Genomic DNA, 54,561 nt, shown 5'->3' on the forward strand with positions numbered 1-54,561 from the left:
TGATGTTTTAAATTAAAACGCTTGAAGACAAAGTGAACTCTGGACAAGCGTGCGGCCTACCTGAAGCCCAGGTGGGCTTGTTGATAATCACATTTTCACACTCATCTCGGGGCACATCCGTGGTGTTCTGGTGCCAGCCTGAAAACGGGTCTCACAGACCCGAACACCATACAAGGGTTAAAACAAAATATTAACCGACAAATAAACCCCAAAATATAAGTAAACTAACAACAAACTTTAACTAATTTAAAAAAAAATAAATAAAGAACAAATAGCTCCAACAATAACAAAAATGTAATGAGTCATAAATCATGTAATACGTAAATCCTTAAGAGCTGACGACAAATCTGTAAAGAAATTCCATTTTGACTTTCATTCTATCGACAATTACTATTGATTGATTTTCATTACAAAAAAGATTTAATAGGTTCCTTTAAATAATAATAATAATAATAATAAAGAAGGAAAGAAGTCAAAAGTTATCTCGATGAATTATCAGATGAGTGCGTCATAAACTTTAACTCACCAAACTAGCAGCATAAATTATGAAACCAGATAAGGTTTTATCAAACTTAATTTAAATCTCTTCTTTCAGCCAATTGGAAACTGTCAATCACATGCTAGCTTTCTAAATTGCCACTCAGCCACCAAAACAAAAATGTTGTAAAAGGGCAGGGAGATGCAGAACTCAAGAGAAAAACTTTATTGCTCTGTTTCTTTTGAAGCTGATATAAAATTGTATCAAAAACTCACACAGATGCAAAAGATTTGGACGTTTTTGGAATTCTAGCAAGTGTGAAATGACTTGCTATTGTTGGGATTTCTGGTTTATATATTGGGGATTTTACCTTGCAATATAAGTCCTTTCATACAACACAATAAAACACAACAGAAATCAGAAGGTTTTTGTGATTTGGATTTTTATTTATTTATTCATTTTTTCTCTTCTTTTTTGGTCAGGTTAGTACGGTGGCCCTCAGAGGCCAAACGGACTGCAACTTTAGAAAACACCAGCGATAAGAAAAATGCTGTTTTGTTTTTCCTATTTCCGTTGTGTTTTGTGTGCTTTTGCAGCATTTTTCTTACTGCTGGTGTCCGTTTGGCCTCTCAGGGCCACCGTAGGGTTAGACATTTTGATTAATTTCATTGAAGTATACTTTAGTTTTATTGTTTTACTTTGATGCTATAATAGATGTTTATAAAATTCAGTTATATTTAAGATTATATAGCATCATGGCAAAACAACAGTCTCCTCAAGCTGCGTTATACTGTAAGGTGAAAACACTACAGAAAAATCCAGAAAACCCCAACAATCCAAAGATCCCCTTTGAGCAAGCACTGGGCGACAGTGGGGAGGAAAAACTCCCTTTAGGAAGAAACCTCCGGCAGAACCAGGCTCAAGAAGGGGCGGCCATCTGCTGCGACCGGTTGGGGGTGATGGAAAAAGAATAGAGGGAGACAAGATGAAGTATACTTCTAATGGCCTATTCCAATTGGTGGTAATACATCATAAGAATTGAGGAAAGGTGGTGTTGATGGAGACTCTGGGGAAGGCCTTCGTCTGCCAGGGTGTTTTGGAGCCACTTGAATAAATTTAGTTTGCACTGGAGGTGGACGAGGTTTAATCTGTGGAAAGATCTGAGACGGAGTCTCCCCATAACATCTCCCCATCACGCCTCTATGGACCAACGGTGCGAGCTTTTGTCCTTTCTGTTTTTCTAATTTAAGCTGGAGTTGAACGTCTTTCACTCTAGATTTTAGATGACCTATCTCTTTTTCTTCATTGCCAGCCTTTCTGATCATCTGGTTCACTGGTCCAATGAGCTCCTGTTTTTGTTTGAATAAAGCGTATTCGGAAGACTTTACCATATCATTGTACTGCTTTTTAAATGATTCCAGCTCCCGTGTTTTATCTAGTAAAGCTGCATCTAGATCCTTGCATCTGGTACGTAGACAGTTCAGCTGTTTTTCAAGAAACTCCTTCGTTGTTCCAACAAAGGGGATGCCTTCCACACCGTCTACGTATTTCTTTTTCAAGTTGAGGAATTTATCCCTAAATTCCACCTTTTCTTTTTCTCTGAAGTGACCTGCATGTGGAAATGCCTTTTCAAAGGACAAAACGCACTGGTACAATTCCTCTTGGAAGTGGCGCTTTTTCTTTTCCAGGCAATTCGTTTTGTGTGTGAATATTTCTGTTTGCTTTTTTGTGGCGCGCAGTTGCTCTTCCAGTGAGATCTTTTCAGCCAGTGCCTGATTGTGTGCCGTTTTTACTTTATGCCTGTCCACTGCTGTCTTTCTGTGTTCTTCCTTCTCTTTACTTAGGGCCTTTTTTATGTCTTCATTTTTCTTTTTCAGAGAATCATTTTCATCTTCGACCCCAGCCTTCATTTTCTTTTCAAAGGCCAGAGCCCTAATATTTCTCTGACATTTTTGTTTCATCTCCATTTGCTGGGCCGTTTTTTCGTTGATGGTCTTCCCCATTTGAGCTTTCTCATCTGTTAAATCTTTCACCGTTTTGCCTATTAATTTGTTTTGGTCCTGCAGCTTTGCATTATGCGTCAAAAGGCCCTCGATCCAAAACTTCGAGGATTTATGTTCCTCCTCACGTTCTTTGACTGCATTGATGCTCACACTTTTACCAATTTCCATTTTCTTCTCAAGCTTTGCAATATATTTATCATAAATGCCTATGACGATTTTTAACTTTGTTTCTGCAGCATATGCTTTGTCTGTGAGTTTTGATGTATTTTCGTCATAAAATTGCTGCATCCGATTTTTCTCCTCTTTGTGGCGTTTCACCAGTAAGTCGACGACTTGGCTGTTGTGAAACTGCTGACGCGCAACTTTTTCTTTTTCCGTTTCCAGCAATGCTTGCAGCACTTCAACATCTTCTTCATGTTTCCTATTAAGTTCAGCCAGTGTTTTCTCCGTCTCTGCGCGGAACTTTATGAGAGCTTCGTTGTCATCTTTTCTCGAGTCCAACCTGTCTGAGATACTGGTCCTGTCGTCCACAACAGAAGACAGCATCTCATTATTCTGCCAAAGTTCTTTGTTTTCTTTAGTTAGATCCTCGATCCGTTTGTTCTTGATTGTGTCCTGTTTTTTGAAGTAGTCAAGCTCAGTTTTAAGCTTTTCAACTTCATCAATCATTGGCTGCAGTCTTTGGTCGAACTGTCTGGCATATGTTTCTTTTTCTTTTTCACTTTTTTTAACCATTGCTTTCAAGAAATTAACATTTCTGTCTTTGTTAGGTTTCGAAGTCATTTCTGCTTTTTTATGTGCTGTATCACTCCAACAAAACGATAGCTCAATGAATTCCCTTTGACAGCTTTCCTCTATTTATAGACTTGAACATCAAAGGATGAAACGACTGTCACTATGACATCACCACGTTCTGTGACGTAATGTCATTAAACGGCACCACGTTCTGTGGTAATAGGGCTTTGGAGCGTGATGTCACGGGGGTGGGCGTGGAAAGGATTTTGGGGGTCTAAACAAAGTGTGTCTTTTTTTTTTTTAAACTTTATTTATCAAACAATGAGTATACAATATACGAACAGATGAAGTATACAAAACAACAGAACATGAACACAAAAAGCCAAGGGTAAAAGAAAAAGGTAACAATTATAAGAATACACGCAAAAATTCACATACATATATTGTTTTGAGAGCCTTTTTGTTGCTGGAGTCTGATATTGATTGTATGTACATTTCCACATCCTTAAAATAATGACAGAAATATGGTGTTTTGTTAGTAAACTTACATTTATGGATCAAAAATTTAGCTAAAAGTATTAAGAAATTTATCATAAAAAAATTTTTCTCATACTTCTTGGGGAACTTAAAGAAACAGAATAAAACATTTTCCCATCGTAAAGAAAACTCCCTTAAAATATGGACAATAACAAACCTGCTAAATTCCTTCCAGAATCTCTGTGTAAAAGAACAGTACCAAAAAAGATGTGTCACAGTTTCTGGATGATCCCCACAGAAAGTACAATTAGTATTTATATCCCTTTTAAATTTGACCATGTAGTGACTGGCTGGATAACATTTATGTAGAATTTTAAAAGAGACTTATTTCACCTTATTTACAATCAAATATTTATGGGGGACCACCCAGACTGTCTTCCACTTGATATCTGGAACATATCGGTTCCAATAAGATGTTATATATGGGAGAGAGACGATATCTTCTTGGAATAAACTACGTATTCTCTTATTGCTGTTACCAAGTTCCTATGAAAAGCAGATTTTTCCTATTGGTGACTCAGCTGGATCGGGGAGAGTGACTGAGGTAGATATTGAGCTGTCAGTGTTTTTATATAACATTAAAGTCCCTGAGGGTATGGCACCAAGCACCATTGAGAATTCCTGAACACTGATTGGAAAATTATATAGTGCAATAAAGTCGTTGTAAGTAAGTAGTTGTCCCTCTTTATTAACCAGCTGAGCCACCAATAGGATCCCATTTTGGAGCCAAGTTTCCAGGAAAAGTGATTTATTTTTCTATAAAATATCTCTGTTGTTCCAGATAAGGTATTTGTGAGGTGAGAAGTTGTGTTTATAAATGAGGGTCCACGCTAAGAGGACCTGCTTATGGAAGGATGAAAGCTTTACAGGGAGTTTCTCACCATTGTAATTACAATTTAAAATAAAATTAAAGCCACCAAAATGAGAGAAAATATAATATGGTATAAAGTTCCAGATAGAGGTAGTTTTTAAGAAAATGTTTAGCCCAATTAATTTTGAAAGTGTTATTTAAAGTAGAAAAGTCTAAGACGTTAAGCCCACCTGATTTGTACTTATTCATCACAACAGTTTTTCTAATATAATGCGTACGGTTTTTCCATATAAAATTAAAGAGCATACGGTCAATATCTTTACTAATTTTCTTATCCAGATGTAAGGAGAGAGCAGCATATGTTAATTGGGATATCCCTTCTGCTTTAGTAATTAACACTCTACCTTTCAAAGACAAGTCCCTTTGCAGCCACTGGTTGAACTTTTTTAGGGTTTTCTGTATAATTGGAGTGAAGTTTGAAGAGCATCTTGATTTTTGGTCTTTGGATATTAACAGTCCCAAGTATGTGACTTCTTGTTTAACAGAGATATTACAGATAGTATTTGCAGGGCAGTCTTTAATTGCTAGTAACTCACACTTTTTTAGATTTAGGCATAAACCAGAGGCCTCAGAGAAATCACTAATCACAGTAAGGGCTGCAGGGATTTGGTTTGCATTCTTCAAGAAGAGTGTGGTGTCATTGGCTAACTGGCTGATGACGAGCTCCTTATCAGCTATGGTGAGTCCTTGTACAACACTGTTTGAACTATTAGTTGCAAGAATTTGTGTACAAAGTAAAAATAAATATGGTGAAATAGGACATCCTTGGCGAATAGCACGTTTCAGGTCAAATCTCGGGGTGGAGCCGTTAATTATTTTAATAGAACTATTGCCATTGGCTTATCATTTTAACTGTAACACTGTTCAATCTCAACTTTGCACCTACCGTTTTCATCATTTATGTCACAAGCATTTGTAAGTGCAATTTGTTTGGAGGCACAATCGTCTAATTTTTGTGTGTGTGACAACATTTCTGCATCTCAAGAACGGTTTAGTTTGGACTACTTGCACAATTTTGCGCTTTAAACTGACCTGCAATTTCGTTTGACTAAAAACTTCACAGCAGACATTTGCCCAAATTTCTGGAAGCTTTCTGGGGTGAACACAGCCTCTCATCAGTTTAATATATGAAGTGCCAGATCTTTATTGCATGTCCACATCTCCACTCATGTGACTGAGGCCTGGTATCAGCTTGGCATCCTTTCATCTCTCTAGCCTTTTAGTTAATTATGCCTTACTAAAAACATGTACAACAGAGAGCACAATCTGTGATTAGGTATTGAAACAGCTGTTTACTCCCCAGATGTTTGTGTCCTCAAAGAAATTCCATTTTGATTTATGTGAATGTATTGTGCAGGTACTTTCTCTGCTTCGCCCTCATTGCTTGCTTTATCTGAGAACATAATCTGCCTTCTTTTAGCTTGGGGTAGGCCTCACTTTATGTTTTAAATTAAAAAGCTTGAAGACAAAGTGAACTCTGGACAAGCGTGCGGCCTACCTGAAGCCCAGGTGGGCTTGTTGATAATCACATTTTCACACTCATCTCGGGGCACATCCATGGTGTTCTGGTGCCAGCCTGTCCCCTCTGTTTTTGTGGGGGTTTTCCCCACATACGAAAATGGCCGCTTCTGCCTGGAGGGAGTTTTTTATTTTTGCTTTGCAGCTGCACAGGATCTGTTTTAAACACTTCTATTTTAGGCAATTTTATAATATTTTAGACGACAGCACATAAAACACTGTTTGCTTGGACTGAAAACTGACTCACAAACAGGTTAGAGGCTCCACCCATAGAAGACCTGCAGGGAAAGATTTAATTAAAGATGCATCAACAACTATAACAAAAAAAGAATCCTATTAGACATGATTTTAAAAAAACAAAACAGTTATAGTCCCTGTTTACAACACCACACAGGTTGGAAACTAATTCTTGCAAAAATAATGCTTTCTACACAATTGCCCCAAGGGATCAATAAACTATTCTGATTCTGAAAGTCCAGATCACAATCCACACAACGGTGTATTCTTGGTATCCTTGGGAAATGTGTTGGATAGGTCTCAAATGTGGCCGGAACTCACATCTACATCAGAAGTCACATGAGATGATAAACCGTACCTTGATTTGATTTATAAATCGGAGTGTTATGGTCAGACGAAGCAAAGATTGACCTGTTTGGCCACAATGACAAGAGGTAAGTTCAGGGCAGTAATGTTGAGTCTTTAAAACTTAGTAACAGTGTTAACCAGGGTGGTAGCATCAATAGCTACAAAAAGCATCTGGTTGAAGTACAACTTACTAAAGGACATTTAACCAAATATTACTGGGGGTGTATGTATATATTTGGGCCTATATATACTTTTGACCCTGTGTGGATTAGAGAAAATCCAAAATAAAGAAGTCTTTTTTTAAAAGTCATTAAAGATGTACGCTGTATAATCATCCCTTGAAAAAAACGTTACATTAAAATCGTTTATAATTATATTTATAAAGCACAAATTTTAACTTGCAACAGCCTTAGAGGTACATACGTTTGACCTCGTGTAACCTTGGATTAGAGAAAGTTCAAAACCAGTTCAAACTTGTTTACCTAATTTTTGTTCATTTTAAAGAAATTAAAAATGTGTGCTGTACAATCATTTCACCCAGGACAATTCAAAGAGATCATGAAATTAAAGTCCATAGTGAGTCCCTGTAAACTTCTGACCTCAGCTGTATTTATTCACACTCAGGATGTCTGCATGACTCTGAGTCAACTTCCTGTGTTTGTGATGCAATTTCCATTCTGAACTTCTGAAGGGCAGCACGGTGGCACGGTGGTTAGCACTGTTGCCGCACAGCAAGAATGTCCTGAGTTCAATTCCAACATCAGGCCGGGGTCTTTCTGTGTGGAGTTTGCATGTTCTCCCCGTGTCTGCGTGGGTTCCCTCCGGGTACTCCGGCTTCCTCCCACCGTCCAAAGACATGAAGCTTGTGGGGATAGGTTAATTGGATAACCCAAATTGTCACTAGGTGTGAATGTGCAAATGTATGTGAGTGCGAATGGTTGTTTGTCCTTGTGTGTTAGCCTTGCGACAGACTGGCGACCTGTCCAGGGTGTACCCCGCCTCTCGCCCTATGACAGCTGGGATAGGCTCCAGCACCCCCCGCGACCCTGAAAAGGATAAGCGGAAGTGAATGGATGGATGGATGGACTTCTGAAGAATATGAACCTGACAAATACCCTACAATTTGTAATAAATAATAAAAAATAAAGTAAACTAAGAATTTTTAAATAATTAAAAAGAAAAACTGAAATGAGATGTAGAGCACACTTCTAATGGATCATGTAGCAATGAAGAAGATAGCAGCTGATTAAATAGGCACTAGTGGTTTAAAAAGACCTCTAAATATAAATGTAAAGCATTAATATAGCAAATTATCAAATTATGAGCTTTACGAGAAATAATAGCTTATTTCCTTATTTGTTAATCATTTGAAAGAGCGCATTTTGTTAAGTGCATACTCCAGATCAGACGGTGGCGCTAAAGCGACCAAAAGCTGTTTTTCTAACCGTCAATAAAGACAAAACAGAAGGAAGAAGATCAGCTAAAAGAAGAGGAGACACATTGACACATTACTGCTGCTCTGCTCAGCAGCTCGGCTCAGGTGAGACCTGTAAAAAACAGAACTACAAACCAACACTTGTTAGTATTTGCTAGAGATGCTAGCTGTTGTTAGCTTTAGCCTCAGTAGCCGTTATTTTGACACTGCCTGCGCAGAACAAGCTAGTGCTAAACCCAGTGTGTGCATGTGCAAGGTGTTCACCTGGCATACTGAACTGTACTTTTTAACCATGCGAATATTAATGTGCTAAGTGATGCATGTATTTAGTTAACATTTGCTTAATAAGATTGTCCGAAGTCTGGTGATATCAAGTTATTGGTTGTTGCTAGCAGGTGGGGCTTAAGTGGTTAAGAAGATAAAGGAAGATCCATAACTCCTACTGTTCTTATTACAATGAATTACCATTTAATTCCCCCGCTTTTTTGGCTGTATGTGTGTTTATTATTGTCATGTTGGTAGTTGCATTCAGATGGACTTTAAAGGTACAGTAAATAATTTCTTATAAGGTATTTACTGATTATTTTTTACCTGCAGGTAGCTGGTGATTGCCAAGTAATGGAGCGTGTGATGGGAGGAGGAATGCTACCGGTGGTTTTAACCGGTTTGGGAGTCGTATTGTTGTACCGGATACTTGTACGTCTCAGAAAAGGGGCTTCAGTCCAAGGTGCTGTAGTGGTCATAACTGGGGCCAGCTCTGGACTCGGGAAAGGTCAGCCTCCATTCATTCATTTCAGCTTACATGTGCAAACTCTCTAAACCATACTGCTTTAGTGCTAGTAGGCTTTTATTTAGATAATGTGCAATCTCATTCTTCAGTGTTGTTGTGCAGATGCCAACATGTAGTTGTAGTTCTTTATCAGATTTGGACATTGTACTGCCCGTTGGTTGTCTCGGACCAGTCTGCGTGCGATCAATGGGAAATTAGGATTTAAACATATATACGTATACATGAATCATTTTGTCCCATTTCAGACACCAAACACTCTTTGATAAATTCCTGGTCAGAGAGTGGATTCCTGATTTTTGTAGGAAACCACATTACAAATTTGTCACTTCTATTTTGAACATGAATGCTATTTTTTTACTTTACAAACACATGTTTGTGAGCGAATGCATCTCCTCTGTAAGTGTGCCTGATCTTTTGTTTCTGAGAGTTTCTAGCCCCGAAAGATGTCAGCTGACCTTTAAAAACAGGAAAGATTGATACGGAGTGTAGAGTTTTTAACAGGACGTAGACTTCTCAATATTTAATTACTGAAGTCAGAGGTAAAGCCATGTGTTTAGTTTGTGGAGAGCAGAGTGCTCTGTTTATGGATTACAGATTGAATCCCCTTTGTGAGACTAAACAGAGAGAGAAAAGAGCTGGACTGTTGCTAGCAAATCTGCGAAAAGCAACAGGACTTTTCACTAAGCCTCACACATCCAGGGATGGAGCAGGCAAGACCAGCTTTGTGATTTCAAACAAGCCATCCTCTGAGGAGTTTATCAAAGAGTGCTTGGTGGCTGTGGATGACAGTTGTGATGACCCAGCCCTGTTAATGAATTTTTTACATGGGACAACGAAAAGAGTTTAGCAGCCACAGGCTCAGTAAAAGGGACTACCAAGGTTTGTTTGTTTGTAAACAACTTACACCTGTCAAAATCTGACAGGGAAAAATGTGGGACTTTTAAAGCAGATGCAAGATAAAGTGACTGAAATGAAGCCAGAAGTAAAATTGCTTTTTTTTCCCGCTGAATCGTACAGCAGAAGGTGTTGTGCAAGTCAGTGAACCATGCTGTTGGTGTTGTAACTAAAACCGTTAACTTCAGTTTGTTGCACTGTTGATTCACTGGATGCACTTGTAGAAACTCAAGACGGACTAGATTCCTGTAGCTGAGCAAGAAAAAATAATTAAAAATAGCAATAGCACTTATTTTAAAATAAAGTTAAGTCTTTTAAATTTTGCAAAAATATGGACATTTTGTGCACAATTGTTTTGGGGAATGTTTATTATATCATGATAAAAATGTTAGCAGTTTTCTTCTATGCTTATTTCAGTTTTATAAAGTGCTCCTGGTAAGAATTAAAGAGATACTGAGCAGATTTGAGTTCAGCTTAGTGGTGTGGCTCTCTGCACCCACCCCTGTTTTATGCTCACTAATCTACAACGAGAATTCTGCATTGTAGAGTCTGCGCGGGTCTTCCACGCTGCAGGTGCACGGCTTGTGTGGACGTGACGCAGCTCGCCTGCAGCAGGTGGTCCAAGAACTAACAGCGAGTTCAGCAAACACACAGAAACTGGTATGTATATACACACAAAGGAGTAACACAATAAAGTCTGGTCTGTCTGAACTATAGCTTAGCCTCTAAGGATCCATTTGTAAAGAGTCGTTTTGTTTCGCTTTGGTTATCCACCAGATTCACACTCCCTGTACTGTTGTCTTCGACCTGGCTAAAACAGACACGGTGGAGAGAGCTGCAGAAGAGATCCTGAAATGTTACGGACAAGTGGACATCCTCATTAATAATGCTGGAATCAGTTACCGTGGCAATATACTAGAGACTCACATTTCAGTTCAGCGGGATGTTATGGAGACAAATTACTTCGGGCCCGTTGCTCTTACACAAGGTTTGTTTAATCTTGTTGGTTTCAGCGTACGGGATGTTTTCATTTATTTTGGCTTGTGGTTGAAAGAGCCGAGCTAAATGTGAAGTTAATAAGTCATTTATGTAGAGATTTGGGTGAAGATTATCATGAATATGAGTCAGCCCTCTCTCTTTCATTTCTTTCCTCTCTCCACAGCTCTCCTGCCTTCCATGGTTCGCCGGCACAGCGGCCATATTGTAGTGATTAGCAGCGTCCAGGGGAAGATAGCCATTCCTTACCGGTCAGCCTGTAAGTCGTCTTTGATTAATGCAAACAAACACAACATGAGTTTGCCAGCAGGAGGAGGGTAACTAAAGCAAGCCTCTGATTTGTCTCATGCTGGTCAGATGCTGCGTCCAAGCACGCCACCCAGGCCTACTTCGACTGCTTGCGGGCAGAGATGGAGCGCTACGGGATCCCAGTGACTGTGATCAGCCCCGGGTACATCTGAACCAACCTGTCGATCAATGCTGTCACAGGAGATGGATCCAAGTATGGAGGTGAGGCAGTGAGAGGATGGAACAAAAGAGTAACAGTAGCAAAAGCAGCATTTTTAAGAGTCAGCTGGTAACAGGTGATAAATCTCAGAGTTATTAAGGTGGTGTTGGAATGTGTGTGGATCTTTGATGCCAGCTGGGATTTTGTGTTTTCTTACTGATTTTTTTTTTTGACTACATAAGGAAAAGACTACAAGCCAAATGGATTTTTATAACTAAATAATAAAAGTAAGAAGCAACATAACCAGAGTAATTTATAAGTTATTGTAGGGTCTTTCTTACCTTACATTAAAAAGCACCTCGAGGCAACTGCTGTTGTGATTTGGTACTATATAAATAAAAGTAATTTGAATTAATTGAAGTAATCTGTACTCTCTTGTATCAATGATGCAACATGTCTCTTGTCTTTGCAACTACCGCTCAGTGTTGGACAGAACTACAGCTACGGGCTGGGACCCCAGGGACGTGGCGTGGGAAGTCCTAAAGGCTGTTCGTCAGCAAAGTAAAGACGTGGTTTTGGCCGGCCCTCTGCCCACTGCTGCAGTATACCTCCGCACACTCTGGCCTGCACTTTTCTTCAAGCTCATGTCCTCGCGCGCTCGAAAGGAGCAAAAACCTAAGGATAAGTGATGTTCGAGCTGGTGAGGTCTAGGACCTGAAATAAGCAAGACTTTGGAGGAAATGAGGAGATCTGTTTTATAACATCTGGGACAGAGCTGGAGTGGGTTTTTGTACTATTCATTGTTTAATGTCTAATTTACATGTTGATATTGTCTGTCATGTCTGAGAAACTTTTACCCTTCCCACCCAAAAACAACAAAAATTGTTGGCAAAAGCCTGCAGTATCACATTTTGCAGGCTGGTGAGAAGAGATGGTTTAATTTGAACTCCATAATTTGGGACTCCTGATGCAAACAGAACAGCTTAAATAAACCAAACTGTGGTAAAGGAATCATGTCTGATGTTTTGGCAGAATGTCTACCCACAACTGTGTCACTTACTCTCCTTTAAAATATCTACTGTGGTTACAAAGTCAACGTTTGCCAACAATTTCTCATTGAAAAATGGTGCAGCACCCGACCTGTTTCTGGGTCATATTTTCCATGCAGTATGCAGAGCACATCACTGAAAATGAGTCACTTCAGCACACGTACGTGCAGTCGAGTTTTTGTTTCCGGCTAATATTCTTTGTCACTTTAAAGTGTCGTCTGGATTGGAGCATGATTGTACTTTTATTGGGAGCAGCGAGGAATTCAGTGTGGAGTCTGTGCGGATAAACCACTCATCCATCTCTGGAGAAGCTGACAAACCTGTCAGAAACAAGCCCAAGGCCAAAGACCGAACTTTGTACAAGCTTGCATATGAACTGCTGTGTATCCCCCAAACACAGTGAATACAAGAAAACAGGCAGGTTTTTATAACTATCTTTATGCACAGAATAAAACACCTTTTACAAACTGAAAACAGTATTTTTTTTTCCTCCTTTCTTGGATGTCACCTTAAATTAAAACAGAAAAAACACTTGTCTCAGAAATATTAACAATAAATAGTCCAAATAATGATTTACATTATGTTACAAAAGCGCAGTGAATACTGGAATTTCCATTTGTACAAATACATCCTTCAATAGGATTCCTTATTAAGAATCATCTAGTGTGACAAGATCAAGCGTTTCCAAATGTTCACAAACTAACACCACAGGAGCGCTTACATTTGTTAGATCGTCTTACAATCTCGTTTGTGGAATGACAAAGAGGTCTAACAGTTTACACCAAACGGGTTCACACAGCTGCATAGAGATGATGCTGGTTGATCAAATTAAATGTGAAGGCAATGAGTCTGTACTGCATGAAAAATTCAGAGAAACGATGTCTGCTTCTGTAACATGCAAGAGCCACTCTTTAGTCATAGTGTTTTGTTAGCATCCACTAGTCAGAGGAAAGTAATTTGGGGGCATATAATAAAAAACAAAAATTAAAATAAATGGAGTCAACTATGGCTTTAGTGTTTCATTAAATTAACCGCTCGCTCTTATGGAGTGTATTTCTACTGGGAACTCAATAGTAGCCAGGACATTCATAATTCTAGTTTGTCAAACAAAATGAATGTGTGGCTGCAGCCAGCTCATTTGTTTGAACTAATTAGGACGGCAAGAAAGCAACAGAACTAAGGAAAGTAAATGAGCAACATTGTTAGATTTCCTTGTAATCGATGGCGTCGGCAAGAGAGCGCCCACCTGTTGTGTCAGCGTTACTGAAAACGACAGCAAAAGTAAACAAAGACACGCCCTCCTTGCTGTTGATCTGGAAGCTTCAGGTCTGGATAGGTCACCTTTTAAAACAGCGCAAGCCTGAATGTATGTTAACAGACAGGCACGCATCAGAGTGCTGCCGCTCACGCGCATCTTTTTGAGTTGTTCATCTCCCTTCATTAAAACCTTCCTGTGCAATTCACGCTCACATCTACAATACAGGAGGGAAATTCTCCCTATTGCAGCTTGCGAATGAGGAGCTGGGAAAGCGCCGAGTCAAAGGAAACGTTTTAATGTGAACGTTCCTCAAGGCTTTCATTCAGACGCAACAACCATGAAGAACAGTACATTACGCACATTATGCTGTTTGTGGCTATAAGCACTGTCAGCACAGACTCTTTAAAACATTCTGATTCAGTCTCCAAATACCACACGTGTGAAGAGGGCTTAAATATCTAAAAAGGTATTCCTGTTTATGCAACAAAATCCAATATTTGAACTTGCATCTCTGCACACAAAACTAATGAGAAATGAATGCAACAATAAAATAATTCCAATAACATTTTCAGCATCTGTGGAGCTACCCAAGTGGAGTCAACCAACAAGCTGCCATTTTTTATTTGTATTTGTTTGTTTTTTTTGTTTTGTTTTGTTTGTTTGTTTTTTTTTAAATGTGGGTTTGAGAAATGAAGAACCCGATTCCAAACACGTGTGACTACAACACAATCTGTAACACCTGAACTCATAAGAGATGAGGAACAAAAAGAAAAGAAAAAAGGAGGCCAACAGGAAAAATGAACTTCTACACATCACTTTGTTTTGTTCCACTTTTGCTACTGAACTATGCCAAGTATCTCTTTCTCACCGACATTACTTTTAATAAAAATCACAGTCCAGTGGCTGTTTGCCACCAGCTGATGATCTGAACTGCACATTTTGAGCGGTCAGCCTTACAGCCTTTAATACACACGCACACACAGATACATTCATGCACTCACACACCGAGAGCAGGAAGAGACATGAAAGATCAGATATTTTGTTCGGATATGGCATAGTATTTTCCTGTACATGAGGTTGTATCTTTGTAAACTCATTTGTTTTATCTAAAGTGTTTGTATTTAAAGGGAATTGTTCCTTAGAGAACAGTTCAGTGAAACCAACGCAACTCGCTTTTGAACAATGGTCACGGTTGACCACCTATTATTGCACTTTTACAAACAGGCCATGGATGGCTTTGAGGGGGGATGGGGTTGGCCTTTCTCCCCAGTCTTCTTTCTCCAAACAGGGAGAAGACAGAGAGGAAACCTCTCCTCTCCTCACTTACAGTACCTCTTGTCACCAACAACATGATGCTCTAGGTGAGCAAAGTTCTGCCTTGGTCTCTTTTTAGGAATGGCCTGCTTATCGACAGGTGTGAGAACCAGACGTGGTAAAAGTTGGGGTAATTTGCAGCTGCTGGCTGCAAATCGGTTTTGAATTTCTAGCAGTAGTCACTGCTTCCAAGTGTGGGCCCAGAAGTTTGTGTCTCTCTCTCCTGGAACTGTGGAAATGCCTGGAACTGGCTGTAGATTAGAGGTACAGATGACCATGGCTTGGTGGAGTCTTCCTCAGGGAGGTGGAATGGAGGGCTCAGTTACGGCGAGCTCCTGAGCCAGATCATTGAAGCGAGCGATGTAGTCTATGCTGCTCTCACTCATCATACAAGCAAGCTGAGAATCCATCTGCAAGCAACACCAAAGAGCTTTCAGACTGACAACAAGGGCAAATCCAAGAAGGAGAAAAAACCCCCAAAAAACAAGATTTTTCCAGACATCCCTCGAACAGTTTCATACTTTAGGTCAAGAGTGCAGGGGGGGAAAAGTTCATCACATCAATATCTGTCAATGAAATTAAATTATTTACTGAAAAAGCAGATGTGTTAGTCCAAACACAGGAGGCAACAGTCACCGGGCTCTATTCACCTCCCAGGCAGGTTTGGGCCCCATCCCAGGAAACAGGTTTAAGCTAACAAGTCTGCGTTTGTTAACCCTGAGATGAATCACTTAACACAATCTGAACTAAACCTGCTCACTGGCAGGTTATCTTTAACAAACTTAGAGCTTCTCTCTGCCTCATCCCCTCCTGCCACACCTGAACCAGCTAACTGACACTCCCGATTCATTTCTTCATAAAGTCGCTATCAAAGCACGCAAGAGAGCGAGAGAGAGCACTAAAAATGGAAACGTGTTCACAGACTGAGATTCAGATATTAAATGCTGTCAGCATTTCAAAAGGTATGGTGTCTGAATCTCAGGGTGTGACTCAACAAGTTTTTCATTAAAAATCACCTAAAATTTGGTGGATCAGCCCAGAAGCTGATCTATCCAAAAGGTACCATGTGGTCCCTAACACAACCGGCTCTGGGTCAGAGTCCACTTGCACAGCAGGACAGATCCAAAAAGGGATAAGAACCACATTTTCAGAGTGGATATAAATGCAGGTTATTTTTAAAATGGGAAGTGATGTTTTTACATTTACATTTTAGAGACTAATTAATAACATATAACATGTTGGTTGCTGAGATTCAGACTGTGTTGTGTTTGTGGCAAGTGTTGCTTCTCAGTCACAACTTTCTTTCATTTAATCAACAAGCATTTACTTACCTCTGCCACATCAGGAAGGCCACGGGATTGAATCATGAGAATCATGAGAATTGCAGTCCAGGAGGCTAGGACCGAGTAGAGCTGTGCCACTGGAGGGGCCAGTGGGGGTTAGGGTGGTCCGTCTGCCCTTATCAGGAGAGACCATGCTGGCTGCAAGGAAAATAAGAGCAAAAGACTGAGTAAATGGCCTTTCATCATACAGCTGTGTTAGTAATATTGGGGATTTTACAAACAAATCTTTGTAAATGTTGACTGCACGTGCTGCTGTATGCAGCATTTTTAGTGGGAAGTAATGATAAAAATACATCCACTTAATATTCTGTTCTTCTTGGCCTAAAATGTAACTTCTGGCACACTCTTGAGAAAGGAAGCAAAAAAACTCTTACAAAGGAGGCATCCCAGTGTGGAGTCAGACGAGTCGCTGGGGTACCACTGAGGGTCGTGGCTGGGTGAAGGGATCCAGCCTCTGGATGGGCTGAGCGAGGGAGACGAGGCCAGCAGTTTGGAGCCGTCGCTGTTGCCCAGCTTGGCTGGAGAGAGAGCAGCCTCCTCACCTGCAGTGCAGCAGGCAAACAGAAATGAGATATCAGCGATTAAACTCAGCAGGCTCAGATGTTTAGCTGCTTGGATGTCAACGTGCACTCTTTTCCACAACCTGCAGAGGAATTAATGCTGTGGAGCCACAAAGCTGACCTCAGTGGTAATTACAAAACCTTTCTAACCTACTCTCACTTTCCATTTCACTAAACAAACATCATCAAGCTTTATTTAGCAGTTTCTTGTCAATATGGCTCGGGTAAGACGTCTGCACGTGCACGCACCGTAATGTGTGGAGTTGATGGCAAGCTCGATGATGGAGTCGCTGATCTGCGTTTGAGGTTCTCCGGGGGTTAGAGCCTCTTCAGGAGGGCCTGGGAGTGAGATATCAAGGAGCGAGGCAACGCTCGGGGGAGAGAGGAGTGAGTCTCCCCCGCCGGTGACTCCAGGAGACGGAGGTGGTACGCCATTCTATGGAAAGAGCGATTTAACTTAGCACATCACATTTTTTTAAACCATTTATTCAAGCATAGCTGACAATTTTCTTTACCAAATGGTGATCAGCTACGACTGGAAAACAAATGAGGTTACGCAGACTCACTGCCTTTAACTAAGCCAAGTGTTCCCTCACAAAGGTCCACTGTGAGCAAGGAAACGCTCTGATGGCGATACAAACAGCTTTATTTATCCCATCAGGGCAAACTGTTTGGAGCAGCTTGTTTTTAAACCGTAACAGACAAATAAACAGGTGATCATGAATATGACAACTGTATGCAAGAATAATGTCTACAAAGAAAATCTATAAAAATTACTAAATCATTTGTGAAGTCTTGTACGACAGATGCACAGTAAAAAGAAAAACATTATGCAAAACCTGGCCTACACCGCACAGATAAACAGAAAATCATTAGAGTGAGCAATAACTTTCATTAAAGTAAGATAAATCAAAAACTGACCGTTTTAAATGTAACACTCCAAGATGGTAATGGGCAATAGCATTTATTCTAATGCCACAGGCAAGGAGGAGACATCAAATGAAGGAGGGTTCTAGTCCGTGTGTGTGTGTGTGTGTGTGTGTGTGTGTGTGTGTGTGTGTGTGTGTGTGTGTGTGTGTGTGTGTGTGTGTGTCTGTCTCTGACCTCTGGAACATTTTGCTGGTGGAGTTGAGAGTCTGGCTCAGCATCAGCAATGGGAGTGGTGGCGAGAAGAGCGCTGTTATCCACAGTGGAAGAATCCACCTCCCGACAGGGACTGCCTGGGATGATGCCTGCAGACTTAGCTGCCAGGTCAATGGCACCTGAAAGTATTAACAGTTCAGGCAAACGAGAGATTTGTCATATCACTCCTGATAAGCATCAACAGCAACAGCATGTGAAGAGCAGAGCAGGAAGAAAAAAAAAAAAAAAGGATGGTCCAAGGTCTTCTGGAAAAATGTTTTTGCTTCTGTCGTCTGCACAGAAATACTGTCTGTCACTGACCTTCTCAGAGTTCTAGATTTTGACACAGGAATCTTACACAAATACAACTTGGACCTTAAATATGTTTTTAAGCAATTTTATAAAATATGTCTGTGAAGGTTCTCAGTCATCCAGGTCATCGTAGTCAAAGGAGCTTACAAAGAAAAGCATCTGGACTTCTTTAAGTTACTTGAAGACGTTTCACCTCTCATCCGAGAAGCTTCTTCAGTTCTAAGGTCAAATGGTGGGGAGTCCCAGATTTAAACCTAGTGGGAGTATCCCCCCACAGAGGGACAAAAGGACCCCTGATGATCCTCTAATCGCCTGAGCCAAGGTGTGAAACTGGGTGCTTATAAAAGCAAAGTTGTTGACCCCATAAAAACAACAATATGTAATTTTTTTGCAGTATATTTGGTGTAGAGTTTATCAATATTTCAATAAAACAGAAAAATGTAGTAGATAACAGAAGAAGTCCATACTAGAGAGCTGGCTGGCCCCCGCAGAGCTGGATGTTGCTGGGGTTGTTTTAGTTTGGACAGAGCGAGAGGAAGGAGCTAGTCGGGGATGGATCGGCCGGAAAGATCCAGTTCCTGAAGGAAGAAACAGGAAGTGAGAGAGCAGACAATTACCAGAGGGTCTTGCTGAGAAAGAGAAATCGTTTTTAGCTGTGATTTCATTAATGCATACTGTAAAACTACGCCCTAAACATTTCCAGCCTCAGCTGACGACATATTCTATCGTTCTGTCCTGCCATCTGAGGAGTACCTGTGGCAGAGGAGTTGGAGAGGATGGAGAAGGAGCAGACGTGTTGAGGAGTGTCTCCTGTAGTTCTGGGCAGCAGTGTTCGCTGTGAACGAGAAAGAAGTGGCCAAACAAAAACACACTTAGGAAAACCCGCCTTCCACCCAACCAAGCCCAGAACTGATGAATGGATAATGATCTTGCTCTCACCTGAACTACAAGTGGTTTGCGAAGTTGTCTGTTCCGAGGTTTTCTCTGTCTAGAAAGGAAAAGATCTGACTGCATCTGTGAGAAAAAGAAAAGAAAAAAGCACATATTAATGCTCGTTAATACATGAATTATGTCTCTGTACAGTTGGCATAAACAAAAAATGATGCATTATTCTGGCTTACACTGATCGAGTCGAGCTGCTGTCTGAAGGCTAGCTCTGCCTCTTTGTTAGGGGAGAACATTCGGTTGTGCCGTGAGCTGTTGGGTGGCAGCGTGGTGGGTACTGCGAACACGCTGCTTTCTGATTCGCCAACTGCAGTAGAACCCAGCAGAGAGCGGGTAAGGTTGCGCCCACCTGAACAGGATTGAAACAGATGTGGTGCCACATCAGGAAAGGCAGCTATTTGAAGACAACTTCTAAAGAGGAAGCATCGGTGCTGCATAATTACTTCTCGCTGTTTAATAACTACAGCACTGTAAGTACAGAAAAGACTTTATCACAAAAGCCAGCAGGAGAGAGACATAAATACCTCCAGCACTTGGCAGCTGTAACTTGGGCATGCGCAAAGACGCCTGCGGCCGCCCACAGCTGGGGCTACGGGCGCCTGCAACAGGACCCTTCGCCGGAGGTGTGAGGACCTGGTTTTGCTCCTCCTGATAGGTCTTGAGGGGTGATGTGGCTGTGGAGCACAGCTCTGGAGCCTGAAGGAAAAGACACATGATATGCTCCTATCTCGAAATAGCACTTTCATTGAAAAAGACAAAAAAAAACCAAACAAAAAAAAAAACCTGTGGTGTTCATAGTACATAACCAGTAACATGTTTTTCATCAGCTGGCTTTGTACGGAATATAAACTCTTCACACTGCTGCATCTTAAAAATGTTTAATTTTAAGCCTTAATGCCACTGATAATTACACATTTTTCATCTTTTCAACTTGTAATTTAAACAACACACCAGGCCACAATCTTGGAAGACAGAAAAGGGAAAACTTACCAGAGGTTTGGGGTTGACTTCAGTGGAAACCAGCTTGAGTAAGCAGCGCAAAACTCGATTTGTCCTGTCGGGCTTTGGCTGCACTGAGGCTTGTCCCTCTTCTGAGTTGCTGGGTGGAGCTGTGACCGGCTGCCACTCGTACTCCAGCTGCAGCTTGCCTGGCTTCCCAAACGTCAGGTACAGCTCGGCCAGGGTGACGTTCTCTGCGTCACGGGCGCTCCAGCCTTCCTCTCTGATCTGCTCAACGACCCGTTCTTTGGTCGCTGGTGGGGAAGCTTGCGACACGGCTTCGTCTGAGCCAGTCACTGGAGGTTTGACTGAAGGAGGCTGATTTGCCTCCGAGGAAGACGCGCTGGTGCTCTGCTCCTCTTTGTACTGCTCAGCGGAGCCATCGGCACCACTACATGACCTGTCCGTGCTTCTGGTCATGGCTAAACCACCACTGACCTCAACGCCAGTGCAGGCCTTTCCTGGATCAGAAGATCCCATCCCATCTCCCTCTTCTCTGACAGTCAGCTGAGAGGAAACTGGGACACAAGGGGACTGAAGTCTCTTCTCCTCTACCTTTGCAGAACTGTCTGCTGATGGATCAGGGTTGGGGGTTTCAGTTCGACGAGCATCACCCGTTATAGTCAGTGAAGCACCAGCAACAGCAGCGCTTCCCCGCCCAGATTTGCTGCCAGTTCGAGGTTGTGGAGCTGCATGGATGCCCAGGATCTGGGCAGCTGGCAACTCCTTGGCATTAGGTCGGCTCTTGCCACTCTCGATCCAATGGACAGTGCAGGACGCTTTGGAGTGAACCACACGTGCCACCCCAGGCAGTGTAGTCAATGTGCAGCTCTCAGCTGGAAAAAGAAAAAGTTCTTCCTTCTGAGTTATGCTGGGAGAGGCTGTGCTGGTCTGGTTGCCTTCTAGAGCCTCTCTCTCCATGAGACTCTTAAGCTGAGTTTTCAAAGTTAAGGACCAGTTTATATTCGACACAAGCTGGTACAGTGGGGCAAAAAAGTATTTAGTCAGCCACCGATTGTGCAAGTTCCCCCACTTAAAATGATGACAGAGGTCAGTAATTTGCACCAGAGGTACACTTCAACTGTGAGAGACAGAATGTGGAAAAAAAAAAAATCCATGAATTCACATGGTAGGATTTGTAAAGAATTTATTTGTAAATCAGGGTGGAAAATAAGTATTTGGTCACCTCAAACAAGGAAAATCTCTGGCTCTCACAGACCTGTAACGTCTTCTGTAAGACGCTTTTCTGTCCCCCCACTCGTTACCTGTATGAATGGCACCTGTTTGAACTCATCTGTATAAAAGACACCTGTCCACAGCCTCAAACAGTCAGACTCCAAACTCCGCTATGGCCAAGACCAAAGAGCTTTCGAAGGACACCAGGAAAAGTATTGTAGACCTGCACCAGACTGGGAAGAGTGAATCTACAATAGGCAAGCAGCTTGGTGTGAAAAAATCAACTGTGGGAGCAATCATCAGAAAATGGAAGACATACAAGACCACTGATAATCTCCCTCGATCTGGGGCTCCACGCAAGATCTCATCCCGTGGGGTCAAAATGATCATGAGAACGGTGAGCAAAGATCCCAGAACCACACGGGGGGACCTGGTGAATGACCTGCAGAGAGCTGGGACCAAAGTAACAAAGGTCACCATCAGTAACACACTACAACGGCAGGGAATCAAATCCCGCAGTGCCAGACGTGGTCCGCTGCTGAAGCCAGTGCATGTCCAGGCCCGTCTGAAGTTTGCCAGAGAGCACATGGATGATACAGCAGAGGATTGGGAGAATGTCATGTGGTCAGATGAAACCAAAGTAGAACTTTTTGGTATAAACTCAACTCGTCGTGTTTGGAGGAAGAAGAATACTGAGTTGCATCCCAAGAACACCATACCTACTGTGAAGCATGGGGGTGGAAACATCATGCTATGGGGCTGTTTTTCTGCCAAGGGGACAGGACGACTGATCCGTGTTAAGGACAGAATGAATGGGGCCATGTATCGTGAGATTTTGAGCCAAAACCTCCTTCCATCAGTGAGAACTTTGAAGATGAAACGAGGCTGGGTCTTCCAACATGACAATGATCCAAAACACACCGCCCGGGCAACAAAGGAGTGGCTCCGTAAGAAGCATTTGAAAGTCCTGGAGTGGCCTAGCCAGTCTCCAGACCTCAACCCCATAGAAAATCTGTGGCGGGAGTTGAAAGTCCGTGTTGCTCGGCGACAGCCCCAAAACATCACTGCTCTCGAGAAGATCTGCATGGAGGAATGGGCCAAAATACCAGCTACTGTGTGTGCAAACCTGGTAAAGACCTATAGTAAACGTTTGACCTCTGTTATTGCCAACAAAGGTTATGTTACAAAGTATTGAGTTGTATTTTTGTTATTGACCAAATACTTATTTTCCACCCTGATTTACGAATAAATTCTTTACAAATCCTACCATGTGGATTCATGGATTTTTTTTTTTTCCACATTCTGTCTCTCACAGTTGAAGTGTACCTCTGGTACAAATTACTGACCTCTGTCATCATTTTAGGTGGGGGAACTTGCACAATCGGTGGCTGACTAAATACTTTTTTGCCCCACTGTATATGCCCCAGAAAGCAGCATGTTAGAGCAGTACATTTCTAATATGTACACTAGGAATGAAAAACACTCTGAAGAGTTTTGCATACATATTGCACTGTAATGTTTTTTTTTAAAAAGGATACAATCCACTGGTCATGATAAGCCCACTTCTGTTTCAGATACTCTATGAGGCTGGAAACTTTCCTGTGGAGCTCCACCACCATCCTGAGAAAACAGAAAAAACATTTGATGTCAACTTTGCAAAATACAACACTACCAGGTCGAATACGTCTGACATAAACTACTTCTACATTTTACACTTAGACTACTGTGGATCAAATTTAATAGAGTTTTCTAAAACCGAAATAATCCTGTGTGGGAAAAATCAAAACGCCAACTACGTGCTCCAAAAATAACTAAAATAAAACAGAAATGTTCATTAATGTATAGTTTTACTATATTTGTTTTGTCACGTTTGCAAACAAATGCATACTGACATTGCTGTAATTCAGCCATTTTCACAAAGTCTTTACCCTTCTTCAACCTACCCATGATAAATAACCCTTATTATCATAATAATTAAACAAAAAAACAAAAAAAAAACCCTAACACTGAAACCAGTAAAAACGAAACTGAACCTCAAAAGAAGCAAACCCAGTCTGAACACTAACTGAAAACTGAACTGAGAACAAAAATTAAAAATGAAAGAAATAGAGTTTAAACTTTGAACAGCATCATGTCTGAGGGTGTTTACACTTTTCAAATTTCACGAGTTAGCTTAAAAAAAAACACATATACACACATATTTAATTTGCACAAAAAAAAAAAAAAAAAAAAAAAAGAGCTGACCCAGAAAACGGTGGAAAACATGCAAACCATCAAACTGAAATAAGCAGTCTGAAGCCAAGAAGAGGTTCTTAAATTAGCTCAGGCTTTGTTGCATCACCATGGCTTGAACTAATAAAATAAATAAATAAAATAATAATAGAAAATGAATTAATGAAGGTATGACATCTCTCCGACTCTTGGATGTTATGCTTTTGAAAATATATTGTGGTTCTTATCCATGTCAGACCTGAGGCGAGGGTTGTGGGCAAGACTCTGAACTCGGGCCCAGGAGTGGTTACTGCGTGGCTGGAGCTCCACTGCCACCTTCAAGGGCAGACGCACCGGCTTCTGGTCCTCTTCATCACTCACTCCTGCAGGACACAAAATTACAGATTCAGCCACTATAAGAAAAGCCCAAAACCTATAAACTCAACTATGCTCTCTCACTTAATCAACCACGACAAAATGAAAAGGCAGCCATCAATCTCGGTGGGATCCATTCACAGATTTACATACAACAATGACAAGAGACAGTCTTTTTCTACCCTTGATGAAAGCAAATATTTTCAGTAAGTGTGATGAGTGGGTGTTATTGAGCAGAGGGGTTGATGACAGCTGGTCAGAACAGTCATCTCCTTCATCCTCCTCACTTTGCACCCAAAGTTACCATGGAAACACCACCAGCCCACTTGATGCCATGGTTTTTGTAAAAAAGCCCCGCCCCCGTGAACCCCCCAGTCTCACCATCAGTGAGGTTTTCAGTGCTTGTTCTGTAACGCGTGTGCTGGGTTTCTGCAGGCTCATACTCACCATCTGGATCACAAAGTTTCTTCAACGCTCGGCACATTGGAGCTTTGATCCGCAGGTTCCTCCCCTTAGAGCGCACGGTGGTGGCCCTGGTGGAACAGAAGAATCTTTATTCATATATGTTGTAAGCTCTAAACCTTGCCGTGCCACAGAGAAAGCATCTGACTACATACTGTCAACTCAGCCCTCAGATTTGTTTTTCATACTAGCAAAGTGCTAATCTGTATCTTTCCAAATGTGATCTAGTGCATCAGTTTAAAGTATCACAATCCCAGATGTGTACGTAAACCCACTAGCCAAAGCTTCTGCCACAGACTTACCCTTGCTGGATGAGTTCGTTCAGCTTTGCCACATTCTTATCATCCATCACTGTCAAAGACAAAACACAAGACAGCTAGTTAAGACATGCTCCTCAGGGGCAACTGCCCCGAGCCACAGGGATCATCTGGAGTTTAATCACATCCCCTGTGTCCACAACCAGCAGAACAAACAGCAAAACACACGCAGTCTACATTGCATCCAAGCGCTTTCACAGCCCTCACTTACATCCTCCAACTTTTTTGCGAAGCTCGGCGTAGCAGATGAGGCCGTACAGTTCTTGAGAAGATTTCTTTAACACCCTGGAGTACACTGAGAAGGAAAGGAAGCACAAGTCACAACACTGGTGGAGGCCTGTGCGTGCTACATAAAGATAACATGAGAGTAACACTGGGTGCTTTTTGTAGGGGAAAAGAGCTCCAGCTTATCTGGTGAACTTCTTTAACATATGTTTTGCTTGCTAAAAAACAAAAATGTCAGTGTGAGTTCTGTTGTAGGAAAAAATAATAATATATGTGGCTGTTTAACAGCATCTCTTCTTTACTTCTCATTCACAGTGTCTGCAGTAAGTAGCATAACTGAAACAACTAAACACAAACCTAAAATAAACCAATTAAGATCAGCCTAAGACATCACCTTGTTGTATGAGTTGTACACATTTTTATGAGGCGTCATTCGATAAAGTCATTACAGTGTACAAACTTCATATTTGGGGATCAAAAATTCCAAGGTGAATTAAGAGAGAGAGAAAAAAAGCAACTCACCGTTAGCGAAGTCGATGTGTTTGGAGATCTTGTGCCAAGTTCGGTAGTAAAAGTGGCGGACCTGTTCCTTGTTCTTCACCATATTTGCTGGCTTGCCTCTCTTCTTGTACTTCATTGCAATGTTGTTCTGGATGGCCTCAAAATCCTTCCCGTGCTGGGAACAAAGGAGGGCAGCCGTGAATCTACGACGTCAAAAGATCTACACATGGTAAACTTTTAACTTGGTAAAAGGTTGTTGCAAGCTTTACCTCATAAAGACCCTCAAAAAAGCTGTTTTTGTCCTCGGCGCTCCAGGATTCCCACTGCCGACGGGCTCTTTTCTGGTTACCAGCTTGTTCTTCCTTCTCTGTAGACCCTTGGCCCTTGGAGGTCTTGGATACTCCCCCCGTGGAGCTGACCACAGGCCCGGTCTGCCCCACCACACCCTGGGAAGAGGAGCCATTCTCTGCCCCTGTTTTAACACAGAAACATTCAGAGGAAAGGCACAACTTAAATATCAGCTCACCACCCTGGCTGTTTTTTATGTCATAACGAAAAAAGGTTGATCTGAGGTGTGTGATTTGCGAGATGTTAAAATACATGCACACAAAGCCACCCACTGCCATTACAGCGCACAGAACCTGCAGAGCTTCCCTCTCTGTGGTTAAGCTCTGGCAAGGAGACAGGAAAAGCAATCAGTCCCTATGGTCAGGTCTACATTACACAGTTCCAAAACCAACTCATGGTGGGCTCCACTGGCCAAGTTTTCTGGCCCAGTACTGTGCACAACACCAGGAGACATTAGCAGGAGCACCCAGAGAGTTGCTGTTGCAGTACTGTGCTACATTATAAAAAAAAATAAATAAAGAAAAAAAAGTGTTGTTTTTTTTGTTTTTTTTTAGCCCAAATGGGTGTTAATTTACAAACACAAGCATGTGACTGGCTCACAGACAATAACCTAGATGTGTCGCCTTCAAAATAGAAGTGCACCGATATAGCATCACATAAAAATAAGTGAGGCTTTCTTAGTCAGACAGTCAAACGTTTGTGCTCAATCTAAATATAGTTTCTGACACAATCAGAGCTTTTCTGTTTCAAACAACAAAAATCCACCAGTCATACCTGTCAAAGGATACACAAGTAAATAATATTGTTTCTGATCTGATCAATGGCTGCTGTTTTGTGGACAAAGCAATTTTAAAAGGAAAAATGTACAAATTAAAATCACAGATGTATAATGTACTGAAATATTTTTCCAAATAAATTCCACTTTTCAATGAGGAACACACAGATTACTGGGTGGCATAGCCTCATTAACAAACTCAAAAACCACCACCACCTTACTAAGTCTCAGCCCCACCCAAAGCTGTCTGTGCCTCCAGAGGGACAGGTAGTGTGGAAACCCAGGAGGTAATGCCTCGTCTGCATAGATAAACTGACACCAACCAGCTCACACTTAGCAAATACAATACTATTAGTGATTGGTAGCCTACAGGGGAATCCTTCATTGTGTTTAAAAGTCATCCTGAAAGCCTTAAGTCATCTCTAGCTTTGATTCATTGTTTAGAAAGTTCCTGATATCAGTCACCCTCTGAGTTACTACAGAGGCTCATTCAGATTATTTGCAAAACCAAAACTGAATAATGGCAAATAAATTACAACCTCTGCTTTACTGGTATTTGTTGTAAAATGGGGGTGATAAAAAAAACAAAACAAAGGTAGCCTAGGCTAAATCTGTGGGTCAATGAAATGATTGGCTGAAAACTGCAACATCATTCTAGTCCAATTTCCTATATAGTCCCAAAAGAAAATAATAAGAAAAAAGACAAAAGAACTGTAAGCAACCCTGTTCAGTAATGTCCCTTTCCTGTCCTGATATCAGGTCCATTTTAAGCCCGTGATTTAAACAGACACAGTTGAAAGGTACAAATGTGCATGACACGAATTCAAACGTGGTGCAGATGTGTGTCACAGGTTGATCTGGCTGTAGGCTGTGGCACTTGGCCAGAGGTGGCGCTGGTTGACTCGACTCCATGTTAGTGCACAAAGTAAACTGCTCGCTGTAGTTGTGAAGCAAAAACGCTGAAATCGGAGAAATAAACCGTGCGAGCGGAACGATAACGACGACAAGAGTCTCCCGATCGTTTACTCTTGCTGTCCTGTGAACAACATCGGCGTGGTGTTAATTGTTTGCTGTTTTCGCGATCGCGTCGCGAATGAGGATATCACCAGATAAACTCGCCACATTTTAAACATTTTGTTGTTCAACAGCATCAAGACTGACGGAGTGTGTTTGAGATAACCTCACAAGTGTCACAGATGACACATTTGGCGTTTTTTTGCTGGTTTGTCGGTAGCAGCTCCTGAAACGCAAGACTGCCACACATCTGTTCGACCAACGCCAGTTGATCTAAACGCCAGTAGATCTGGAACACCGCCAGTCCGAGTGTCAGGTGAACTGAACTTCAGGTAAGAAGTTATGACCTGCAGTCTATCTGGGTCAGATATAAACCAAGTTTAGGTGGAGTTTATTTTCGTTGTGCTGACTTTTTACCCTCAGTTGCAATAACTAGTACTGGTTCTAGCCAGCTTGACAGAGTTTATATACAGCTGGGTGGGTGCTATGACGTTACTGATAGTGAACTTTATTTTATTCATAAGGTTAGTTAAAAAAATGGAATGGTCCCTCATTCAGAGAAAATATTACACGTTTCGTATTGAGCTGAGAAGGAACACAGTTTGTCCCGGACTTTCGCTATAATGAAAAAAAGACACAAAGCTGGAGTTATTCTGTCGTTACGCTGCACAGCTGCCTCTTCTCCTCTCATCCTCTCCCCTGCCTCTCCTGTTGCTACTTCAATCATGAAACTGATCAATGATCAGCTGATTGGCTTTTCTCCCTTGTTTATTTATCGCCCACTTTGCGCCAGAAAGAGGAAACCAGCAGATGTCGCGCTAAACAACAGCAGCACATTTAAGCTTGATCAGCTGTTGTTAGAATTTATTTGATATTACTTTCTAGTATCAGCTGATGTTTGCTGGAGTCACAGCTGTAAAAGCTGCTGGTCATGATATCGGTTTGGATATGTGGTGAGAGGGAAACATGAAGATGAAACCAGGAGATGTCCTTACTGAATCATCAGAGCTGAACAGGTGATGGAGAAACAGGTTTACCTTTTAGTTCACATGAATGAGTTGAAGGGAAGTTATGAACTGTTTCTGAGACACAAATAACACCAGGATCCTTTTTTATGTAGCTGACAGCTGGCAACTGTGCAGGGGTGGATCTAGGAAAGTTTTGCCAGGGGGCCAGGTAGGGCATTAACAGGGAAAGGTGGGGCACAAAGAAATACTTTTCTTTCTTATTCTCATTTAAAATATCTAGCTTTTATTAAATAATTATCTAAATCTTACAACCAAAGTTTTTATCTGACGTAAAATGTATAGAAATCATACATATACCAACAAGACAGTGTACATCACTGTCACAACAGCATTTGTTTTCAGTCAAAGTCTTTATGGCTTTAATACCTGGTGGGCCGGTCTCTAGTCAAAATGCCTGATTTTCTGTCCCAGTCCAGCCCTGCAGGTTAATACTGGCAGTGTCACCATGCCAGCTGACTGTATTTCATCATCAGCCAGTGTTGTTCTTGATCAATATTACCAAAGTTTACCATAAGGCAGCATAGAAAGTATTTACTTGCTTTCAGGTTTTATTCAAATGTTAGTCTTTTCAGTTGTTTCCCCACTTTTTTCCTGTTTCAAAATCAAACACCAGTTTGTGAGAAGATTATCTTCTTTTTTTTAATAGGCATTGGTTTTGCATTGGCATTGGCTAATTTGTCAATTCTTTGTTACAAATGTTCGTATTTTAATATTCAAAAATGTTTTTGCCCAAAACATATGTGCACTATATGTCAGTAAAAATATTATGCAAATATTGCTGTCCTTGAATGCTGAGTAAACACTGACAAAGCACTGATTGTATCTCTTGTACTTTATCAACGCAGTATCTAAAAACTTTGCACCATAGTGGTTAAAATCTCATTCTAATAAGAATTAAAAGCGCATTCGGTTATTAGGTTTATAGGATTATTGAATTATGGTTAACGGTTGGTAGATTTTTTTTTTAAAAACATTATCTGCCAATTACATCTGCCACCCTTCTCCAAATCTGTGCCCCTACCTGGCCCCCCAACAAAAATTTTCTAGACACGCCACTGGGTCCGGGTGGATCTCCACCAGCAGCTCAGCAGGCGAATCCGAAAACTGACACTGACGGCCAAACTCGCAGCGGTGCTTGGAGTAAGCATAAGTGGACCTGGACCTCACCGGACCTGGAGTACCTGATGATTAAGTGCCGGCCATTCTGGCTACCGAGGGAATTTACAGCAGTGATTATTACGGCTGTTTACATTCCCCCACAAGCCGACACTGACCGAGCACTCAGGGAACTGTACAGCGCGATCAGCAGTGAGGAAACCGCACACCCAGAGGCAGCGTTTATCACAGCCGGAGACTTTAATAAGGGAAACCTGAAGAAAGTCTCACCCAAACTCCACCAACACATCCATTTTAACACTCGTGGAGACCGGCTACTCGACCACTGCTACATCTCTTTCCGGGATGCGTACAAAGCCCTCCCCCGCACCCCATTCGGCCAATCAGATCACCGCTCCATCCTGCTCCTGCCCGCCTACAGGCAGAAGCTGAAACAGGAAGCTCCAACCCGGAGGGCGGTGCTGTTTTGATCACGCGGACTGGGAAATGTTTCACGTGGCTGCTAGGGACATTGACGAGTACACAGACTCAGTCTGCGGATTTATCAGGAAATGCGTGGAAGATGTCGTCCCATCCAGAACAGTTAAATCCTTCCCAAATCAAAAACCCTGGATTAACGGAGATGTTCGCGCGGCACTGGCGGCACGGAGCACCGCCTTTGCCTCCGCGAACACATCGGACTACAAACACGCACATTACCAACTCCGGAAGACTATCTAAGCAGCCAAACGTGAGTACAGGGACAGGGTGGAGCAACAGTTCGACAACCCTCGGAGTATGTGGCAGGGACTAAACACGATCACAGACTTTAGAGGGAAAACCAGCACACCGCAGACCACGGCCTCTCTGTGTGAGGATCTAAACGTATTCTACGCTAGATTCGACACAGCGAACACCATGAGACCGGACAGTGTGCGCACCGCGGATGACGTCAGTGCGCACACTGTGTCTGAGGAGGATGTGCGGAAGTGCTTCAGGAAGGTGAACGCACGCAAAGCTACTGGTCCGGACGGGATTCCCGGCCGCGTCCTCAAGTCATGCGCGGCTCAGCTGGCTGCAGTGTTCACGCACATCTTCAACCTTTCCCTCTCTCTGTCTGTAGTCCCAGCCTGCTTCAAAATGGCCACCGTCGTCCCTGTACCCAAATCCTCCACCATCTCCTCATTGAACGACTGGCGACCTGTAGCCCTGACCCCCATCGTAAGCAAATGCTTCGAGAAGCTGGTCAGGGACTTCATCTGCTCTGCACTACCCGACTCACTGGACCCTCTACAGTTCGCATACCGCCACAACAGGTCCACTGATGATGCCATAGCCCTGACACTACACACTGCCCTGTCACACCTGGAGAAGAGAGACACGTATGTGAGAATGCTGTTTGTAGATTACAGCTCAGCATTCAATACCATCGTTCCCTCGAAGCTGGACAGGAAACTGCAGGATCTAGGACTGAGCAGCTCCCTCTGCAGCTGGATCCTTAGCTTCCTGTCTGACAGACGCCAAGTGGTCAGACTGGGCAGCATCACCTCATCCCCCATCACACTGAACACTGGTGCCCCACAGGGGTGTGTACTGAGCCCTCTCCTGTACTCACTCTACACCTACGACTGCACAGCCACTAACAACTCCAACATCATTGTGAAGTTTGCGGACGACACTACAGTGGTGGGTCTTATCACCAATGGTGATGAGACGGCTTACAGGGAGGAGGTCAGCGCCCTGACCCACTGGTGTCAAGACAACCATCTCACACTCAACGTCGCAAAGACAAAGGAGCTGATAGTGGACTTCCGGAGGTGCAGAGAAGTACACACCCCCATCACCATCAACGGCGCTGCTGTGGAGAGAGTGAGCAGCTTCCAGTTCCTTGGTGTACATCTGGCTGAGGATCTTACGTGGTCAGTACACACAAACAAAACAGTGAAGAAGGCGCAGCAGCGCCTCTTCTTTCTCAGGAGACTGAAAAGATTCGGCATGAGCCCCCGCATCCTCAGGACCTTCTATCACTGTGCCATTGAGAGCATCCTCACTGGATGCATCACCACCTGGTATGGCAACAGCACCGCCTACAACTGCAAAGCTCTCCAGCGAGTAGTGCGGTGCTCTGAACGGATAATTGGAGGTGAGCTTCCCTCCCTCCAAGACATCTACAGGAAGCGGTGCCTGAGGAAAGCGGGGAGGATCATCAAGGACTCCAGTCACCCCAGCCATAAACTGTTCAGACTGCTTCCATCAGGAAGGAGGTTCTGCAGCATCCGGTCCCGTACCAGCAGACTGAGAGACAGCTTCTTCCATCAGGCCATCAGACTGCTGAACACTTCATAGACACCTCAGCTTCACTACTGGAACTTTAACATTATGCACTCCATACTGTACAGTAACGCCACTGTTTTGCACATGTCTCAACTCTGTATATTTTTATATATTTTATTTATTGTTGACTCTATTTAATTTGTAAAATATGTGTACACACACACACACACACACACACACACACACACACACACACACACGTAGAAAAATATTTAGTATACACATCCAGAAATGCATATACTATTATATATTGTACATATATTTATTAGTTTCAGATGTAGCCATTCTTGTATTTTGCTTGTTTACATTATTGTATTTTGCACAACTCTGTTGCTTGTGAAGCTCGCACACAAGAATTTCACTCACATGTGCTGTACCAATGTACCTGCACATGTGATGTGACAATAAAAGTGATTTGATTTGATTTTGATTTGAAATTATTTTTGGAGTGGCACAAATAATTTGTGTGGCATCAAATTTGATGCAGAACAGCTGATTGTTCTGTAAATAGTTTGAAATGTTTATTTAAAAAAACGCCTTGGCTGCATTTTAAGTAAACAGCTGCAAAAAACTTTGTTTGCATAGATCAGTTACTTTTTTGAAGACGTAATTATATAATTAATTGCCCAACATTGGTCATTATATACTGTATTTTGCAGACAGAGAGTTACAGGACTCTCTCCCAGACCACAGACTCATACTCATAATACAAGTCAGAGCTTTTTTTTTTTTTTTTTAAAAAAGAAAGTTGCGTTTTCAAAATTGGAGTTCAAGTTATTTTTACTTCCAATAGTGTTAACATACTACACAGGTCATGAACAAGATTTTTTTTTGAATTTTTGTTGTAAGTGGGCTAAAGGAGTTAATTAAAAAAAAGTCTAACATAAATTTTTATGTTGTAATTTGATTATTTTAATAAACCATGTAACTTGGATGGATTCAATGCTGACGTGACCACAGTGCACACGCCTGCTGTTGCTCACAGTGGTCCAAGGGACCGCTCAGAGAGTTTGTGTGTTCGCTCAGACACATGAAAAATTAGAGGGAACATTGGACCCAAGCTTCGCCCCCACAACAGGGTCCTCAACCGTCCTGGAAGAAAGTCTAGTGTGGTATTCTACTGATCAACTGAGCATGCCACCTCTCCCAGTTTGTGTCCATAAACCTCTTTGTGTGCTCCCCTGTTGATCTTCTCTCATTCCTACACTGCTCTTTTGATGGTCATGTGATCTGTACACCTAAATACAGCCCAGTTATTGTTGTTGTTCACACCTGACGCCTGGGCTCATAAGTTGTCCTCAATATCTTGCATTTCCATCCCCCGTTTCTGACTCCCTGCCATCTGTCTTCTCCTTGATATTCTTCTATAATGAAACCTGCAATCATTGCAATCACCAATGAGTCAGCTGAATGGCTAGCTTATCACTTTAACTGAAACACTGTTCAGTCTCAACTTTGCAGTTACTATTTTCATCATTTATGTTACAAGCATTTGTAAGTGCAATTTGTTTGGAGGCACAATCGTCTGATTTTTGTGTGTGACAACATTTCTGCATCTCAAGAACGGTTTAGTTTGGACTACTTGCACAATTTTGCGCTTTAAACTGACCTGCAGTTTGGTTTGGCTAAAAACTTCAGAGCAGACATTTGCCCAAATTTCTGGGCGCTTTCTTGGGTCAGCACAGCTTCTCAGTTTAATATATGAAGTGCCAGATCTTTTTGCATGTCCACTTAATTTCAGAATTTAAGAAACAATCCATGTGACTGAGGCCTGGTATCAGCTTGGCATCCTTTCATCTCTCTAGCCTTTTAGTTAATTATGCCTTACTAAAAACGTGTAAAACAGAGAGCACAATCTGTGATTAGGTATTGAAACAGCTGTTTACTCCCCAGATGTTTGTGTCCTCAAAGAAATTCCATTTTGATTTATGTGAATGTATTGTGCAGGTACTTTCTCTGCTTCGCCCTCATTGCTTGCTTTATCTGAGAACATAATCTGCCTTCTTTTAGCTTGGGGTAGGCCTCACTTTATGTTTTAAATTAAAACGCTTGAAGACAAAGTGAACTCTGGACAAGCGTGCGACCTAACTGAAGTCCAGGTGGGCTTGTTGATAATCACATTTTCACACTCATCTCGGGGCAGACCTGTGGTGTTCTGGTGCCAACCTGTCCCCTCCGTTTTTTGAGTGCCCCCCCCCCCCACATATAAAAAGAGACGGTTTATTTTATAATATTTTAGACAACAGCATATAAAACACCATTTGCTTGCACTTGTGTGTGTGTGTGTGTGTGTGTGTGTGTGTGTGTGTGTGTGTGTGTGTGTAAAAACTGAGATGTTCAGAGGTCTTGCTTCATGGTATCGAGCAGCTCACACAAAACAGGGTCTTTGTATTTTAATGTAGGTGCTGATGTAAACCACAATTTTCAGCAAACATCTATCAGGTCATTGCACTTTTCTTTATTTTTAAAGCTTAAGTATGCGTACATGGGATATATTAAAAACTGACAAGCTGTTTGAACATATGATGTGAAATCACTTAATTAACCTGCTGGATTTGCTAAAAGTTAAAATATTTATACTACTTTGGCTAATGGGTTTTGCACATTACTCTTAGTTTAGTAAGTGGCTATTAGTGAGGGTCATGATAATCAATTCAATTGCGTAATGGGCTGACTAAGTATTTCCAGACTAAGAGAAAAAGTCAGTGAACATATCCGTTGGTTTAGGTGTAGGCTTAATCCATTTCTGAGAAAACTGAAGAGCATAAGTGAGGGTTAGTATGTGTTAATGATTTCAGTGTCATGCAGGGGAAAGTAGCATTCAGTGGAAGCTTCTCGGTGATTGTTTTAAATCCAAATATGACCCTTATTTGTGGCGCATGTTAGCATACAGTCAGCTCAGGAGTTAGTATCAGTCATGTGGTTGTCACGAGGTTGCGCACAGCATCACCGGCAAGAGGGCTTGGTTTGAGAGGTTTTTGGCATCTGTGATGTGATTTACAACCATCCACCCATGTACAGTAAGAAGCTGCACTCACAACCGTGGGCATCAGCAAGTTGGTGAAATTTAAACAAAACAGCATTCCATCTGAAACTCTCTTATTGTACCCAAAATACAAATTTTAGTGATTACATGTGGCTTCATTAATTATGTTCAAAAGGATGAATACATAACGCAAGTAATAACTTTATAATCAGTCAGTGAATGAAGGAGCTCAAGAGTGCAAATATAGTTGCAATAAAGTGACAAATATGCCCTTTTATGTCAAACAAAGACCGAAATAAGTGGCATCAGTGTGGGGATGAAAATGAGCGATCCAACCTCACACTGCAGATATCAGGGCAACGCACAGTGGGGGGGCAGGGGAGGGGGGGGTTGCAGTCTGCGCGCACAAGAGGGCTAACAACGCTGTGAGTGACAGAATCCACCCAAACTGAGGAACAGCTTCTTCCCCAGAGCTGAAGCCTGCACTGTTTGCACTATAATATAATATAATATAATATAATATAATATAATATAATATAATATAATATATCATGTTGCTATTTAATGTTTTTTGTTCGTGTTGCAGCTGCTCTGTGAGCCAAGCTTTCGTAGTCTAAATTCAATGGAAATATATCTCTGCACCACACGATGGCGATAGATTCTCACAGTCTGTGCTCTGCTTCCGCCACCAGTCATCTTTAAATCTTTTTTTTATTCAATGAAACCTTTATTTAACTCGCAGCATTACTTTAAAAAAATCATATTTAAATACAAAAAAATAAATAAATACATGAACGACAGTAGTAGAAAATTGATAAAATAACACCAAATAAATATATTTACAAATGATAGCAACATCAATGGAATAAAACCATGAACACCAGCAGAAGGAGAAAGAGGCCTGTATCTACATTATTACTCTGGCAGCTCTCAGTCTCCATACAGACAGGACACGTTGCAGCGTAATTGCAGACAGGTGCGTGGGCCTGAGCTCCGCCCAGGCAGAATGACGAGTGGAAGAAAGCAGCAACACAATAAACATATGTAACCTTGCGGAGCCGGCCGGGCAGACATCGAGACCGTGACAGAGTGCAAAACTTTTATACTTGACAACACACACAAAAACCCCCACACACAACAAAAATCAGAATTTTTGTGATTTGGATTTTTATTTAAAGGTGAAACCTTTTTTCTTTTCTTTTTTTTGCCAGATTAGACATTTTGATTAATTTCATTGAAGTATACTTTAGTTTTTTTGTTTTACTTTGATGCTATAATAGATGTTTTTAAAATTTAGTAATATTTAATACTATATTGCATCATGGCAAAACAACAGTCTCCTCAAGCTGCTTTATACTGTAAGGTGAAAACACTACAGAAAAAGCCAGAAAACCCCAACAATCCAAAGATCCCCTTTGAGCAAGCACTGGGCGACAGTGGGGAGGAAAAACTCCCTTTAGGAAGAAACCTCCGGCAGAACCAGGCTCAAGAAGGGGCGGCCATCTGCTGCGACCGGTTGGGGGTGATGGAAAGAGAATAGAGGGAGACAAGATGAAGTATACTTCTAATGGCCTATTCCAATTGGTGGTAATACATCATAAGAATTGAGGAAAGGTGGTGTTGATGGAGACTCTGGGGAAGGCCTTCGTCTGCCAGGGTGTTTTGGAGCCACTTGAATAAATTTAGTTTGCACTGGAGGTGGACGAGGTTTAATCTGTGGAAAGATCTGAGACGGAGTCGGAGTCTCCCCATAACATCTCCCCATCACGCCTCTATGGACCAACGGTGCGAGCTTTTGTCCTTTCTGTTTTTCTAATTTAAGCTGGAGTTGAACGTCTTTCACTCTAGATTTTAGATGACCCATCTCTTTTTCTTCATTGCCAGCCTTTCTGATCATCTGGTTCACTGGTCCAATGAGCTCCTGTTTTTGTTTGAATAAAGCGTATTCGGAAGACTTTACCATATCATTGTACTGCTTTTTAAATGATTCCAGCTCCCGTGTTTTATCTAGTAAAGCTGCATCTAGATCCTTGCATCTGGTACGTAGACAGTTCAGCTGTTTTTCAAGAAACTCGGTCGTTCCAACAAAGGGGATGCCTTCCACACCGTCTGTCACGGCTGCCGAGGCGAGCCGTGTGGAGTTGGAAAAAGGACCCAAGAGCAAGCAGTGTATGAAAAGATTAGTGGAGTTTATTTACAAGGTGTCAGTGGCAGGAACAGAAAACGAATAATGAGACAAACTAACGGAAACCTAAACTGGGAAAACTAAAGAGCAACTAGAAATCCACAGGACACGGGGAGAAAGGCAGAGAGACGCAGACTGACGGAGGATACAGAGACGCAGAGAGACACAGATGAATGCAGAAAAGCGCGGACTTACATGGAGTAATACAGACGAACCGGCAACAGGCAGGAGAACACACAGGGCTTAAATACACACACCAGTAATCAGGGGATAAGAGACAGGAGGGCAACACAGCTGGGAGAAATCAGAGCTGACGGGACAGGGGAAATGTAAACTGAACACACTCACATCAGACATGAACCTTCAGAATAAAACAGGAAATTAACAGACAGAGAACCAGACAGGACACTGAACTTGACAGGCAGACTCATGAGCAGACACAAAAACACCATGGACAGACAGAGGGAACACAGAGAAGTGGGAGCAGGCAGGCAAAGAACAGAAACCTAACAAATGGCAAAATAACAACAGAATACACACTCGGAATGAACAAAAGCATAAGGAAACACAAAACACTGAGTCCTCAGACTCAGGACCATGACACCGTCTACGTATTTCTTTTTCAAGTTGTGGAATATATCCCTAAATTCCACCTTTTCTTTTTCTCTCAAGTGACCTGCATGTGGAAATGCCTTTTCAAAGGACAAAACGCACTGGTACAATTCCTCTTGGAAGTGGCGCTTTTTCTTTTCCAGGCAATTCGTTTTTTGTGTGAATATTTCTGTTTGCTTTTTTGTGGCGCACAGTTGCTCTTCCAGTGAGATCTTTTCAGCCAGTGCCTGATTGTGTGCCGTTTTTACTTTATGCCTGTCCACTGCTGTCTTTCTGTGTTCTTCCTTCTCTTTACTTAGTGTCACAGTTCGGCTGTGTGGCAGGCAGGAGAAGGACCCAAACGCAAACTCACAGAGTCAAAAGTTAAACTCAAAAAACACAGCTTTATTGCTGGCGTGGAGTGGGACACGAAAAACAATACAAAATAACCTAAACTGGGAAAAACTAAAGCACAAGGAGCCACAGGGAAAAATCACACAGCTATGATGGAGGACGCAACACTGACAAAGAGAAACATGGGGCTTAAATACACTGAGGGATAACGAGGGGGAATGAGCCACAGGAGGAGAGCACAGCTGAGAGTAATTAAGCAGGACGAGGCAAGGGAAGCAAAACTAGAAACATTAACATAGAACAGACTGTGAAAGTAAAACAGGAAACACACTGACGGAACTCAAGACATGTGGACTTAACAGACTGGGGGAGACAGAACATAGGGATCTGAAACATGGAACAGAAAGGCACAGTAGATCAACATGAACATAACAACGCCACAGGGGAAGAGTAAAACTGAACACGATGAACACAGAAACACCAGACCTCTTCACAATAAAACAGGAAACATAATGAGACGTAGACATGACAACCCAAACTTCACAATGTATATCAAAACGTAAAGGGAAAACAGTTTGATGAGCTGTATAGTGAACTGAAACTGAAACAAAACGAAGCCTATCATTAGGAATAGTGACTTTTTACAACTTCAGTTCTTTTTTCACTCAGTAGGTGGCAGCAAACTACAAACAATGGTTGCATTTTACACTCATCCGTTTTCATTAGAGGCAGAACCCAGAAGCACATCCAGGTTTAGGTCTACTGCTTGGTGCTACACAGAAACAGGCTGAACAGACTGGAACTCACATGAATTTGGACGAATCGAAGTAAGAATGTCACTTCTGCTCAATTGAATTGATTATCATGACCCTCACTAATAGCCACCTTAATAAGTTAAGAGCAATGTGCCAAAGTAGTATAAATATTTTAACTTTTGGAAAATCCAGCAGGTTGATTAAGTGATTTCACATCATGTGTTCAAACGGCTTGTCAGTTTTTAATATATCCCATGTGCGCATACTTAAGCTTTAAAAAAATACAGTCCAATGACCTGATAGATGTTTGCTGAACATTGTGGTTTACATCAGCACTTAAATTAAATCATAAAGAACCTGTTTTGTGTGGGCTGTTCGATACCATGAAGCAAGACCTCTGAACATCTCACTTTTTACACACAAACACACGCATCCAAGCAAACAGTGTTTTATGTGCTGTGAGATTTATAATATTATTTTATGCCATGTTAGACCCCTAATTAAAGATTGTGAATTATTATGTAGTTTTAGTTTGCATTATTCTCCTGAATTAGGAGAGGGTGATAACTATTGCATTTGTTAAACTGATTTGCATTACACTGCTGATTTATTGTGAATGGATGATATTGTTTCATGATGCATTATACTGCTGAGTTATAAGAAATACTGTTTGCAGAAAAGTCATCGCCTTATTTGTCTGATTAGAAGAGAACGGAACATGCTGGAGTTTTCTGCCCCATCTCAGCAGGAGCAGATAAACAGGGAGCCAAGGTCGTAGCTTAGGCGCCGTGTGAGAGAAAGCATGTGAATGTTTAGGCTTTTATGATAAGGTGGGGGCACCAGAGGCTATAAGAGTTTGATCAATGCTCCACCATTTTGAGATCTGAGGCTGTCTGCATACAGTGTCCATCTCCCACGCGTGTGATCATTAAAATCATCGTTTGACTTAACCCGGCCGGACCAGTGTTGTTATTGTGGTTTTTCCTCTTGTCTCCATCCCCAATTTTTGAACTCGTAACAGTGCTGTCGTCTAAAATATTATAAATTTGCCTAAAATAGAAGTGTTTAAAACTTCTATACAGATCCTGTGCAGCTGCAAAGCAAAAATAAAAAACTCCCTCCAGGCAGAAGCGGCCATTTTCGTATGTGGGGAAGACCCCCACAAAAACAGAGGGGACAGGCTGGCACCAGAACACCACGGATGTGCCCCGAGATGAGTGTGAAAATGTGATTATCAACAAGCCCACCTGGGCTTCAGGTAGGCCACACGCTTGTCCAGAGTTCACTTTGTCTTCAAGCTTTTTAATTTAAAACATAAAGTGAGGCCTACCCCAAGCTGAAAGAAGGCAGATTATGTCCTCAGATAAAGCAAGCAATGAGGGCGAAGCAGAGAAAGTACCTGCACAATACATTCACATAAATCTAAATGGAATTTCTTTGAGGACACAAACATCTGGGGAGTAAACAGCTGTTTCAATACCTAATCACAGATGATGAGGACGAAGTCGAAGTCCTGCAAGGACTGCTGGAAACAGCAAAAGAAAAGGTGGTACGTCAGGAATTTCACAACAGCCAAGTTGTTGAATTATTATTGAAACGCCACAAAGAGGAAAAAAATAAGATGCAGCAATTTTACGAGGAAAATACTAAAAAAAACTCGAAGACAAAGCCAATGCTGCAGACAGAAAGTTAGAAGAGGTCATGGAAATGTATGATTCCAAAATAGAAAAGCTTGAGAGAACAGTAAAAAATAGTAGAGGTGTGGCCGTCAATGCGGTTAAAGAACGCGAGGAACAACATCAATCCTCGCAGTGTTGGATTGAGGGTCTTCTGACACGTAATACAAAGTTACAGGACGAAAATGAATTGATGGATAAAACCGTGAAAGAATTAACAGACGAGAAAGATCAAATGGGCAAAGTAATAGACAACCAAAAGGCCCAGAATATGGAGATCAAACGGAAATGTCAGAGAAATATTAGGGCTCTGGCCTTTGAAAAGAAAATGAAGGCTATGGTCGAAGATGAAGTTGATTCTTTGAAAAAGAAAAATGAAGACCTAAAAAAGGCCCTAAGCACAGAGCAGGAAAACCACAGAAAGACAGCAGTGGACAGGTATAAAGTAAAAACGGCACACAATCAGGCACTGGCTGAAAAGATCTCACTGGAAGAGCAACTGCGCGCCACAAAAAAGCAAACAGAAATATTCACACAAAAAACGAATTGCCTGGAAAAGAAAAAGCGCCACTTCCAAGAGGAATTGTACCAGTGCGTTTTGTCCTTTGAAAAGGCATTTCCACATGCAGGTCACTTCAGAGAAAAAGAAAAGGTGGAATTTAGGGATATATTCCACAACTTGAAAAAGAAATACGTAGACGGTGTGGAAGGCATCCCCTTTGTTGGAACAACGAAGGAGTTTCTTGAAAAACAGCTGAACTGTCTACGTATCAGATGCAAGGATCTAGATGCAGCTTTACTAGATAAAACACGGGAGCTGGAATCATTTAAAAAGCAGTACAATGATATGGTAAAGTCTTCCGAATACGCTTTATTCAAACAAAAACAGGAGCTCATTGGACCAGTGAACCAGATGATCAGAAAAGCTGGCAATGAAGAAAAAGAGATAGGTCATCTAAAATCTAGAGTGAAAGACGTTCAACTCCAGCTTAAATTAGAAAAACAGAAAGGACAAAAGCTCGCACCGTTGGTCCATAGAGGCGTGATGGGGAGATGTTATGGGGAGACTCCGACTCCGTCTCAGATCTTTCCACAGATTAAACCTCGTCCACCTCCAGTGCAAACTAAATTTATTCAAGTGGCTCCAAAACACCCTGGCAGACGAAGGCCTTCCCCAGAGTCTCCATCAACACCACCTTTCCTCAATTCTTATGATGTATTACCACCAATTGGAATAGGCCATTAGAAGTATACTTCATCTTGTCTCCCTCTATTCTCTTTCCATCACCCCCAACCGGTCGCAGCAGATGGCCGCCCCTTCTTGAGCCTGGTTCTGCCGGAGGTTTCTTCCTAAAGGGAGTTTTTCCTCCCCACTGTCGCCCAGTGCTTGCTCAAAGGGGATCATTGGATTGTTGGGGTTTTCTGGCTTTTACTGTAGTGTTTTTACCTTACAGTATAAAGCAGCTTGAGGAGACTGTTGTTTTGCCATGATGCAATATAGTATTAAATATGACTACATTTTAAAAACATCTATTATAGCATCAAAGTAAAACAAAAAAACTAAATGAAATGAATCAAAATGTCTAATCTGGCAAAACAAGAAAAGAAAAAAGGTTTCACCTTTAAATAAAAATCCAAATCACAAACACATTCTGATTTTTGTTGTGTGTGTTTTTTTGTGTATGTTGTCACGTATAAAATCGTTGCACTCTGTCTCGGTGTCTGCCCGGCCGGCTCCGCAAGGCTACATATGTTTATTGTGTTGCTGCTTTCTTCCACTCGTCATTCTGCCTGGGCGGAGCTCAGGCCCACGCACCTGTCTGCAATTACGCTGCAACGTGTCCTGTCTGTATGGAGACTGAGAGCTGCCAGAGTAATAATGTAGATACAGGCCTCTTTCTCCTTCTGCTGCTGTTCATGCTTTTATTCCATTGATGTTGCTATCATTTGTAAATATATTTATTTGCTCTTATTTTATCAATTTACTGTCGTTCATGTATTTAATCTTCTTTGTATTTAAATATGATTTTTTTTAAGTAATGCCGCGAGATGGACAGTTAAATAAAGGTTTCATTGAATTAAAAAAAAGATTTAAAGATGACTGGTGGCGGAAGCAGAGCACAGACTGTCTGTGAGAATCTATCGCCATCGTGTGGTGCAGAGATATATTGCCATTGAATTTAGACAACGAAAGCTTGGCTCACAGAGCAGCTGCAACACGAACAAAAAACATTAAATAGCAACATGATATATTATATTATATTATATTATATTATATTATATTATATTATATTATATTTATAGCTGTCGAAATTAACGCGTTAATTGCGATAATTAAATTTTGGAATTAATTACGTTAGAATATTTAACTATTTAGCGCAACACGCAGATAAGTCGCTCCCATAATTCCACTTGATTTGTTTACCGCGCCACTGAAAATGGAGAAGCAGGAAGCGGATGGCCTTCTGGATGGGGAATTTAAATACAAGAAGAACATAGATGGGACAATAAACAAACGCGTTGTAATTTGCACTCACTGTAGTAAAGAGTTTCAATTTCACCGTTCAAATTCGACCTTAAAATACCACCTTAATGCCAAACACGCGTTTGTCGGGGCAGCAGCTTCACCCGGCCTGCGTCAGACCACTCTTAGTGAACGCAGGCCACTCGGTAAGTCTTCTTTGGACAAACTGACCGACAATATAGCCAAATGGATAGCAAAGGACTGCAGACCGCTAAGCATTGTGGAGGACAAGGGCTTTGCGGATGTTTTAAAGGTTGCATCTCAGGACGCGTCCTACAAGCCCCCAGCGAGAAGCACAATAACAATTCGAATCCACGAACTGTATGAAACGGAGAAAAAGAAAAAAGAAGAGGCTTTAGTTCACACAGAATGCGTGGCTCTGACAGGAGACCACTGGACATCATTGAGTAATGACAATTACCTGGGAGTTACTGCGCATTTAATCACTGAAGCCTGGGGTCTGACATCCTTTGCGCTGACTATAATGAAAACGGAAGAGCGGCACTTTGCGGAGGCTTGTGCAGAGCAGTTCCAGACTGTTGCTCGCAGGTGGAGAATTGAGGAGAAGGTGACAACAGTAGGCACGGACAGTGCGCGCAATATGATCGCCGCGGCTCGCATCATGCCATTCAATCACATGCCGTGTACCGCGCACATTCTACAGAGATGCATCACAGTGAGTCTCGCAGACAGTGGCTTTGTCACTGCGCTGGCCAAATGCCGCAAAATTGTTGGCCATTTTAAGCACAGCCCAGCAAACACAGCAGAGCTGAACGCAGAGCAGGTGTCACTGGGGCGCAAGCAGGAGCCGTTGGCCCAGGACGTGCCTACGCGCTGGAACTCCACGCTGGAGATGGTGAAGCGCTTGATCCGCAACCAAACTGCAGTAACCGCGACTCTGGATAAACAAAAGCATAAACTTGTCCTCCTGACGCCTCCAGAGTGGGACAAACTCCAGAGACTGGAGACACTTCTAGAGCCCTGCAGGTGAGCCTGTCATTGTGACCATAATTGTAGGTTTAGATTAAATGTATCAAACATACATCTTAAATCAGTTTTGTTATTATGAAAATGTCTTATTTAAAAAATAAATGAAATCAAATATTTTATTAATATTACCTAGTATTAAAAAGCTTTTTTTAATTTGCTGTCTTATCTGTGTGTGTGTGTGTGTGTAAATGGCCTGCATTTGTATAGCGCTTTTCTAGTCCATAGGACCCCAAAGCGCTTTACACTACATTCAGTCATTCACCCATTCACGCACACATTCACACACTGGCGATGGCAAGCTACATTGTAGCCACAGCTGCCCTGGGGCGCACTGACAGAGGCGAGGCTGCCGGACACAGGCGCCACCGGGCCCTCTGACCACCACCAGTAGGCAAACACGGGGTTAGTATCTTGCCCAAGGATATTTGGCATGCAGCCAGGAGGCAGCCTGGGATCGAACCACCGACCTTCTGATTAGTGGCTGACCTGCTCTGCCACCTGAGCTATAGCCACCCCATGTGTGTATGTGTGTATTCCACTGCAGATATGTGACTGAACTGCTGGGAGGAGAGGCCTACGTCTCCTGCTCTGTAGTTGTACCAGCCTTCTGCCACCTGCGCCGTGTCATGGAAGTAACTGATGAGGACCCTGCATATGTGGTGAGGTTTAAAGAGAAGTTTAAGGAAGACCTTGCTTCCCGCCAGGAACATACCAACTATGCATGGCTCCAGATCGCAACTGCACTGGACCCACGTTTTAAAGACCTACGCAGTGTGCCCAAGACTGACAGAGAAGTAGTGTGGACCACACTGGCAGGCATGCTGCATGAAGACTCTCCTAGAAGATCACACACTGCAGAAGAAGGTCCAGCCAAGAAGAGGCTGAGCCTGCTGCAGATGGACTCTGACTCTGAGTCAGAGGAGGAGGTACAGCAGGACAGAGCCATACAGCGCTACAGAGCAGAGCCCTGCACTGCCTTAGAGGACTGTCCCTTACAGTGGTGGGCAGCTCATGCAGGAGCCCACAGCCAGCTGGCCCGCCTTGCTCGCAGATACCTGGCCACTCCTGCCTCCACATTTTGCCTGTTGAATTAGGCCTATGTTCTGTGAACTTGAAGATGTATATGGATAAAACAATGTGCTAGATTTAAACGGGTGGAAAACATTCAGTAAAAATCCCTCACAATTATTTGAAGCCCTGTTCTGCTTGTACTGCTTGTACTCACAATTAATAATAAATAAAACAAACAAGTGTGTTAAAAACCACTATCTGTCCCGATTTTTACACATATATACACACATATACACATATATTTCGAGTTGCGATTAATACATTTTTAGGCTGTGATTAATTCGCTTCCAGCACAACACCCAGCCTACGTCAGACCACGCTGAGTGAACGCAGGCCACTCAGCGTGGTCTTAGCATTAAATAACACTAACAAGTGTGTAAAAATCCGCTATCTGTCCGTATGTTTGCACACATTTTGGTCATATTTCGAGTTGTGATTAATCATGATTAATTAATTTTTAGGCTGTGATTAATCTGATTAAAAATTTTAATCATTTGACAGCCCTAATTATATTATATTATATTATATTATCCATCCATCCATCCATCTTCATCCGCTTATCCGAGGTCGGGTCGCGGGGGTAGCAGCCTAAGCAAAGAGGTCCAGACCTCCCTCTCCCCAGCCACCTCCTCCAGCTTGTCCGGGGGAATACCAAGGCGTTCCCAGGCCAGCCGAGAGATATAATCTCTCCAGCGTGTCCTGGGTCTGCCCCGGGGCCTCCTCCCGGTGGGACATGCCTGGAACACCTCGCCCAGGAGGCGCCCAGGGGGCATCCTTGCCAGATGCCCGAACCACCTCAGCTGGCTCCTTTCGATGTGGAGCAGCAGCTGCTCTACTCTAAGCCCCTCCCGGATGGCCGAACTTCTCACCCTATCTCTAAGGGAGAGGCCAACCACCCTTCGGAGGAAGCTCATTTCCGCCGCTTGTATCCGCGATCTTGTTCTTTCGGTCACTACCCACAGCTCGTGGCCATAGGTGAGGGTAGGGACGTAGATCGACCGGTAAATTGAGAGCTTCGCTTTTACACTCAGCTCCCTCTTCACCACGACTGACCGGTGCAGCGTCCGCATTACTGCAGCCGCAGCCCCAATCCGTCTGTCGATCTCCAGCTCCCTTCTCCCATCACTCGCGAACAAGACCCCGAGATACTTGAACTCCTCCACTTGGGGCAGGAACTCATCCCCGACCCGGAGTGGGCACTCCACCCTTTTCCGGCTGAGAACCATGGCCTCAGATTTGGAGGTGCTGATCCTCATTCCCGCTGCGTTACACTCGGCTGCGAACCGCTCCAGTGCGAGCTGGAGGCCCTCACCCGATGAAGCCAACAGAACCACATCATCCGCAAAAATCAGAGATGAGATTCTGAGGCCACCAAAGCGAAAGCCCTCCGCCACTTGGCTGCGCCTAGAAATCCTGTCCATAAAAATTATGAACAGAACCGGAGACAAAGGGCAGCCCTGGCGGAGCCCATCACCCACCGGGAACGAGTCCGACTTATTGCCGGCAATGCGAACCAAGCTCTTGCAACGGTTGTATAGGGATTGAATGGCCCGTAGCAATGGGCCAGACACCCCATACTCGCGCAACACCTCCCACAGGACGCCCCGAGGGACACGGTCGAATGCCTTCTCCAGGTCCACAAAACACATGTAGACTGGTTGGGCAAACTCCCATGCACCCTCAAGTATCCTCGAGAGGACAAAGAGCTGGTCCAGTGTTCCGCGACCAGGACGAAAACCGCATTGTTCCTCCTGTATCCGAGGTTCGACTAGCGGACGAACCCTCCTCTCCAGCACCCTGGCATAGACTTTCCCGGGGAGGCTGAGGAGTGTGATCCCCCTGTAGTTGGAACACACCCTCCGGTCCCCCTTCTTGAAGATGGGGACCACCACCCCGGTCTGCCAGTCCACAGGTACTGCCCCTGATCTCCACGCAACATTGCAGAGACGTGTCAACCAAGACAGCCCTACAACGTCCAGAGCCTTCAGGAACTCGGGGCGGACCTCATCGACACCAGGGGCTCTGCCACCAAGGAGTTGTTTAACTGCCTCAGTGACCTCGCCCCCGGAAATTGGTGGGTCACACCCCTCATCCCCAGACTCTGCTTCCTCCCCGGAAGACGTGTCAGTGGGATTAAGGAGGTCCTCGAAGTATTCCTTCCACCGCCCGACAATTTTCTCAGTCGACGTCAACAGCGCTCCGCCAGCACTATACACAGTGCAGGTAGAGCACCGCTTTCCCCTCCTGAGACGCCTGACGGTTTGCCAGAATCTCTTCGAGGCAGTCCGAAATTATATTATATTATATTATATTATATTATAGTGCAAACAGTGCAGGCTTCAGCTCTGGGGAACAAGCTGTTCCTCAGTTTGGGTGGATTCCGTCACTCACAGCGTTGTTAGCCCTCTTGTGCGCGCAGACTGCAACCCCCCCACTGTGCTTTGCCCTGATATCTGCAGTGTGAGGTTGGATCGCTCATTCTCATCCTCACACTGATGCCACTTATTTCGGTCTTTGTTTGACATAAAAGGGCATATTTGTCACTTTATTGCAACTATATTTGCACTCTTGAGCTCCTTCATTCACTGACTGATCATAAAGTTATTACTTGCGTTATGTATTCATCCGTTTGAACATAATTAATGAAGCCACATGTAATCACTAAAATTTGTATTTTGGGTACAATAAGAGAGTTTCAGATGGAATGCTGTTTTGTTTTGTTTAAATTTCACCAACTTGCTGATGCCCACGGTTGTGAGTGCGGCTTCTTGCTGTACATGGGTGGATGGTTGTAAATCACATCACAGATGCCAAAAACCTCTCAAACCAAGCCCCCTTGCCGGTGATGCTGTGCGCAACCTCGTGACGGAGTCAAGCATATTCAAAACACCCCCTCACCTCCCGTGTCAAACTCAAATGTCAGCCTATTTCATGTGTCACTTTTGGAGCAGTTGCCATCCCGACGAGCCATGGAGAAGTTCGTGTTTGTGTTATTTTACTTATTTGGTGTTCTGGTGTGTTTGGGCACCGGTCAGCACCATCGTGTTGAGCACGTGTTGGACCGTGGACACACCGGATTCAGTGGGAGAATAACGGTCAGGTGTACAGTTTACTGAGCACTGGGACTCAGTATCGTTTACCAGCACAGACACGGAGACGCGCTCAGCTTCTATTGAGAGCAAACAACCAAGTGAACCCTCCGGCTGCGTCCAGTAGACGAGACACACCGTCTGGGCCGGGAGCTTTCCGAGCATTCAGACTCTTAAACTGCTTCCTCGCATCTGCTTCATGAATATGAAGGGTTGTGGTGGGAGGAGGTGGTGTGAAATCCTCTTTTGTGTGGGGTGAGGAGGGGGGTGTTGTAAAAGTCCCCAAGAGCAATGATGAGAGAGTCCGGGAATGTCCGCTCCATGTGCAGTATCTGCTCCGCGAGTGCGCACTGAGCTGCCTGCGCATCCGCATCTGGCGGGATGTAAACAGCGGCCAAGATGAATGAAGCAAACTCCCGCGGAGAATAAAACGGTTTGCAGTGAATAAAAAGGTATTCCAGAGAGGAAGAGCAGTGCTGAGCAATCACTGTTACATCTGTGCACCAGCCACTATTAATGTAGAAGCAGACACGTCCACCTGTGGTCTTACCAGAGAGAGAGGCCTGCCGGTCCGCGCGCAGCAGATGAAAGCCCTCCAGCTTGAGCGCGCTGTCCGGGATGTCCTCACAGAGCCACGACTCCGTAAAACACAAGACACAGGAGGAGGCAACGTCTCTGTTCATGCTTCTCATCAGGGCCAGCTCGTCCATCTCATTCCTGAGTGAGCGTACGTTGGAAAGGAAGATCCCAGGAAGAGCAGTTCGCAGTCCGCGTCTCCTCAGACGCACGAGTGCGCCGGCTCGCTTTCCTCGCTTTCGGCGTCTCACTTTCCTGATCAGAGTCTGCAGTAAATCTGCCGCAGATGCGACAAATATTGGAAGTAAATCCACAGGTGTTGTAGTCCTGTAGTTAAGAAGCTCTTCTCTAGTGTAAGAATATCCAGAGGAGTGCCCAGACACAGAAGTTATGCACAAAAACAAAACAGAAGTAACGCACTGAAGCACCGGGGCATCCATACGCGGCGGCGCCATCTTGGAACAAGGGACTTGTCTTTGAAAGGTAGAGTGTTAATTACTAAAGCTGAAGGGATATCCCGATGAACATATGCTGCTCTCTCCTTACATCTGGATAAGAAAAGTAGTAAAGATATTGACCGTATGCTCTTTAATTTTATATGGAAAAACCGTACGCACTATATTAGAAAAACTGTTGTGATGAATAAGTACGAATCAGGTGGGCTTAACGTCTTAGACTTTTCTACTTTAAATAACACTTTCAAAATTAATTGGGCCAAACATTTTCTTAAAACCCTACCTCTATCTGGAACTTTATACCATACCACATTTTCTCTCGTTTTGGTGGCTTTACTTTTATTTGAAATTGTAATTACAATGTTGAGAAAGTCCCTGTAAAGCTTTCATCCTTCCATAAGCAGGTCCTCTTAGCGTGGACCCTCATTTATAAACACAACTTCTCACCTCACAAATACCTTATCTGGAACAACAGAGATATTTTATAGAAAAATAAATCACTTTTCCTGGAAACTTGGCTCCAAAATGGGATCCTATTGGTGGCTCAGCTGGTTAGTAAAGAGGGACAACTACTTACTTACAACGACTTTATTGCACTATATAATTTTCCAATCAGTGTTCCAGATATCAAGCGGAAGACAGTCTGGATGGTCCCCCATAAATATTTGATTGTAAATAAGGTGAAAGAAGTCTCTTTTAAAATTCGACATACATGTTATCCAGCCAGTCACTACATGGTCAAATTCAAAAGGGACATAAATACTAATTGTACTTTCTGTGGGGATCATCCAGAAACGGTGACACATCTTTTTTGGTACTGTTCTTTTACACAGAGATTCTGGAAGGAATTTAGCAGCTTTGTTATTGTCCATATTTTAAGGGAGTTTTCTTTACGATGGGAAAATGTTTTATTCTGTTTCTTTAAGTTCCCCAAGAAGTATGAGAAATGTTTTTTATGATAAATTTCTTAATACTTTTAGCTAAATTTTTTATCCATAAATGTAAGTTTACTAACAAAACACCATATTTCTGTCATTATTTTAAGGATGTGCACATGCACATACAATCAATATCAGACTGCACCAACAAAAAGGCTCTCACAACAATATATGTATGTGAATTTTTGCGTGTATTCTTATAATTGTTACCTTTTTCTTTCACCCTTGGCTTTTTGTGTTCATGTTCTGTTGTATACTTCATCTGTTCGTATGTTGTATACTCATTGTTTGTTAAATAAAGTTTTTAAAAAAAAAGACACGCTTTGTTTAGACCCCCAAAATCCTTTCCACGCCCACCCCCGTGACATCACGCTCCAAAGCCCTGTTACGTCACAGAACGTGGTGATGTCATAGTGACAGTCCTTTCATCCTTTGATGTTCAAGTCTATAAATAGAGGACAGCTGTCAAAGGGAATTCATTAAGCTATCGTTTTGTTGGAGTGATACAGCACATAAAAAAGCAGAAATGAGTTCGAAAGCTAACAAAGACAGAAATGTTAATTTCTCGAAAACAATGGTTAAAAAAAGTGAAAAAGAAAAAGAAACATATGCCAGACAGTTCGAGCAAAGACTGCAGCCAATGATCGACGAGGTTGAAAAGCTCAAAACTGAGCTTGACTACTTCAAAAACCTGCATACAGTCAATAAGAAACGGATCGAGGATCTAACAAAAGAAAACAATGAACTTTTGCAGAATAATAAGCTGCTGGGTTCGGTCTTGGATGACAGGACAAACATCGCAGACAGGTTGGACTCGATAAAAGATGACCACGAAGCTCTGGTAAAGTTCCGCGCAGAGACGGAGAAAACTCTGGCTGAGCTTAAAGAAAAACACGAGGACGAAGTCCAAGTCCTGCAAGGACTGCTGGAAACAGAGAAAGAAAAGGTGGCACGTCAGCAATTTCACAACAGCCAAGTTGTTGAATTATTATTGAAACGCCACAAAGAGGAAAAAAATAAGATGCAGCAGTTTTACCAGGAAAATACTAAAAAACTGGAAAACAAAGCAAATGCTGCAGACAGGAAGTTAGAAGAGGTGATCAACATGTATGACTCCAAAATAGAAAAGCTGCAGACGGCAGTAAAAAATAGTAGAGGTGTGACCGTCAATGCGGTTAAGGAACGCGAGGAAGAACGTCAATCCTCGCAGGGTTGGATTGACGGTGTTTTGTGGCATAATACACAGTTACAAGACGAAAATGAATTTATGGTTAAAAACATGAAAGAATTAACAGAGGAGAAAGGTCAAATGGGCAAAGTGATAGACGACCAAAAGGCCCAGAATATGGCGATCAAGCAGAAATGCCAGAGTAATATTAGAGCTCTGGCCTTGGAAAAGAAAATGAAGGCTATGCTTGAAGACGAAGTTGATTCTTTGAAAAAGAAAATTGAAGACGTCAAAAAGGCCCTAAGCACAGAGCAGGAAAACCACAGAAAGACAGCAGTGGACCGGCACAAAGTAAAAGCGGCACACAATCAGGCACTGGCTGAAAAGGTGGCGCTGGAAGAGAAACTGCGCTCCACAAAAAAGCAACGGGAAAGATTTATATCCAAAGTGAATTGGCTGGAGAAGAAAGAGCGCTACTTCCAAGAGGAATTGTGCCAGTGCGTTTTGTCCTTTGAAAAGGCATTTCCACATGAAGGTCACTTGAGAGGAAAAGAAAAGGTGGAATTTAGGGATATGTTCCACTACTTGAAAAATAAATACGTAGACGGAGTGGAAGGCACCCCCTTTGTTGGAACAACGAAGGAGTTTCTTGAAAAACAGCTGAACTGTCTACGTATCAGATGCAAGGATCTAGATGCAGCTTTACTAGATAAAACACGGGAGCTGGAATCATTTAAAAAGCAGTACAATGACATGGTAAAGTCTTCCGAGTACGCTTTATTCCGACAAAGAGAGGAGCTCATTGGACCAGTGAACCAGATTATCCAAAAGGCTGCCAATGAAGAAAAAGAGATAGGTCATCTAAAATCTAGAGTGAAAGACGCTCAACTCCAGCTTAAATTAGAAAAACAGAAAGGACAAAAGCTGGCATCGTTGGACCATAGAAGCATGATGGGGAGATGTTCTGAGGAGACTCCGTCTCAGATTAATCCTCGTCCACTTCCAGGGAAAACTACATTTATTCAGGTACGTCCAAGACACCCTGGCAGAAGTGCAGGTATGGCTTCCCCAGTGAATCCTCCTGTAGAGTCTCCATCAACACCACCTTTCCTCAATTCTGATGATGGATTACCACCAGTTGATTGTTAAAAATTAACTGCTAAAATAGGCCATTAGAAGTATACTTCATCTTGTCTCCCTATATCATGGGTGGGCATTCTCAGTCCACGAGGGCCGGTGTCCCTGCAGGTTTTAGATCTCACCTTGGCTCAACACACCTGAATCACATGATTAGTTCGTTACCAGGCCTCTGGAGAACTTCAGGACATGTTGAGGAGCTAATTTAGCCGTTTAAATCAGCTGTGTTGGTTCGAGGACACATCTAAAACCTGCAGGGACACCGGCCCTCGTGGACTGAGATTGCCCACCCACCCCCAACCGGTCGCAGCAGATGGCCGCCCCTTCTTGAGCCTGGTTCTGCCGGAGGTTTCTTCCTAAAGGGAGTTTTTCCTCCCCACTGTCGCCCAGTGCTTGCTCAAAGGGGATCATTGGATTGTTGGGGTTTTCTGGCTTTTACTGTAGTGTTTTTACCTTACAGTATAAAGCAGCTTGAGGAGACTGTTGTTTTGCCATGATGCAATATAGTATTAAATATGACTACATTTTAAAAACATCTATTATAGCATCAAAGTAAAACAAAAAAACTAAATGAAATGAATCAAAATGTCTAATCTGGCAAAACAAGAAAAGAAAAAAGGTTTCACCTTTAAATAAAAATCCAAATCACAAACACATTCTGATTTTTGTTGTGTGTGTTTTTTTGTGTATGTTGTCACGTATAAAATCGTTGCACTCTGTCTCGGTGTCTGCCCGGCCGGCTCCGCAAGGCTACATATGTTTATTGTGTTGCTGCTTTCTTCCACTCGTCATTCTGCCTGGGCGGAGCTCAGGCCCACGCACCTGTCTGCAATTACGCTGCAACGTGTCCTGTCTGTATGGAGACTGAGAGCTGCCAGAGTAATAATGTAGATACAGGCCTCTTTCTCCTTCTGCTGCTGTTCATGCTTTTATTCCATTGATGTTGCTATCATTTGTAAATATATTTATTTGCTCTTATTTTATCAATTTACTGTCGTTCATGTATTTAATCTTCTTTGTATTTAAATATGATTTTTTTTAAGTAATGCCGCGAGATGGACAGTTAAATAAAGGTTTCATTGAATTAAAAAAAAGATTTAAAGATGACTGGTGGCGGAAGCAGAGCACAGACTGTCTGTGAGAATCTATCGCCATCGTGTGGTGCAGAGATATATTGCCATTGAATTTAGACAACGAAAGCTTGGCTCACAGAGCAGCTGCAACACGAACAAAAAACATTAAATAGCAACATGATATATTATATTATATTATATTATATTATATTATATTATATTATATTATATTTATAGCTGTCGAAATTAACGCGTTAATTGCGATAATTAAATTTTGGAATTAATTACGTTAGAATATTTAACTATTTAGCGCAACACGCAGATAAGTCGCTCCCATAATTCCACTTGATTTGTTTACCGCGCCACTGAAAATGGAGAAGCAGGAAGCGGATGGCCTTCTGGATGGGGAATTTAAATACAAGAAGAACATAGATGGGACAATAAACAAACGCGTTGTAATTTGCACTCACTGTAGTAAAGAGTTTCAATTTCACCGTTCAAATTCGACCTTAAAATACCACCTTAATGCCAAACACGCGTTTGTCGGGGCAGCAGCTTCACCCGGCCTGCGTCAGACCACTCTTAGTGAACGCAGGCCACTCGGTAAGTCTTCTTTGGACAAACTGACCGACAATATAGCCAAATGGATAGCAAAGGACTGCAGACCGCTAAGCATTGTGGAGGACAAGGGCTTTGCGGATGTTTTAAAGGTTGCATCTCAGGACGCGTCCTACAAGCCCCCAGCGAGAAGCACAATAACAATTCGAATCCACGAACTGTATGAAACGGAGAAAAAGAAAAAAGAAGAGGCTTTAGTTCACACAGAATGCGTGGCTCTGACAGGAGACCACTGGACATCATTGAGTAATGACAATTACCTGGGAGTTACTGCGCATTTAATCACTGAAGCCTGGGGTCTGACATCCTTTGCGCTGACTAT

The 54,561-nt window shown here is 42.5% G+C and overlaps 2 pseudogenes; one reads left to right on the forward strand and one right to left on the reverse strand.

The window, feature by feature from the left end:
• Positions 1-8,552: 8,552 nt before the first annotated feature.
• LOC146575222 (peroxisomal reductase activating PPAR-gamma-like) lies at positions 8,553-12,813 on the forward strand (annotated as a pseudogene).
• LOC146575223 (protein cramped-like) lies at positions 12,762-48,957 on the reverse strand (annotated as a pseudogene).
• Between the last annotated feature and the right edge of the window lie 5,604 nt (positions 48,958-54,561).

This window comes from Mchenga conophoros, linkage group LG4, assembly GCF_057382185.1.
Source record: "Mchenga conophoros isolate Kocher_MC1m ecotype Shallow Benthic linkage group LG4, M_conophoros_male_GT1.1, whole genome shotgun sequence".
Classification (NCBI taxonomy): Eukaryota; Metazoa; Chordata; class Actinopteri; order Cichliformes; family Cichlidae; genus Mchenga; species Mchenga conophoros.